Source organism: Nyctereutes procyonoides, unplaced genomic scaffold (assembly GCF_905146905.1).
Source record: "Nyctereutes procyonoides isolate TBG_1078 unplaced genomic scaffold, NYPRO_anot_genome, whole genome shotgun sequence".
NCBI lineage: Eukaryota > Metazoa > Chordata > Mammalia > Carnivora > Canidae > Nyctereutes > Nyctereutes procyonoides.
This window is the reverse complement of record NW_026575046.1, coordinates 58,207,349-58,279,437: the sequence shown is the minus strand read 5'-3', so window position 1 is coordinate 58,279,437 and position 72,089 is coordinate 58,207,349. Positions and strand designations below refer to the sequence as shown.

The following is a 72,089-nucleotide window of genomic DNA, read 5'->3' as shown; positions in this document are numbered from 1 at the left end:
ATTTTTTAAAAGATTTTATTTATTTATTCATGAGAGACAGAGAGAGAGAGAGAGAGAGAGGCAGAGACACAGGCAGAGAGAGGCAGGCTCCATGCAGGGAGCCCGACGTGGGACTCAATCCCGGGTCTCCAGGATCTCGCTCTGGGTTGAAGGCAGCGCTAAACCGCTGAGCCACCCGGGCTGTCCTTGACAAAACATTATTGAAAAAATGTATATAGAGTTTTTTCCAATGAATAAAAGACTAAAACCCAATGGAGAATCAGAGATAGTTGCATTGAGGGAATTAAACAAAATACGAGACACAAATACTCAGTTTGTGAAATCTTGTTCACTTTCACTGAAATTTAAACAAAATTCTCTTCATTTCATGATTTCTCGATGCCAATATGCCCAACAGGCAGCTTCTTTAGTCCAGTGTTATCACTCTGTGCTGCAGGGTGTGAACTTTCCTGCACAGCATCATGGCAATATGTTAACAATTGTCAAAACATGCTTATAACATTTTCACCAATAATTCCACTGCTACACATTTTATCTAAGGAAATTATTTGAAATGTTGAAATGCTTGAAATATGAAAGCATATTTTCACATTTCTACTCCAATACAGCATTTAAAAACAACCCCAAACTGGGAATACCCAAATTATCAAATAAAGATTGATGAAATAAACAACTATATCCATATGAGGAAATACCATGTAGTCATTAAAAATGCTGTGGAAATGTCAACATGCTAACAGTACATTGCTTAGGTGATGAAAATAGGTTATAAAAAAGATACCATATTATTGAAATATAAGGAAGGAGTGTGTGCGTGTGTGCGCAGTTATGTATCTCTTATATGATGAAATAACATCCTATTAACTCCCCTCCTGACTTGTGTTGGGAGACTGGCTACTGTGAGTACCTAAAGGTCACATATGAGCAGGGCCACATCAGTCTTTTTTATTTGGTTTCATTGGCACTTCCCCTGTACCACAGTCCTAGCCACTCCAGTGGTCCCAGCTCGCAGCTCCACCAATTAGGAGGAGCGTATGTGAAGTAGGGACCAGGGCTTTGCTGGGGTCCCCCCACACCTGCAGGAAGGAGGCGAAGGTTGCACCCACCTTGATAAGCTCCAGTGCACTGCTGCCCTCCGTCTATTTACTTATGCATTCAGAGCTGGATCGTCCTCAGTCACGACAGATAGAGAAGAGAAAAGCTGCTCTACTGGGGAACCAAATGGTTCAGAGGCAGGTGATTATGTTGTTCTTTCATCCTCAGCAAAGATAAGGGCCAGGAAGTATTTCCTTGAAGCTGAGTGGTCTCTATGCCCAAGCATCATTAAATGAATGGTCTTTAAAACTATGGTGGATTTGAGGGTCTTTAGTGAGAAATAAAAGACAGTATCTTGACCACGGTATTTCTTTATTTAAAACAAAATAAATTTAAAAACATACAGCTATGGCATTAAAATACCAATAAAGAAGTTATTCTGCACTTACTATTAGAAAAGTACTTGAAAATTTTCACTTATGTTGGTGTCATCATCTCTTGTCGCCACTACTTTACTGATATCATGGTATGGAAGTGTGTGCAAATCCTGAAAGGCACAAGATCCTTAATAGGTGTTTTTTTTTTTTTTCATTTTGTTTGTCCACCTTCTATCTGGCTTTATTTTATTTTTTTAAAAAAGGTTTTATTTATTTATTTGAGACAGAGAGATCACAGAGGGAGAGGGAGAAGCAGACTCCCCCGCTGAGCAGGGAGCCTGACGTGGGACTCGATCCCATGATCCTGAGATCATAGCCTGAGGTGAAGGGAGATGCTTAACCAACAGAGCCACACAGGAGGCCCTGTGCGATTGGTTTTAAACCACAAATTAGTGTGTAATTTTAAGACTGACTATAGAATAGAAAAGTTGAATCAGGAGAGCACTAGTTATCTCTTAATTGGTGACTCTTGACCATTCAGCTTTTCAGCTGTAAGGGACATTTCAGATTAAGAACATATTTGTTGCCAGTACATACCTGTGTAATTATGTAAGTTGTGAAATAAATGTGTGAGTTCATATTCTGGTGATCAAAGTTCTCCAGTACACAAGGTCGTATGATGGGCCAGTTTGTACTGATGCTTCTATTCCCTTTCTGTCGATGGCACCCAGAGGCAGAATAATGAAGCCTTACTTCTTCAGAAAAAATAAAAAAATAAATAAATAAATAAATATCAGGTCATGAATTTGAATCTATATTGCAGAACTTCATAATTTTGGACAAATCAGTAAGACCTCAATTTCTTCTATATTTCCTTATTTACTAAGTCACGGGCTGAAAGAAGAATTAATGAGAACTTTTATCTGAAGTGTCCCATAATGTCTGGGTTATGTTAGATGCCACTTAAATTTGGAATATGTTTTCCAGTTATTGTTTTTATTATTACTGTTATTGACCATGAAAATGATTAAACATAGCATCCTTGAATTTTAGTTATGAATAGCTCAGTTCAGCTTTTTTTTTTAGGATTTTATTTATTTATTCTTGAGAGATACACAGAGAGAGGCAGAGACACAGGCAGAGAGAGAAGCAGGCTCCCTGCGGGGAGCCCAATGCAGGACTCAATCCCAGGACCTGAGGATCATGACCTGAGCCAAAGGCAGATGCTCAACCACTGAGCCACCTTGGTGCCTTCAGTTCAGTTTTTTAATAAAAAATGCCTGACCATGTGCTAGGCATACAGCACTCTTTATATACACTTAGCTAGAGCATGCTATATGTAGTGATGAGTTAGGCATGGTTTCTGTTCTAGAGATACTTATGATCTAGGGGACAGGTTTTAGAGATTTTCTATTCCATGGTATAGATGAGGAAATAACTTGATTCCCTCGGTGAAATATACCTGACATATACATGAGCGTGTGCCTATGAGAGTAGGGGTGTTCGGGAATGGTCGACAGTGACCACGTCATCAGTCTGGCCACAGAATAAGTGACCCATTCAGGATTAGAAGACATCTCAATGGCCATTTATTTTTATCCAACATTCCAACACAACTTCTGGTGAGGAGAGACAATGTAGTAAAGTGAGATAGATGGAGGACCTAGCTTCAAATATTTGTTCTGTGCTGTATAAGCACTTTATATTTGGGGGCAAATGACTCATGTCTTTGAACCTCAATTTTCTTATTTGTAAAAAGAGCATGATGCAAAAGTGCATTGAATGAAATAAGAAACAAGAGCAATGTCTCAGTTCCTGACTTTCGTAGGTGTTCAAGGATAGTAGCTTTAATTTAATTTGGTGAGAGCTGGGAAAGGCCTGATGTCTGGGTAAGGGGATGTGAAGAGAGCCATGTTCCCAAGTGAAAAAACCCAAAAGGTCCTTGAATTATCTGGATGTAAGATCATGAAGTTAAAGACTGTAGATCACAGATGAGAACCTCAAAAATGGCCTGGATTTCCAGAACCTTTGTCATTTCCCTACATTGGTTTTTGTCACTTCCTCTTCACGTTCTTCTCTACCTCTTTCCTCAGAGAAAATAGAAATGGACGTGCCTACTGATTTAATTCTGGGCATTTATATTTCAGAACAAGAAAGGAGGGTAGGTTGGTGGAGAGGGAAGACTAAAGATGGGGATAGTTTAAGACTTAGAATAATGGTAAAGGGAGAGAGAGAGGGAGAAAGAGAGAAGAATGTGGCCTGAAGACATAGAAGCACAGAGAAGAAACTGAGTTGAGTGACAACAAGATGTGACTCTAGCGGCTCAGGTCAGGGAGCCCCTTGTTTTCCAGCACTGGCCTGCTTTGTGCGGGGAGGGGCATGGAGATGGCAGGATTAGAGGTAAAATCTGGAATCTTCTCTTAAAGGTGCGATTCCACTAGAGGCCTCCCGATTCCTGCAGTCCTGAGGAGCCTAAATGGAATTTGGTTCCTTTCCAGAAGTAGAATCTAACAATCATGGAAAACCACACATAGCAGCCAGAGGAGAAGAAGGTGTAGAAGTGAAAGAAGCCACTCAGCTTGAGGCTGCCCAAAGGGCTGTAGTGCCAGCCTAAAGGCTTAAAAGTTTTCATCCCAATGAGTGGAATTCTGCTATGCATTGGTATAAGAACACTGCTAAGTTGAATAAACTGCTTTATTTTCATCTTTTGCATAATGTGCATAAAATATTTATAATTTCTACTACTTGCCTTAGTGTGCAGAAGTGGATGCATGTCTCCAACAGAAGAACCTCTGAGTACACCAAATGGATTGTGACGATCGCCTTATTTGGATTAGTAATTGATTCAGATGAAAGGGAGTAGCAGATCAGATTAAAAATTATTAATTCATCCATTAGTGACTCAGGAGAGGGGAAAAAACCCTTTACACTTTAAGCTATTGCCTCTTTGGGGTGCCTGGGTGGCTCAGTGGATTAAGCATCTGACTTTGGCTCAGGTCATGATCTCAGGGTCCTGGGATGGGGCTGTCCTCAGGGAGGGGTCTGTTTCTCTGCCTCTGCCTCTTCTTCTCCCACTGCCCCTCCTCCTCCCCCGCTAGTGCATACAATCTCCCTCTTTCTCAAATCGATCAATCAATCAATCAATCAATCAATCTTTAAACTGTTGTCTCTGACTATAGGAGAAAATTTAACTTCTCTAAAATGGAAAAAAATACCATTCAAAGTAGTCTACTTCAAGCAGAAAAATTAAGAACAGTGTCTCAGGCTCCTTTTTTTTTTTTTTTTTTTTAGAGGTAGATATCTTTTTTGTCTCAAGTTTCTAGTCAGATCAGATACAGATGTACTGATTGTTATATTGATTCATGTATCCCTCCAGCCTTGTATCCAGGATGTTACTCTCTCTGTCCTTTTGATGTCCCTCACTTGACCAGAAGAAACAAACTTGTCACACCTCAGTGAAAGGAAGGGAAGGAATATCCTGCAGTGGTTAAGGTTCTGGTTCTGGAGATTCAAAGACCGAAATGCAATTCTGGACCTCTTGCTTACTTTCTACATGATCTTCCTCTTTTCCTTTCTTTCTCAATTTAGATTTTATATATTTGAGAGAGTAAGAAAACATGAACAGGGAGAGGGGCAGAGGCAGAGGAAGAGGGATAAGCAGACTCATTGCTAAGCATGGAGTACAATACGGGGCTCAATCCCAGGACCCCGAGTTCATGACCCTCACTGAAGTCAGACACCGAACCAACTGAGCCACCCAGGTGCCCTTACTTTCTATGTGATTTTATGTAAATCTTTGAATTTCTCTAAGCCATTTGTTCCTGGATACAATTAGATAAAATAAGAGTATTGTTAGGATTATATGATATATATATATTATTATATATTATATATATAGTGTTTGTAAGATACTTTACGCGTTATCTGGTACTTGGTAAGGGCTCAAAAATGTTTCATCTCATTATTAGTAATTTTGATGATGATCATTATAACAATAGTAAAAGGTTATCAGGAAAATCCAACAACAAGAAATCAAGCAACCGGATTAAAAAGTGGGCAAAAGACCGGAAAAGATACTTCATCAAAGAAAGTATAAACATGCTTATTTGTATACATAAGCAAAGAAGGTATATTTATACTTAATCAAATAAGCATATGAAAGGATGCTCGATGCCATAGGTCATCAGAAAAATGCAAATTAAGATAACAATGAGATACCACCATATACCTCAGAATGGCAAAAATCTGGAAGACTGACAGCACCAAATGCTGGTGAGGATGTGGAACAACAGGAAGTCTCATTCATCACTTCTAGGAATGCAAAATGGCACAGCCACTTTGGAAGACAGTTTGGCAGTTTCTTATAAAGTTGAACATACTCTTTTTTTTAAATATTTTTTTAAATTTTTTTAAATTTATTTATGATAGGCACACAGTGAGAGAGAGAGAGAGGCAGAGACACAGGCAGAGGGAGAAGCAGGCTCCATGCACGGGAGCCCGACGTGGGATTCGATCCCAGGTCTCCAGGATCGCGCCCTGGGCCAAAGGCAGGTGCCAAACCACTGCGCCACCCAGGGATCCCAAGTTGAACATACTCTTACCAAGTGATCCAGCAATCATGTTCCTTTGTATTTACCCAAAGTAGTAGAAAACTTATGTCCACACAGAAACCTGCCGACGGATGTTTATAGCAGCTTCATTCAGCTTAAAAGCAACCAAAAGGTCTCCCATAGGTGAATGGAAAACCAACTGTGATACTTACACAAAATGGAATCTTGGTGGTAAAAAGAAATGAATTATCAATCCACGAGAAAACATGGTGGAAACTTAGATGCATATCACTAGGTGAAAGAAGGCAATGTGAAGACTATGTGCTGCATGATTCCAGGTATATGGCATTCCGGAAAGGGCTAAACTGTGAGGGCAATAAGAAGGTCAGGATACCAGGGGGCTTGTGGGGAGAGAGAGAAGGATGAATCAGTGGAGCACAGATGATTTTTAGGGCAGTGAAACAGTATGATACTGTAGTGGTGGGTAAATGTCACTATACATTTGTGAAAATCCACAGAATGTACAACACAAAAAGTGAATTCCAGTGTCAACTGCGGGTTTTAGTAAATTATAATAATAAAATAAAGAAAAAATAATAAAGATATCTGTCTCATCAGTTCTAATGAATGCACATCACTAATGCAAGATATTAACATCAAGAGAGGCCATGGGGGAAGGAGTGTGTAAGAATTCTCTACCTTGCACTCAACTGAATTTTCCTGTAAACCTAGAAATTCTTAAATATAAAGTTTTTAATTAAAAAAAAACGAGGGATGGAAAAAGAACTTTAAAAGATTTTCTAATACTCTGATATCCAAAGTATCAAGAAGCAGACTAGCATCAGACTTCTCAAAAACAATGGCGTAATGCTTTCAAAATTGACCAAATATGAAATGTATATCTGACCACACCGTCATCTAACTGTGGGTAGACTAAAATAATTTTTAAACATGAGAAAAAGATTATTTGTGCTATGACCAGTCTGTAAAGTATATGGGAAGGAGAATACATTGCTCCTTTGGAAGAGATTTAGGAAATGCTTGACAGAAGAGCCCTTAGATCTTAGAAATGAGTAGGCAACTGACAAATGCATAAGTATGGGAAATATGTACTGGGAAGAAGTGGAAAGAATAATGGCATCAAGTATAAAGCATCCTGGCACATTCTGGAAGCTACCAGTAGTTTCATACGGCTGTGACTGAGATTTCATAAAGGGGGATACGGGATAAACCTAAGATGTAGAGTCGTCCTCTCATGAAAGGCTTGTATGTCACATCAAGCTTCTGAACTTTGCCTTGTAGACTAAAGGTTGGCATGCTTTCTCTGTAATGACCAGAAAGTAAATATTTTTGCCTTTGTGAACCATATGGTCTTATGTGTAACTACTCAACTGAGCTATTGGAGCAGGAAAGTGGCCATTGACAGTAAATGTAAATGGTTGCAAGTGGCTTTGCTCTTATAAAATCGTATTTATAGAACCAGACAGGGGGATGGGTTTAACCTACAGGTCCTAGTTTGCCAACTGCTGGCCATGGAGAGTTAAACAATGAGTTTTAATCAAGCAAATGAACATTATCATATTTGAGTTTCAGAAAAATAACCTTGATGGTAGTGCAAAGGATGCACCAGGCCATGATAGGATTAGAGAGAGGAAGAATAGTTAGGAGACTCTGATGATAATCTAGGCAAGATACACAGAACTCATAATCTGAGGCATTGGTGATGGAAACTGTGTGATGAAGAGACGAAGTGAAAGATACAGAGAGTACCGTTAATAAAATGTTCATGGGTTAGAGCACAGGACAGACAGGTGGGTTGTGTTAATTTTAATGACAATATTCCTTTCACTGAGATAGAATAGGGGAAAAAACACATTTAGTGGAAAGATATTGGGTTTAGTTTTGGGATTCCTGGAGTTCATCCAGAATTTGAGTTACTGTTATATCCATGAGCCAACGATGGTCTCTGTATAGTGGCCCCAAGGTTGTTTATTTCTTCACAGCAGGCTGAGACCCATTAGCACCAAAGCCTGCCAATGCCAAGCTCAAAGTTTTACACATCCAATTGTTTTAAATATAAACCAAACAAGCAGATTTCTAGTGATTTACAGCCTGCCTGCTTTGCATACCTTACAAAAATGCACCCAACATCTGCTAGCTATAGATAGATAAAACCCCTGGTGCTATTAAAACCCCAAGCTGTTGCTGCTCTTTGGAATCCTCTGGCCCAGATATTCCCTTCTGTGCTGCTAAGAGAAATCATCTAGACAGATAAGCCCTCTCTCTGATCCTTCTTTTCCTCAGAGTTCCCTTGCCCTCCTCCCCAGTGGTCTCACACTCTGAGAGACATCCCCCTACATGCAAACCTATCAAAATACTACCAAAATAAAGTTTGTGGGTGCTACTCCTACCTTCTGGCCTCATCTTTTTCCTTGATCAGCTCTGAAATCCCCTCACACTCCTATAGAGATAGTGATAGATGCAAGCTTTATTGGCAGATGTGGAATGTTTGATGTGAAAGGACTGGGTCATTTTTCCCAGGGAGATCACATGGAATAAGAAGACGAGGCTAAGCAGATTTCAGGTTGTACTACAAAGCTGTGGTCATCAAGACAGTGTGGTACTGGCACAAAAACAGACACATAGATCAATGGAACAGAATAGAGAACCCAGAAGTGGACCCTCCACTTTATGGTCAACTAATATTCGATAAAGGAGGAAAGACTATCCACTGGAAGAAAGACAGTCTCTTCAATAAATGGTGCTGGGAAAATTGGACATCCACATGCAGAAGAACGGAAACTAGACCACTCTCTTTCACCATACACAAAGATAAACTCAAAATGGATGAAAGATCTAAATGTGAGACAAGATTCCATCAAAATCCTAGAGGAGAACACAGGCAACACCCTTTTTGAACTTGGCCACAGTAACTTCTTGCAAGATACATCCACGAAAGCAAAAGAAACAAAAGCAAAAATGAACTATTGGGACTTCATCAAGATAAGAAGCTTTTGCACAGCAAAGGATACAGTCAACAAAACTAAAAGACAACCTACAGAATGGGAGAAGATATTTGCAAATGACATATCAGATAAAGGGCTAGTTTCCAAAATCCATAAAGACCTTATTAAACTCAACAGCAAAGAAACAAACAATCCAATCATGAAATGGGCAAAAGACATGAAGAGAAATCTCACAGAGGAAGACATAGACATGGCCAACATGCACATGAGAAAATGCTCCGCATCACTTGCCATCAGGGAAATACAAATCAAAACCACAATGAGATACCACCTCACACCAGTGAGAATGGGGAAAATTAACAAGGCAGGAAACCACAAATGTTGGAGAGGATGCGGAGAAAAGGGAACCCTCTTACACTGTTGGTGGGAATGTGAACTGGTGCAGCCACTCTGGAAAACTGTGTGGAGGTTCCTCAAAGAGTTACAAATAGACCTGCCCTACGACCCAGAAATTGCACTGCTGGGGATTTACCCCAAAGATTCAGATGCAATGAAATGCCGGGACACCTGCACCCCGATGTTTCTAGCAGCCATGTCCACAATAGCCAAACTGTGGAAGGAGCCTCGGTGCCCATCGAAAGATGAATGGATAAAGAAGATGTGGTTTATGTATACAATGGGATATTCCTCAGCCATTAGAAACGACAAATACCCACCATTTGCTTCAACGTGGATGGAACTGGAGGGTATTTTTTTTTAATTTTTTTTTAATTTTTATTTATTTATGATAGTCACAGAGAGAGAGAGAGAGAGGCAGAGACACAGGCAGAGGGAGAAGCAGGCTCCATGCACCGGGAGCCTGACATGGGATTCGATCCCAGGTCTCCAGGATCATGCCCTGGGCCAAAGGCGGGCGCCAAACCGCTGCGCCACCCAGGGATCCCCTGGAGGGTATTATGTTGAGTGAAGTAAGTCAATCGGAGAAGGACAAACAGTGTATGTTCTCATTCATTTGGGGAATATGAATAATAGTGAAAGGGAATATAAGGGAAGGGAGAAGAAATGTGTGGGAAATATCAGAAAGGGAGACAGAACATAAAGACTTCTAACTCTGGGAAACGAACTAGGGGTGGTGGAGGGGGAGGAGGGCGGGGGATGGGGGTGAATGGGTGACGGGCACTGAGGGGGACACTTGACGGGATGAGCACTGGGTGTTATTCTGTATGTTGGTAAGTTGAACACCAATAAAAATTAATTTATTAAAAAAAAAGACGAGGCTAAGGACAAAAACCTTAGAGATTTCTCAGGAAACATCATTATACTCTGGGGAGGAAGAAGATAAAAAACTTGAAAAAAATTACATAGACATAAATAAGATAATCAGTTGAGAATTACACAGAGGAAAGAGGCAATTTCAAGAAAGGAATGTTCTAGTATCATATTCCACAGAGAGGTCAAATAGGCCAGAACTGAACATGATTCACTGGACTTGGGTATTTAGGGGCTCATTGTAGGAGTACCTTTAGTGGTACCATCGAGATGGAAGCCTACTGATTGTAAGACGAAGAATGACTAGGAAGTGAGGTAAGTTTTGAAGCGTCAGGCATTAGAGTGAGTAAAGCATGAGCACTGAAATGGATTGTAGAGTGATGCAGAGGTTCTTGACGAGGGCAGGGAGTAAACTACAATCCACACAGTGTGTGGCCTTCTTTACTCCTCTGTAGATACCCAGAAAGATAACCAGAGAAGGACAGATTGTGTTGATCTTAGAGAAAGATTTTAAGGGCAGAAATCGTAGAAAAATGAAAGGATAGAACCACTGTAGATGTTGGTGAGGATATGGCTGGTGTGTTGAATCCTAATGTTTACACCAGACAAAGAAAAGCATGAATCCTCCATTAGATCATGACCCCCAATAGAGATAACTTTATTTATTTATTTTTTAATTTTTATTTACTTATGATAGTCACAGGGAGAGAGAGAGAGAGAGGCAGAGACACAGGCAGCGGGAGAAGCAGGCTCCATGCACCGGGAGCCCGATGTGGGACTCGATCCGGGGTCTCCAGAATCACGCCCTGGACCAAAGGCAGGCGCCAAACCGCTGCGCCACCCAGGGATCCCAGAGATAACTTAAAAAACATGGGTTTCCAAAGAATATCAATAGCAGGAGTGTTGGGAATGAGTAATCAGAAAACTGGATGGGAAAGACATTATAAAAGCTTGTATCCTGTGCTATCGAAAGAGAACTGGGTCTAAAATCAAAGTAAGATTTGACTTGTGATTCTCTTACCTCCTTGCTGACTGATCTTTGGTCACTCTGCATTCAGTGAATGCCTCTGCATTCAGTTGAATGGTAAAATGGAAAAAATGTCCTTATGTATACAACATTCATTTGGTATCATATTCAAGTAAAATAACAGATGTGGTGATGTTTATGATATTAAGAGTCATGTGCTATAAGGCTTAATTCTCTTTCCATTAGAAGACAGGAACATTCAAATCAATGGTTCTCAACCCTGACTGCCTACCATAGTTTTCTACGGAGTTTAAAAAATATATACATATGCTTGGGTCGCTGGGTGGCTCAGTTGGTTAAGCACCTGCCTTTGATTCAGGTCATGACCTTGGGCTCTCTGCTCAGTGAGGAGTCTGCTTCTCCCCCTGCCTCTGTCTCCTCGTTCCCCACTTGTGATTTATCTCTCTCTCAAATAAATAAAAGCTTTAAATGTATGTAGGTGTGTGTGCACTTGGCTTTTGGTTCTCATTCCAGATTCAGAAGGGGATTTGTATTTTTTGAAAAAGGATAAAACCCTCTACAGATCACTATCATGTAGGATTCTAACAGTAAGAACCTTCAAATATTTTTTTTCTAATTTTATTGAAATTCAAGTTAGTTAACATATAGTGTAGTATTGGTTTCAGGAGTACAATTTAGTGATTCATCACTTACATATAACACCCAGTGCTCATCCCAACAAGTGCCCTCTTTAATATCCATCATCCATTTAGCTCATCCCTCCACTCACCTCCCTTCCAGCAACCCTCAGTGTATTCTCTTAACTGTAGAGTCTCATGGTTTGCCTCCCTCTCTGTTTTTATCTTATTTTTCCTTTCCTTCCCCTGTGTTCATCTATTTTGTTTCTTAAATTCCACATATGAGTGAAATTATATGGTACTTCTCTTTCTCTGACTTATTTCACTTAGCATAACTCCCTGTAGTTCAATCAGCGTCATTGCAAATGGAAAGATTTTTTTCTTTTTGACGGCTGGGTATTATTCCAGTGTGTGTGTGTGTGTGTGTGTGTGTGTGTGTGTGTGTGTGTAACACATCTTAATTATCCATTCATCTGTAGATGGACATCTGGGATCTTTGTATATTTGGGCTATTGTGGACATTGCTGCTATAAACATTGGGGTGCATGTGCCCCTTCAAATTACTACGTTTGTATCCTTTGGATAAATCCTTAGTAGTACAATTGCTGGGTCATAGTATAGTTCTGTTTTTAACTTTTTATTTTTATTTTTATTTTTAACTTTTTGAGGAACCTCTGTACTGTTTTCCAGGGTGGCTATACCAGTTTGCATTCCCATCAACAGTGCAAAAGGAAGAACCCTCAACTCTTGACACTGAACCTGAGGAAAGCAAATTCCTGACTACCTGAATGATGGTTTTTTTGAAATAGAAAAAAACTTTACCTAGATTGTCTCTGAATGGAATAAATATTGTGAGAAACACTAGATATATTTTTCCCTCAAGTGATATTGACATGGATTTTCTTGTTCTATTTCACAATTTTATGAGATGACTTGCCTTATCTTCCTCATATATACATTCCTATTTAAAATATTAGTTATGGTAAATAGATGGTAAGAGTATAATAGTCTTTGGGAAGATTGATAGAAGAGTCATTGAATGAAGATCAAATACTCAGGAAGACTTTGTATGAAATTGAATGGCAGAAGGAATGGGAGGTAAAAATACAGCTTTTTGAAAGTTTCCATTTTAATATAATTGGTATTTGTATTATGTTATATTTTGAAAGACATTTTCAAATACACATACATTATTTCATTTTGTTTTTTGTTTTTAATTTTATTTATTTATTCATGAGAGACACAGAAAGACAGAGGTAGAGACACAGGCAGAGGGAGAAGCTCCCTGCAGGGAGCCTGATGTGGGACTCGATCCCAGGACCCCGGGATCACACCCTGAGCCAAAGGCAGACGCTCAACCGCTGAGCCACCCAGGCGTCCCTACATTATTTCATTTTGTACACGATGCTCCTCTAAAGGTGAAGATGGTCATTATTGTTGTCATTCCTAATTTACAATACTGAAACCAAGATTCATGGGCTGACTTACTCAAGTTTGCACACCTTGTAAGTATTTAAGCTGAAATTCAAAACTAGATGATCTTATTTAAAAGGTCATACTGCTGAAAAATCTTCTAGACTGGGAGACAGAGGCAAACAATGAACCAGGTGGGAATGATGCAAAAAAATTCCATTGAGTGGGTGGCTTTTAACTGTTGTGAAGGCTGAGAAGTCCAAGACCAAAGCACCAGCAGAGGTGATGTCTGCTGAGCCTGCTTTCTGGTTCTTACAATGGAAGGGACAAGAGAGCTTTCTGGTCTCTTTCACAAGGTCACTAATCCGATTCACGAAGGTTCCACTCTCATGACCTGATCACCTTCGAAAGACTTTACTATCACACTGAGGATTAGGCTTCAACATACAGATTTTAGAGATGAGGGACACAAAAATTCAGTCCATAGCAATTATAAAGCCAAATAGGATGAAAGATTCAGAAGACTAAAGTATAAATCTGTAACACATCCTGTCCCACTCGAAGAAAAATGTTCTAAGTGTGAGGTTCAAATGAATTCTCTTTTTATTGAAATACATAGATTTCTTGTCATGTAAGAATCACACTGCATTTTGGTTTCCCTCATTATTTGTGCGATGACTTTATTGCACAGTTTCTGTTTTTCCCTGGAGTTTCTATTTGCCTTTGTTGTTGTTATTGTGAACAAAAAGAACAAAACAGTTTGCCACATCCCTGAATTTAATAAACTTCTTAAACAGATGATGTTTCAGAGACTCCACTTTCTTGAACAGATGCTTCTGGTAGTCACCTGAGTCCCCTTACAGCCTGTGCTACTTATTCTCTAGGTCCAAGGCAGAGCCATCCTTCTAAGTCTTCCATTTGTTTCCTTCTGAATTTTGTAATGGAAACATTTTTTTTCAACTTCCATTTCAGCTTAATTTTCTTCAGCACCTCCTCAAATAATTCCATGAATGTATGCATGCAGGGTAAATTTTTTGGTCTTTTGAGGTTAAAAATGTCTCCTTTTTATCATCGTATTTTGATACTTTGTTTGGCTGTGGAATTCTAGGTTCAATACCTTTTTAACTTAGGACCTTGCAGGGAATTTTGCACTGCCATCTTGCATCTCCCTTTGTATCACCTACGACAGACTCCTGGGCACTTGGTGGCCTATATAGTGATGTCTCTATGCTTTTTGTTAACTTTCCTCCCTTTCCTTCTGAATGTTCATGTATTTTTGTAGCTTTAAGAAATTTTCTGATTATCCCCTTAGTAATTTCCCCTTCTCTCCATATTATCTCTCCCCTCATTTTCTAGAATTCTAGTTAATCAGCTTATGATCATATTCTGGATTTAGCCTTTATTTCAACTCACCTTTACCTCACACTTTCTCTTCCTGCCTTTTGTTCCATGCTATTGAATATTTCCACAACTTTGTCTTCAACACTTCTATTGATTTTTAAAAGTCAGACTTCAGAAGCATTAATTTCCCCAAACTCTAGTTTTTCAATTTCTCCTTTATTTATAGTATTTATTCTTATTTTAATGATACTATATCTTCTTGGAGTGTCTGGAGATGCTAAAAAGTAAGCCCTTGTCTTTTGGTTTTAGGTTCATTATTTTTCCTCTGAAGATTGATTTTTTTCCCCCTGGATTAGTTTTTTTTTCCCTCTCTCTTTTTCTTTATTCGTTTTCTCTGATGCAGTTTTCCTCATTTATTTGATGATCATTGGTTAGGTTTTACTTTAGTGGGAGTCAGCCAGATGCTGGAGGTCTCCACGAATACCAGAAGAAGGGGGCTTATTTTCACAAACAGCCAGCTTAGTTCTCTGTAAACATTTTAATTTCTTTTTTTTAAAGATTTTATTTATTTATTCATGAGAGACACACAGAGAGAGAGAGGCAGAAACCCAGGCAGAGGGAGAAGCAGGCTCCATGCAGGGAGCACGATGTGGGACTCGATCCTGGGACTCCAGGATCATACCCTGGGCCGAAGGCAAGCACTAAACTGCTGAGCCACCCTGGGATCCCAACATTTTAATTTCTTAAGGAAGGGGCCTGCTTTTTCTTTTAAAAAATTTCATTTATTTTGTTTGAGATATATGTACTATATTGCTTATCATTCTGTCTGTTTGTGGTGGCCATAGTTTGAGGCCTGGCAAGAGAGTATCAAATGCAGACCTCTTATTGTCACCTCTATTCTCTATTTGTATATCTGAATTATGACTTCCTCTTTTTGTTTTCAAATATAAATATATTTTCATCCTTTTTTTGTCTTCTGAAAATATATCTTAACTTCTATGTACTGATGATGCTGTCCACTGCTCTTTCCCTTTATGGATTAATTCCATTATGAATTATTTTACCATTATGTTGTTAGGGTCTCATAATAGGCATGACATGGGTTATGACTAGGGTATCTTTATTGTAGACAGACTTTCAATGTGTTTTACTTCTATCTTTGAGATTCTGAAGTTGGACCTCCTCCGAAGTTCTGAATAGATGAAGGGGAAGGTGACTTGAATGTCCTAAATCATGTATGTTATAATGGTAAGTCAATATATTTTAAATAGAGCATATAAGTCAAGAAATAGATGTGCCAACATATTATTCAGTATAACAGAAATATTGTTGAAAGAACAAGTTAGAAGTGTTTGCCTCTGGGTCTTAGGATTGTGTGTATATTGTGGTGAGCTGAGAATATATTGTTATTGGTTATAAGCTCTTATATGCTTCTTCAATATTCATGTGCCTATTGAAATGTTCTATTTTTGCTTGTTCTGTTGGTCATATCCTTAAGTCCAAAATTATGCTTATAGTTCTATTTTACTTTGTCTCAGAATTTTATATTGTCCACTAACTCCTTAGTAAGAAATGAAGAGTTGCCTTACCCTGATCCTTTTTCCAGATAATAAGGTGCATGTCCATTCATTTAGTTGTTATGTTGCATTTCTTCCTCATCTTTCTCTTTTTCCACTTCTTCTTCTTCCTCTTCATTTCCACTCATATTCTGTTCTTCTTTCCCTCTTCCTCCTTTTTCTTGTTCTTCTCTTTCATCTCTTTCTCCTCCTCCTTCTTCTTCACTAATACTGTTAACAAGAAAGCCATGGTATAAATAGGAGGCAAATAGTGTGGAATGACCCAATGCAACATGGTAGATGCTGGGGTTTGCTGCCCAGATACCCCCTTCAAGAGAGAAGCTCCCCCTCCCTCAATCCTGGGAGTGTTGATGGCAGATGGATTGCAACTCCTCTCCCCTCTGGTCATTGTCTTGATCTGGGAACTGTCTGCCCCAGTTCTACCCTCTTTCTGGCACAGCCCAAATCTAATGACTATTCAGTGAGAACATAAAAGGGCAAGCCTTCCTTGTCTTGATTCAAGACAACTCTGAAGGACCCAGATCCAGAAACTTCCTGTGGGATTAGCTAAGGACTGGTACAGCTGAATCACATTTTAACTTTCCATCCTGCTCAGTCCTGCTTCCTTCAATGCTTTACAAAGGTTGATTCTAGTGAATTTCCTGCATGCACATCTCCATCTTACAGTCTCTTTCTTGGGGAACTGAACATATGATATTTGGACTTGTAAAAGGAAGCATTAATAGAATGAAGCAAAGAAATAACAAAAGTAATTCCTCTTAAATCAGGGTTAAGGAAGGTTTGGAATGATTTACATTACAAGCCCTTTTATCATATTTACTTTTTACCATGCAACACAGCAAATACAATTTAGGGCTGTTGAAGTTTAAGAAGAGCAAAATAACTGAAGAGAAGACTTACAGTTAAATATCACAATTTCAGAACTATATTCATCATCCAGGTCATATCAATTCTCATTGAAATTATACAAAATGCCAGCATTGGAAAGCACACTAAGATTTTTACAGGATTTCTTTCCAGCAGATATACCAGAAAAACATATTGGAAAAAAACCCCACCAGTAATGGACTAAGATTAATTTTATGTGCAGAAAAAAACACTTGAGAAATATGTTTTCATTTACCAAATATTTATTGAGCACTACCTATGTATCAAAAAAATTCTAAGGGATCCCTGGGTGGCGCAGCGGTTTGGCGCCTGCCTTTGGCCCAGGGCGCAATCCTGGAGACCCGGGATCGAATCCCACGTCGGGTTCCCGGTGCATGGAGCCTGCTTCTCCCTCTGCCTATGTCTCTGCCTCTGTCTCTCATTCTGTGTGACTATCATAAATAAATAAAAATTTAAAAAAAATTCTAAGATGTCTATGTGAGTGGCCCTGTAAATATATAATGTGTCAGATGGTGATGGGTGCTCAAGAGAAAGATAAAGTTTAGTCAGTGACAGAGGTAGCCTCAGAGAGGAAGGTGGGCCATGAGACAGATTTTTGGAAGAAATAATTCTAATGCTTTTGGCAAGAGCTGAGGACTGCCATGCTATGTATGAGGGGGAACCCCACAACTGCCTCCTAGCCCAAAGGCTGCCAGTTAGAGGAAAGGAACACCGCTCCAACTAACTTCATGCTTTCCTAGTAAGCTGAGAAAAAAAATGCTTTGGCAAACTATTGAAATATCTGTTTCTTCCCCATTCCACACAGTGACTTAGAACTCCCATAAGGAACAGTAAAAATCTAAAGTGATTTGTCATTCTTTCTTTTTTAAAATTTGTTTTGATTTGTCATTCTTTCATAAAGTTTGAAAGTTACGGAAAGGCTCAGTCTTGGAAAGAAATGATTTCTGAATCTCTGAAAGAGCAATCATCTTATTGATCATCTCAGACAGTCACTGGGGAAGACACCTCTGTAAAGATGGGCAAACAGAGGAGGAAAAAATTGCCAGAGAGGGAAAACATTTCACTGTTTGAAAAACCTGGCTGAATTTGAGGAAACAAGGGCACTGACACATTTGAAGTGGAGATTACAAGTCAGAGAAGAAAATGTGAGAAAGCCTGATTCGAATGGGTTAAAGAGTGAAAGAAAAGATTGCAGCAAATGAAAAGCGAAATCATATGACAGCCGGCAAGTTTGCCTTAAAAATGAGAGACATGGTTTCTAAAAATTTAAAGTTAGTGAAAGGGGACAGAGAAAAGCAGATTAGCTCCTGTAGAAAAGCAAATCATAAAATGCAATGGCAAAGTAAGAAATTCTCTTGGGGGGGGGGTTCAGAGGAAAAGAAGAGGTAAATAAATGGGAGAAAAGATTGTAAATAACATGGAGGACATGGATGGCTTTTGTCATTTATTTGCCACTGGAATCACAGAATAAGAGAGAAAGGAAATTAAGGGGAATAAAACAGGCATTTATTGAGAGTTTCCCACATGCTGGACCCTGTTCTTTGTTCTCAACATGTATTTACTTGCTTAATTCTGAAAACCATCTTACAGGGTAAATGCTATTGTCATCTCCATGTGACAGTTGAAGAAAGGGACAAAGTGCCAGCTTGGGCAAATTATGAAATATGCCCAATGACACATAGCTCAGAAGAATGGTTGTGGTGGTCTAAATCCAAGATTATAACCACAGTGCTGTGCTTTCCTTGAAAATTAAATAAAATATTTAAAAAAATCACATAGTTTTATCTTCACCACCAGACTGAAAGAGATTTCTAAGTAGCTTTGTTTCCTTTCACTTGGTCTGAAAGGATGGCGGTACCATGAAATTAATTTAAACATCATGTTTGCGTTCCTCCAGTACCTTACGGTCTTATGTTTGATCGTATTTTTTTTTTCGATTTATCTAGACTAAATGTTAGTGCATGTCGTGAGGTGATGATGGAATATAAATATTCCCAAATAATTACATTATTATCCTAGCCATTTATTGAATTTCATAATTTTGCCAATGATTTGACAGGCCATCTATATGCACTAAACTTGATAAATACACATTTCTGCTTAATCCTGAGCATAATGTAGAATTTAAAATTTTCTGTATAATGATCTCCTTAACTGAGAATTTAAAGTTCATTAACATAGGGATGTATACTGAGTTCTTTTTTTTTTATAAATTTATTTTTTATTGGTGTTCAATTTGTCAACATATAGAATAACACCCAGTACTGAGTTATTTTTAAGACATAAGTATTTCCTTAGCATACATGGTTAGATACGCTTCCCCTCTGCCCCCAAGCTTGTATTGTTTCTTTAGGACTAACTTAAAAGATTTTAGCAGAAGGATCCTGAAGGATTTTTACCTACAGCATTGCAGTTAAAATAAATTGGGCACTGGAAGGAATCTCCCCAAATTTCACACTCTGTTAGTGTGAAAAAGATCCTGAATCATTCCCTGTGCCAGGCTGCTCCCCCTGTTGTTCTCCACACATGTGCCTGGGCCCGAATGACAGAATGTTCACGCCCAAAGCTGCGGTGTGAGTGGGCCCATTGGGTCATGGTGCTTTGGGTTAGCATGCCCTGCCTTTCTCTAATGTAAGTGTTGTCACTATGGCATCCCAACCAAGCTCCAACTTAATTGTGGATGGTCAGACACAAGAGATGGCTGAAATAGATGTTTCTGGATTTATGCCACAGGCAAGAAAGGCAGCAGTTATAATCAGGGTGTGCTCTCCCGGGAGAGCTGGAGTTCGTAAGACATCAGTGGGGTAGAGTCATGGGGCTGGACAGCACAGTGTCTTGCTGTGTCTAAAGCCCCACACAGCTCTGACAGCCTCCTGGTTATTTGAAGGCCATGAATGGTCCCCATGAGCTGAATGCTTGTGCATACCTAGGGTGTACTGTGCTTCCAGCAGTTAGGATCGGCAGCTGTTCCTCCACAAAGTTCCTGGGCAAAACCCTGCCACAAGGGTGTTCATGGCAGGAAATCAGCAAAACAAATCATTGTAGATACATCATATATAATAAGGAGCATTTTGGTCTTCACAGTCTCTGCCCCCTTCGTGGTACTCCAGTGGTTATTATGCTACGTGACAAAAAGGCTTTGCCAAGGTCATAAAGGTTGCTAACCAGTTTATCTTAAGATAGGGGTGATGATCTTAGGTATTTGGTGTGCATGGTATCATCACATGAGCCCCTGGAAGCATACTTATTTTTCTCAGCTTTGTTGGGCCTGGCGCCCAACAATGTTGGACAATCTGGCTGATTGTCCCTCCCTCTCCCTTACACCCCCAACCTTGTCCCTTCATGGCAGAATGAGACTCTTCGAGGTCTGGCCATATTTCTGCTTTAGTTCAGAGAAACTGCTTTGTGGTCACTGCTGGAGAACCCCCTTGCTCCCTTTCTGGCACACCCCTTAATAGGCTCCATAGCAGGATTTGCAATGTTTTGGGATCAAGTCTATATCATATAGAAACTAAGGATATCCGGCCCAGGAAAAGCCAGATCTATCTGGTGTCCGGCCATGACCATGCCTGAGATCAAACCGGCACCTGTATCTGCTTGTTTCAATCCCCTCTTTTGTCTTGTTTTCTCCTTTCCCATCATCCCTTATGTCATATCCTCCTATCATTAAGAAGAAAGCATTTTGAATTTATTGTTATATATAGAAGGCACATCTCTGCCAAACTCTGGGAGGGCTCTATAAATGTGCATCCTTCAAGCATGGTTTTTATAATTTTAAATGGGGAAGATAAAGGAAGTTGGAAAATCCTATCTCAACAGTGCTTGCCTCTCTAGCTAATTTTCTTGTGGCAAAATCCTAGTTTCCTTATCAGAAGCTGATTATTGCTTTGTTCTTTCCCTTTTCATTTCTTCTGAAACATATGTTCAGCTCCCTGCAGGAAGATGGATAAGGTAAGAAAGAAAGTATATTAATAATGTTTAAAGTATCAACACATTAAAATTACTTACTTACTTATGCTCATAGTAAAATGATCATATCTGAAACGAAAAGAATAAAGTTACAAAACGCTAAGTATATTATTGTGGTATAAAAAAATTGGAAACCTGAAGCTGAAAAGTTCACTTCAATTGCAAAGTAGTAAGCTTGTGGAAATTTCAAATTTGTTCTTTGTGTCTTTTCCATTTTTTTTCTGTGTTTAGAAATTGCTTTTATAATCGATAAAGCAATGACATATTAAATTTAAGCATAGGCAACTTAGCATATATACTCCTTGCTTTTTCCCTCTTGTACTCTAAATTATTCCTGTAGTAATTTCCATCATTTCAGGTTCTGAAATGGTCTGTTGTTCAACATTGGTTCAACTCAGGGGTGTCATGGAAATTTGGAGTTACAATTCAATGTAAGTTCAGAAATGTTTAACATTAACTCCATGGCCATCATGTGTTGTTAATATTTTCAACTTCTCACATCTCTTGAAATGCATCATTATTCTATAAGTTTATTTGGCTTTATATTATTTTGATATTTGAATATCTAAAATCTTATAGTTTAGATATATTTTTCTTAAATAGGAACCTAATTCAATGAGAATCAAAACCACAATGAGATATCACCTCATATCTGTTAGAATGGCTATTATCAAAAAAGGCGATTAATAACAAGTGTTAGTGAGGATGTAGAAAAAAAGGAACCCTTGTGCACAGTTTTTTAGAGTATAAACTGGTGTACTCACAATGGAAAATGGAATGGAAGTTCCTCAAAAAATGAAAAATAGATCTACCACATGGAACTTCCACTTCTGGGTATTTATCCAAAGGAAATGAAATCACTAACCTGAATATATATCTGCACCCAATGCTCTTGTAGCATTATTTATAATAGCCAAAACATGGGAGTAACTGAGTGTCCTTTGATGAAAATGTGGTTTATGTACAGACACACACACACACACACACAATGGAGGATTATTCAGGCTAAAAAAAAAAAGAGGAATTGCTCTTGTTTGTGAGATGGACCCTGAGGGCATTATACTAAGTGAAATAAGTCAGAAAGTGAAAGAAAAATAACATATGATCTCATTTACATATAAAATCCAAAACAAAACAAAACAAAACAAACACCCCCTGAGCTCATAGTTACAGAGAATAGTGGTTTTCTGTATGGTGGTTAAGAGAGGTTGGAAGAATGGTTGAAAGGGGTCAGAAAGTACAAATTTCCATTTACAAAAAGAGTAAGTCCTGAGGATGTAATGTACAACCTGGTGACTGTAGTTAATAATTCTCTATTGCATATTTGAAAATTGCCCAGAGAGTAGATCTTACAAGTTCTCAGGGCAAGACAAAACATTTGTAACTATGTGTGGTGATGGATGTTACACAGACTTAATGTGTTGATCATTTTGCAATATGCACAAAGATCAAGTCATTATCTTGAGTATCTGAAATATAATAGTATATGTCACTTATACCTGAAAAGGAAGAAAGAAGAATCGAACTCATTGTTTTAAATATCTAATATCTAATATTCTGGGTACAATCAGGATACAGACCATACTCGTTGTTTGAATAGAAATAATATAAAGAATAGTTAACTAAATACAGTGGTATTTACTAGGAAACTGAAAGGGTAAAAACTCAACTGTAAAGTATCACTTGTAGTATCACTTTGTAATAGCAGTTGTAGAGAACAATGCTCACTCTTAGGGTTGGGGGAGCAAAGGAGAGAAATCTTGAGTAATGAAAATTTAGAACTCAGCCAACAAGCCCAGGAGCTGAAACTCACTCCTCTGAGGAGGGAGTGTTGGCTGGGGTGCTGGTGGCTCTAAGGGTGGAGGACCAATGAGGCTGATGTTGTAGGTGATGAAAAAATTACAAACCGATTTGACGGCTGCTACTGCTGCTACCAGGGTAAAGAAACAAGGCTGGGTGTCCTTTGTTGTGACAACAGGCAGTGGGGCAGCAAAGCTCCTTCCCATCCTCCAGCTCAGCCATCTCTCTCTACCGTCCTCTATTGGCAAAGCCTAACAGGGCCATCTGGCAAAGCAAGGATGTGGTTTGTAGGTTCAGGCCCAGCTTTATTGGGCAAAGATGGTGGAGCAGGTGTGGAGTTGAAGGAGTTACCTAATAACTGGCACAGATATAAAATAATATTTATGTTTATGTAATATACAGGTGAATGAATGAAGGGATGAACAAACAAATGAGTAGATGAAAGGAGGGGTGGATGCATTACATTAAAGCCTCCTTCTAGAGGTTTCCCTCCAGTCTATCCCAGGAGCAGCTTGTCATGGCGTTTGTGGGGAGTTTGTCTTGATAGCATCAATGTTGGTTTGGATTCTCAGATGCTTTAATCACCATAAGTCATTTCTACAAACAGTCTTTCATTCTAGGTTGCCATCATGGAAAAGAGGGGGTATTTCATGAAAAGTGTTCAGATACATCAGTTTTTTTTTTCCCCCTCATGGAATGACAGGTAGATACTTTGGACCTTATTCTAAACCACAGAAGAGAGATTTTGTTCCTAAATGGGAACAGAATGAATGAGTGAGAAAAAGTATGAATAATGCCTATTTTCAAATAAACAAAGATTTGTTACCGACTCGCTTGGCTTATTTTGCAGTAAGACCTCAGGTTACGTGCTATGGTAAAAAAGGAATTCTCTGGCAGTGGAGAAAGCACAAAATAATGGGCTCATTGGAAACTGAAATCCAAATTTCCTTCATGAGCTCTAGCTAAATTGGCTTTCTACCGATTTCCAGAAAATATATCCAAAGCCTTAGGACAAACTGATAAAAGACTTCCTTTGACATTTACCCATTAAAAGATAAGGTTTGATTTTCCTCATGATTTTTGAGCTGATAAAATCAAGTAAGAAGACAAAACACATTAAATATTGCATAGAGGTTTTTGACACAATGAAAAATCCTTGCCTGAATTTGGTGTTCTTTCTTTCTTTTGTCTTTGCAACTCAAGTTGTCTAAGAATTCTTTACTTTGTAAGAAGAAATATGTGTGTATTCTGGAATTAATGCTAGACTTAAAGAGCTTAACTCACAAATGGAAAACAAAAAGCAAACCTAAAACACTCCTACCCCACACCGAATCAGACAACTCTCAGGATTTAACAAAAACAGGTAAGAGGGAATACAGTTAAACTTTACTCCTAAATCACTGGTAATGAAATCTTTTCTCATGAAAGCACAAAAGACAAAGTGTAAGAAATTGTCAGTGAAATAATTCCTTTCTCACATTGAACAAAGAAATAAATAACAATAAAAACATAGACTATTCCTTAGTAAGCATATTTGCACACGGTAGATTGGGTGTATGTCTTAAACACGGGGATGAGGCTCAGATTTTGTTATATTAGTACTGATAAGTCATGCAAATCATCTTTCAAAGAAGGAAATGCTGCTATCTTTTTAAACATACTACCAGCCCCCAAATAATTGCATTAATATGATTTCAAATCTTGATTCACGAAGTTTCCCATCCTTTAATGCTGATTTCTATCCTCCAGTAAAAATAATGATAAGTAACATCCACTGATGGTCTTGGTGAGAACTAGACCCTCTTCTAAAGTGTCTTGTATCTACAGTCTCGTTTAATTTTCAAACCAATCCTCATTTATATATTTTTAAAAAGTTTATTAAAAAAATAAAAAATAAAAAGTTTATAAAATGTCTACAGTATGGCTTATATTTTGATAGTGGTTCTGGTGAAGCACTTTTGAGGAAAGAAAGAAAAAGGAAAAAGAAAGAAAAGAAAAATAGAGAACAAAAAGAAATAAAAACCTAAATCCATGTTTAACCTTTATAGAGCTTACGACCTGGTACCTGCCTTATGAGGCAGGATGAGATCATTGAATATATATATCTGCAATATCCCCATAAGCTCCCTCTGAGCAAACCTGCCCACCGCAGCACCTGTTCCTGGCACAGAGCTCCTGAATCTCTTGTAAATTCCTAAGTGATGAAAGTGGGAGTGAGTTCTAGTATTTGTTTTTTTGACACCAGCTCCAGACACAGGGCTCCAAATCCTTCAGAATTTCTGGGGTCATAGAGTGTCTTTTATTCTAATGAGGCAACTCAGAGTGGCCTCCTGGATGGCTTCTGGATGGAGGCTGGTCACCAGAAAGATCAAGCCATGGCTAAAGGTTTGGAATTTTGAGCACCTCTCCCCCATTCTCTAGATGCAGGAGAAGGCCTAGAAAGGGAGTTGGTAATGGATCATGTCTACCTGAGGAAGGCTTCACAAAAATTTCAAAAGTATGGGGTTCGGGGGGGCTTCCAGGTTGGTGAGCACACACACATACTGGCAGGGTGACACACTCCACCTCCATGGGGTCAGAAGCTGGGGGGGACCCTTCCAGAGTTCACTTTGTCTATGCACATCTGACTGCCCATTTGTACCCTTAATCATATCTTTTAATAGACTGGTAAACATATTTACACGTTTCTTTGAATTTTGTGAGCTATTCTAGCAGAGTCAAGAGGAGAGGAGGTGATGAGAACTCAGAAGTTGCAGCTAACCAGGGGACCACTACTTGTGATTGACATCTGAAGTGGGGTTAGCCTTGGGGGACTGAGCCCTTAACCTGTGGAATCGATGCTATCTCCAGGTAGACAGTGTTAGAATTGAGTTCAATTGTAAGATAAAGGCTGCTGTCGGGAGGGTTGAGGGTGAGAATACAGAAGACACATGAGACGGAGACCAAATTTTTCCTTTACAGGCAGGTACCATTATATCTCACATTGACAGAAGAGAAAACAAACTTCCAGAAAGACACTGCGCCTTCCTTGTCCAGGGTAACCCCATGGGAGGTGTCGGAGCCACGGCTTATGTCAGGCCTTTCTTTGAGGTCACTGTGACTTCCTCAAACTGCCTTTCCCCTCCAGCTCCACCCAAGCTCCACCTCCTTTTTGTCTCTTCCCCTGCACTCGTGGAACACTTCTTGCGATGCATATGCCTTGAGCTGACACTGCCATGACTTATACTGAGTGCACACCTGGCTCCCTGTTGGATTCTCAGCCTCCCAAGGGCACATGTCATTTTAATATGCCATCTTTCCCTCTCACCCCACTACTAATATGATGCTTATTAACACTGTCCAATGAGTAAAGGATTATTAATTAATTAATTATTTAATTATTACAGAGATCTATTCTCAGAATTCTGGAGGTTAGAAGTCCGAAATCAGTATCGCTGAGCTGAAATCAAGGTGTTAGCAGGGCCAGTAAATTCTGTGGAATCTGTAAGGGAGAATCTGATCCTCATCTCTTCCAGCTTCTGCAGTCTGCTGCATTCCGTGGCTTGTGGCTACATCACTCCAATGCAGGTTCGTTTTTTTTTTTCTTTCCTTTTTAAAAAAATCAACTTAAAAGACTTTACTATTTTTTTTAGAGCAATTTTAGGTTCACAGCAAAATTAAGGTGAAGACTTAAAAATTTTGCATATACCTCCTGCCTCCACACAAGCGTAGCCTCCCGAATTATCACCATCTCCCATTAGACTGGTACATTTGTACAATGAACTGAAATTGGCACCTCAGAATCACCTAAAGTCCATAGTTTATACTAGGGTTGACTTCAGTGTAGTATATTTGATGAGTTTGGACAAATGTGTACTGAATTACATAGGTCCATCATTATAATTAATACAGAATGTTTTCACTGCTCTAAAAATCATCTGCCCTGCCTGGTCATCTCTCCCTGCCCCCTAACCCCTGGCAACCATTGATCTTTTACTTCTCCATAGTTTTGTCTTTTCCAGAAAGTCAGATGGTTAGAATCATACAGTATGTAACCTTTCAGATTGGCTTCTTTCACTTAGTGATATGCATTTAAGTTTCCTCCATGTCTTCTCATGGCTTGATAGCTCCTTTCCTTTTAGCACTGACTAATATTCCATCGTCTGGATGTACTACAGTTTATTTGTCCATTCACCTGCTGCAGGACATCTTGGTTGCTTCCAAGCTTTGACAATTATGAATAAAGCTGCTATAAACATCTTCATGCAATTTGTGTGTGTGTGTGTGTGTGTGTGTGTATGTACATAAATGTTCAATTCCTTTGGGCTAATACCAAAGAGCACAATTGCTGGATCATTTGGTAAGAGTATGTTCGACTTTGTAAGAAACCACTAAATTGTCTTAGAAAGTGGCTGTACCATTTTGCCTTCCCAGCTGCTTCACAACCTTGCTAACATTTGTAGGCCTATTTGTCATCTGTATTGCTTTTTGGTGAGGTATCTATTAAGGTTTTTGGCATTTATTTTAATCTGATTGTCTGTTTTTCTTATTGTTGGGGTTTAATAGTACTTCGTGTATTTTGAGTAACAGTTCTTTATCAGATTTGTGTTTTGCAAGTATTTTCTGCTATTCTTGTGGCTTGTGTTCTCATTCTCTTGACATTGTCTTTCACAAAGCAAAAGTTTTTAATTTTTATGAAGTCCAATTTATCAATGATTTCTTTCATACATTGTGCCTTTAGTGCTGCACTACAGTCATTGTCATGCCCCAGGTCATCTAGATTCTCTCCCATGTGATCTTCTAGAAGTTCTATAGTTTTACATTTTACATTTTGGTCTATGGTCCATTTTGAATTAAATTTTTTGAAGGGTGTAAGGTCTGTTTCCAGATTCATTTTTTTCCAGCACCATTTACTGAAAAGATTACCTTTACTAATCTCATTCCTTTGTAGAAATAGGATGTTTTTCATTATGGAATATTGGAAAGATTGCCAGATGTGAATCAGGTGTAAGAGCATGGGCGTTGGTGTTAGATGGGCTGGTCTTGAAGTCACACTTTGGCCCTTTCTACCTGTCAGACCTTAGGGAAGCCAGGTAGACTTAATTATTAATATCTAAGTTGAAATGGATGGATGAAATAGAACTAGCTTATGTAGTAAATGTGCTTTTCCAACTATTGTTCATGAAACATATACTTAGAGTGACAGATTGGCAGACACCAATCTGCTCTGAATGCCAACAGGGATACGGAGTAGTATGTATAGTACAGTATAGTGCAAAGATCACTCGACTGCAGGGGTTCTGAGTGTAATACATAAATTGGCAGCACTAACATCATCTGGGAACTTGGGAGAGATGTAAAAATTCCTGGATCTGAGTTAGTTCTACAGAAACGGTGATAATGAGGCCCAGCAATCACTGGTTATATCAGTTCTCCTGGTTATTCAGAGGCACTCCAAAGTTTGAGACCTACTGCTGTATAGGAAATCTATCTTTTGACCTCAGGCAAAATACTTCCATCCTCTGGTAATAAGTTTCCTCACCTATAAAGTGCAGCAGCAGATCATGTGGTTGTGAAGGGCTTTTCTACTTTGGTGGTCAATAATTCTGTTCTTAAGAACTACTAATAAGTTTATTACTAACTCTTATTATGTGCCAGGTGCTTTGTCAGCTGCATGACATGTAGTACTTCAAATAATCTTAGAAAATCTGTAAAATATAAAGCTGAGGTTTTGTTCACTGATTTAACTTGAACTTTAATTCAATAATACTAAAATAGTTCATTATAAAGTTAGGACACCAAGGATGCCAGTCTCTAGAGCTATGGGCTTAGTTTCTTTGCTACAATGACCCATGGGAATGGGTGTCAGCATTATTGATCTATTTATTATTCAAAGCTCACAATCAGGAACAAGGTGTTCTGGGTTTTGCTCTGTAGCTTGCTTTCTTTCTTTCTTTCTTTCTTTCTTTCTTTCTTTCTTCTTTTCTTCTTTCACCAGATTTCCAGTAGATTTAATGAAGAATGCTAGTAGAAGTTTTCAGTGGAGAATGGATGTGAACCCAGTTATCCCTGTGTTATGGTGATAAAACTCTTCATTTTGTATAGTATTCCCGCCCAAATTAATACCCCTTCATCTGATTTTATGCAAGGTGGAATAATAAAGTTAAAATATGGGCATTTGAATTGCTGTTTTAACTTGTTATCACCTCCCAAAACTAAGAAGTTAATTCTAATCACAATTTTTAATACAATAAGTCAAATTCAATGGATATATTATATCAAAAGTCTTCCAGGAAAGCTTCTAGAGGTGTTGTTTGCTTGGCAAATTTATTTACGGTTAAGACTCAGATTTTTCTTTAAAATGAAAATATACTTTCCATCATTTTCTAGATAGGTTTGGTTAGAGTTAGCTAGCCCTTTGACAATCTTTTTTATATATTTCACCATACATTATAGATGACTTTGAATAAAAATTAGGAAAGCCTGGATTTGATTTTAATCTCCTCTAAATCTTCATTCCTTATCTGAAAAAATGATATTTTAAAAATCCCTCTTCATTTCCTAAGAGTTTAGTGAAAAACAAGTATGATAATATTGGACATATTATTATTTATAAGATATGTAATCTTTGTCAATTTTTAGTACTTTATATATAAAGAACCTACAAGATTGTTATAATGAGTCAAATAATTGTACAGGTAAACACAGCACAATCTTTAGCGCAAAGAAAGAGCTAATCACATATTTCATTGAAATGTTAAGATGGACTAAATGTTTATGTTCATTTCTATTTCTAGTCTTTGAAATCAATTTACCTCTTTTTCTGCTTAAATTTTCTCATTTACAAGTTTCAGTAATTTAATAATGTTTATGTAATGTTTAATGTACTCTAGACTTAGGGCTAGATGCTGGAAAATGAAGAGCTTATCATTAACAGTTGCAATTAGACTCATATACAAAAATTCAATTGTAACAAAGTATGGCAAGTCACATGATAAGGGGAGGTGAGAAATGGATGGATTTAATTGATACATAAGTTACATAATCAATAGAATTTGGTGAGTGTTTGACTAGGAAATGAGTGAGGAGAAACCAAGGATGACCTTGGCTTGGGAAGTTGGATAAATAGTGGTCTCAGTTAGTGGGAAAGAGATTCTGAAGAATAGTAGGTTTGCATGGGAAGGTTATGTGTTCACTATAGAATGCAATTAATTTGAGGTGTCTTTAGGACACCCAGATAGAAGTGCCAATTGTTAAATTGATTTATATGAGTTCAGCTCCAGAGGTAGAGGTGTTAGCCTGGGGATTGGAATTTAGTAGTCATCAGCATATAGATAATAACTTTTTCATCTTCATAGTATGACAGTTATATTATTCTCTTCAAGGAGAAAATATGCTTGAAGTATATGAACCCATGAACATTTTTAGTCAACATTCAGGGATTCCTTTTTAAATGGACTAGGTAAGCACACCTTTCCAATAACGGAGTCTAAATAGGGCTGATCCATCACCTTCCATCATTCAGGCATGGTTTTATATAAGGCTAGAGATATATTCTCACACAATGGAAAATTCATTCAAAAGAGATGAATTGGAGTCACATGTACCAAAAGCAAATCTTCATCTCCTCCACCAAAAAGCTTCCCCTTTATCACAATTCAGCAAACTGAGAAAAAAATAAAGCTTAACAAGCAAGATGCTGAGGGAGTAAAGTTGGGTCAATATTTTAATTTGAGCCCTACAATTATGGATGCAGATAGCAATTTTTGACACTGTGCTGATTCTTAATAGCCAGTGCCTAGCACACATTTCATTTTAGATCAGTTGCTGTTGAAGACCCATTTAATATATAAACTCAAAATTACTGTTCCAAAAATCTGAATTTGCAGATCTTGCTAGATGCCCTCATCTCTACTGATCTCCCTCATGCTTTGCCTCCATCCTGCTCACTCCATCTATTTATTCCTTAAAACTTGTCTAATTGTATTAAAACATTCTAACTTTATTAGATCTTCAGAAGTATATATGCCTTTTTGTTGATTGAATTTTTGAGACACTCTATTTACCACAAAATAACAAGTATAGTAAAAGGAATTAAAAATGAAAATAAAATTAATACCTCTATATTTAGGCTTTATCTAGATGCCTGTGGTTTTAAGTATTATCAAATTAACTTCCCTTATTAAATGCAACCCCCCTTCTCCTTCCCCCTTAGACAAAATCGAAGTGAATATCTTCAGGTAAGGCACAATATTCTTTTGAATTGTTTTGTGTAACAAATTAGGAATGTAATTGCTGGATCAAAGAAACTTCACTTGAATTTTCATACTGCTTTCCAAATGTTGGAACCATTTTTGCCTCTTATTGATTTTAGGAGTAATTATTTTTGCAGCTTTCAAATCCATATCCTCACAAAACCCATTTCTCTGTCTTGCTGAACACCAAGTTTCTAGGTAAAGATGCAAAACGTTCATTTTAGGTAATTTTACTATATTAATTTTACTATAATAGTCTTAAAGTGTTCTTAGGGGGAGATGGAAAGAAGGAATTAGAAGTTTTTTGCTTAACCTTAGGTACTATGAGCAAGGATAATATTAAAAATAATTAATCATTTGTTTGGCATAGGTATTGTCCAATCAGAAGTAGTGTCTGAGCAATTAGAGCAAGGCAGTGTGAACAACCCATGCAACTGGACTAGCGCATCTGCTGAATGTCAGCCCTCACTAGGAGGTCATTGCTAGCTTGCAAGACAAATAGTGAGTTGATAGTACAGTGGAGAAACTGTAACTTGAATTCAGTAGCTTATTCTGAGACAGGGTTTTAGAAATTGTTCAATGTAAGTCACTTGTCTTTTCACTGTGAACTGCCAACTAATATAAGTACTAGACATAAGAAACAGGAGAGTTGGGACAGATCACAAAAATTGAGGAGATGCCCAAATTTTCCTTATAATTAGAGAAATGCACTTGAAAAGTAAATCTCATTTTTTACCCAAGATTGGCAAAGATCATAAGGTTGGATAATTCCTGGCATCAGGCAAGATATAGACAAAAGAAAATGTTACAGTACTTGAAAGAGTAAAATGCCTTATTTTTGAGGGGCAATCTGGCAACATGTAGAGAAATTAAGTACATGTATTTCAAATGAGCCAGGATCCCGTTCTGGGATTATTTCCAGTGGGTAGGCAGATAAGTGTTGATCATGATGTAGTTTGAGATGGGCACCAGAGGTGCCCACATCCATGGCAATAGATAATTAAATGGGAATGCATGGGCAGAAAGTCTTATGGACAGATTTTAATACAAAATATTGTATGAAATAATAAACAGAAAAAGATCTATAGCACAATGTTATCTATACAAATTAAAATGTTTAAAATAACAAAAGCATGATATAAGTGTATATATATTTAAAAAGAAATTACAATTAGATGAATACATAAATGTAAATGGTCAAATTTCCCTCCAAATGAGGACCAAAGACATGCATGAAGCATCTTTGGGCAACATTCAACAGGTGAAGGAAGAGTAGAGGAGACAGAAATGAGGAAGCATATAATAAAATTCAACCATAAGGTCTAATATGGAAGCCTGATAAAAGTGTGTCTTAATCTAAGGAGTGTGATTAACTCAACTATTTGCATCAGAGATCAAAATAGAACAACAATAAGGAAAGAAAAGAAGTAAGAGAAGGAGAGAGGGAGGAGGAAAGGAGGAAAGAAGGAAGGAATGAAAAAGCAGAGAGAGAAAGAGTCAAGGGGCAAGGACAGAGAAAGAGACACAGAGATAGTTATGAAGACAGACCTAAAGAAAGGAAGCAAAAAAACAGAATGGCATGTTTTTCTCAGTCTGTGAAGTCTCCATAAAAATTAAATTTAGTGTCTCAAAAATACAGCTACAAAAACTTTGTAAACAAAATTAAAAAGCAAAGCTGGGAAAGATATTTGCAAAATACATGACAAAGGATTATTTCTTTGGCATATTAAGAAAGCTTATGAATTGATAATCCAATAGCAAAGAACATTTATAGTATAGACAGCTCACAGGAAAAGGATCTACAAATAATTCGAAAGGTTACCTAAATTTATTTATTCACAGCAGTTAATATCTATTAAATTGGCACAGATAAACAAAAATGTACAATTCTGTGAAATTCTGGAAATTTCATATACTTTTGAAGGAAATATATAATTGAGATAGCCTCATTTAAAGGGTAGTTTACCAAAAAAAAAAAAAAGGTAGTTTGGCCATTTCAGTCAAAACTTCAGATGCATAATTTCTTTGACTCAGACATCTTGGAAATTATCCTGTATATTTATTAACACATATGTGGAAATATATACATATTTACCATTTATATTACTTGAGAAATTCATTTATCTTCTGTGTGCCAAATTTTTCTCATTTGTAAAAGGTTATAATAAGAGTAGCTACCTCATAAGCGAGTTATTATACGTAAATTACTTAGAACAGCACCTGGTACAGAGTAATAATAATAATAGTAATAGCAACATTAACAATACTACTACAGTTGCTCCTAGTTGTATTTATGGCAACATTACTTGTAATATTGAAAACAACCACTGAAACATTAATTTTTATCAGTAGAACACCAGTTAAATGAATTGTGATCTATCCATCCAATGTCATGTTCTATGTGCATAATGAGATGAGAGGTTTCAATAATACAATATTAAGTGGGTGAAGGAAAATACAGAACAGTATATGTCCTAAGTTTGCATTTACCTGAGAAAGAAAGGAAATATGTTATATATGAGAATATATAATTGTTGATGGAAGTTATTGATGGAGATGGGAGGCAAAAAATTCTTTAAACTGCTTGAATTTCAAGTCCTTTGTTATTTTTATAATGATAAAAGCACTGTCATAATAAATATGAACAGGAAATATTTATTGATATGGAAAACCACTTTCAGTATATTCCTAAGTGCAAAAGCAGACTACAACAGTAAATACTTATTTTCCTTGCTATTCATGTACACAATACACAAACAGTTCTGGAAAGCAATATGCCAACATGTAAACACTGATTATTTCTGGGTGGCATTCTTGGAAGTTTTATTTCTCTGCTCTTCTTTCTACAATTTTTTAAAAAATAAAATAAATATTGTTTTGATGAAAGGCAAACAATTATATATCTGTATAAATATATGGAAAAATATTAATACACACCATTTCTTAAATTAAAAAAATTAACTATTTAAGTCTTTATGATTTTCTGTATCTTCTTTAAAGTTTCATTAATATTTAAATTTAAAAGTGACATATTCTGGGTAAATTTCAGCTTTGAAAACTCCTACCCATGTGAAATTAGTCTATTTAAATATATTTTTCCAAGGCTTTGTTTACTTATCTGAAAAACCTAAAGATCAAATTAAAAAGAAATATCCAAACCTTTGGCACTTCTGTCAACTTTTTACAAATGTTCAGTGCTGATGTTATTATAAACTTGTATGTGAGCATCATGTTCATTGATGGTTGAAAATATTTCATAAATTAGCAGATAAAACAAAGATCCTACTGCAATTAATTATTCATTGCACAGCTAGTCATATTTGGAAGGCATGCCTACTCTACCAATTCCCTGACATCCTTCGAAAAACTTAGATGACTTTAACTGTCTCATCAAACGGTTATGTTTCACTTCTGTTTCTATGCTCAGCAGTGTCTATAAGGATTTGTTTAACCTAAGAGAAGATCAATTAATTTTATCTGGATTAAGTGGAATAAACTTTACTAATCATTACTTTTATCTAAAATAAATATTTTTATGGTTATCGTATTTTTTCTTTTTAATTTGGTTCTTTATGATAAGGAGAACAAAAAGAGGATTTGAAAATGCCCTGAAATGAGCTCCTTAAGAAACTCACCCAACTTTGGCTCCTCTTTCCTTTTGTTTTCCTTTTGATGGTGCTTCTGTGAAACTGAATTTCCTTTTATCTAGGAAAATTTACTAGATCCTTTTATGGGTTAGGAATAGTTAGTTAATCAGAATTGAAATTTTAGAATTTACGTCTTCTTGGCAGTTGCCTTCTTTTAGAGGATACTTAAGGTTTTGAAAAGCATCCCTGGGTTTAAGAACCCCTGAGTGCCTTCATACAGATGGTGACTTTCAAGTGCTAATTGACACACTCTGTATATCACAGGATGCCAAGATCACCAGATGAGACACCCAAAGAGAAACATCAAAAGCTCTCTCCTTCAAAGGATCTCCCATACACTGTTTGTTGGGAGTGCAAATTGGTACAACTTTACTGGAGAACAATCTGCCAGTTGTTATCAAAATTTTAAATGCATCTACACTTTGAATCAGTGGCCCAATTGCTTAGAATATATCATGTGGATATATAGGCATAGGTTAGCCAAAATATACATGGATATTCTTTAAAACATTATTTGTGTTAGGAAATTAATATATACAACATTCTGTCCAGCATATTGGGTAATGAAGGAAAGATATCAATCTTAAGAGGTACATGCTGAAAAGCTTAGGAAGAACAGAAATGTGAGGAAATGTTAATATTCTTAAATCTAGGTGATGAATATATAGGTGCTATTAAGAAAAATATCTAATAGTACTGTTAGAGATGGTAAGGTGGACTTTATTCAGGACTGTCACCATAGACTTAGGGACAACTACAGTGAGATTTTACAGTGATGAGGGAGAGAGACTGGACTCAGTACCAACACTGCATACAGCATGGACAAGTGAGAACTTATAGCCATGAAATAGGGTGGGAGTCTGTGGGTGAAAAGTTACTAATAGGAAATATCAAGGGTAAGGGGTGTTCTTGCTCAACCAAATTAGTAGGATTCTTGCTGAAGACAGGCTAGCATGATCAAATATCACCTGGGGGATGGTGCAGGATAAGGAAGCTAATCAGATGTCAAGGATGATCAGATGTAGAATATATTAAGATTGGGGGGTTCTCACCAAAACTAGACTTTACTAGTTTAGGAGTCTGAATAACGTTGGGTCAAGCACACAATCTTTGTCAGTACTGTTTCTATCATACTATTTCCATTTTTCTCCATGTTGAAAATTTTAATAGCAAAATATTTTTTTTAAAAATACTTTGAGGGGCACCTGGGTGGCTCAATAGTTGAGTGTCTGCCTTTGGCTCAGGTCGTGATCCCAGGGTCCTGGGATCGAGTCAAGCATAAGGCTCTCCACAGGGAGCCTGCTTCTCCCTCTGCCTATATCTCTGCCCCTCTCTCTGTGTCTCATAAATACATACATACATACATACATACATTTAAAAAAAGTACATTGATAAAATATTGAGTAAACAAATTAGGCTCTATCTATAAAATGTTATCTTATGCGGTTTTCAAACAAAAAAGGGAGATCCATTTGAGCTGGTATGAAAGTAAATATTAGACATATTTTCAATGAAAATGGTAGTTAGCAGACAGGTATTGTTATGATGATCCATGTAGAGGATTTGAGAAGTTACTTTAACATGAGACTCTGGAGCTATGATGGAATAGCTTACGGAAGGCAACACTCCTACTGAGCACAATTAGAAATCTGGGTAAAATAGAAACAGCACATACTTGAAGGCATTAGAGAGCCACCAAAGCACCCAGGATTTAGGGGACAAGATTTCAGAGAGGAGAAAATTTTGGAGGAGGAAGAGGACACTTGTAGTTGCTTTTTTCCTCAGAACATTTGCTTATTCTTGGTACTGAGCAAGTGGTGGAGAAGAATTCAGGTCCAGAGCAGCAAGAAGTTCGCAGCTAGGAGGGAGAGAAGTCAGCAGAAACTGGCAATCTCACAAGGGGAAAGTGACAAAAATGGAAGGTCAATGATACCAAGACAGCCAGGTCATGGGTGAGGGTTTGGGGGATAATATCCTGGTGAAAAGGGACGTGTAGAAAAGTGAGACCAACATGTGATCAGCTCTGTCCTTGAGGCATTTGCCAAATTCTTAAGGTACGCAGGGCAGGAATGTAAAGGAGTAAGCAGAAAGTTCATGAAAATCATAGTGGAGTGTCTTACCGTTTCTAGGTGGCAAGAAAGCAAAAATTAGACTCCAGAGTCCACTGAAAGGAGGGGCTGTTTAAAACCTCTCAGAGAGGTACAGCATAGAGGTAGAGGTGAAATAGACAAATACAACTTTATAAAATGTGTAACTCACATGAAGTCAACTCAGTCCCTGATTGGATGAAGGTGACCTGCCCACACTCTGTCTATCAGAGGTGGAGTGAAGCTAGGGGAAGATAACACCTTCTGGAGCCTCTATAGTCTATCATATAAAATATCCAATAATCAATAAAAAGTTATCAGGCATTCCAATAATTAGGACCAAGAGGGGAAAAAAGACCATAGAAAGAACCACAGATGGTCTAGATAGTAGAATGATCACAAATGGACTTTAAAATAGCTATGACCAATAGTTTCAAGAAAATAGATAATAAAGTGGATAATGTCATTAAAGAAGTAAAAATTTAATTATCAAAAAATGAAATAACATTCACAATTCAATAGCTAAGTACAGTAATAGATTGTACATGGCAGAAAAGAGAATCAGGAAACTGGTCAGTGGATGTTACCCTGGTTGAAGCAGAGAGAGCAAAAAAAGGATAGAAAGTTAGGGTGTAAGATACATAGGAATGTGGTGAGAAAACCTAATATATGTGTAATGAGAGTCCCAGGGGTGAAGGAATGAAAGAATAGGATGGAAGGACTAATTGAAGAATAATTACGGCATTTTCTAAAAATGTAAAAGAAAATCTTGCTACAGATTCAAGAATATCTTGAAATCAAAGCAAGAATACCAAGGAAAGGATATATGAGTGTATTTGAAATAATAAACGTATGTAGAAAAAGTTGTACCCACCAATGAGATAACGCATGTTGTTCTCAAGTACACATGGAACATTTACCAAAATTGACTCTATGTTGAGCTACATAGTAAGACTACGCACTAGGGCTGATAGTGAGTGGTAGCATTGCCATTTCTACCCCTTGATTCTTGGATCCGTGAATCTTGGTTATGGGAGAAATGCATCATATACCTGATGTCGATTTAGAACATGTATAGCCTCCTCGAGGGCATTACTCCAACCTGCAAGGTATTGACACATAGCTGGTGCTATAATTGAATCTTCAAAAGGCCATTTAATCTTTCTATCAAGTTGGCTGTTTTGGAATGGTGAGGGAACATTGTAAGACCAGAAAATCCCATGATCATAGGCCTACTTCTCTGTATCTTTTGCTGTGAAGTGAGTTCTTTGGTCAGAACCAATACTGTCACAGTAGACAAAGCATTCTGTAAGTCTGTGGAAGGTAGTTTGGGCAGAAGCATGGCATCAGGGAAGACAAATCCATATCTAGAGTAAGTGTCTTTCCCAGTAATGGCAAAGTGTTGCCCTTTCCATGATAGAAGCCGTCCAATATAATCATCACCCCACCAGGTAGTTGGCATATCACACTGGGGAGTGATACCATATCTTGTACTCAGTGTTGATCTTTGTTGTTGGTAGACTGCACACTTAGCAGTGATTATAATCAGGTTGGTTTTCATCAGTGGAGCTCAGCCATGTTGTTGAGCCATGCATAACTGATATTCTTGCCATCATGGTAATTTTGTTTTCAAGTCCACTGGACAATGATGGGAATAGTCATGGAAAGATACCAACTAGTGTCCCTAAAAGGGGTCACCCTACACACTTGATTATTAAAATCCTCCTATGCTGGGCCACTTTTTTGTAAGCATTCACATGAGGCACCATTATCTTTACATTATTTCCCCATTCAGAGATGTCTATGCATGTTCCTCTTCCACAGACCTCTACATCACCTGATTTCCAACCATGTTCCTTCTAAGTGCCTCTTCATCCAAGCAACCATTGGCCACAACTCACAAGTTGGTATAGACTCACGTTTCTGGTGATATATCCTTTCAAGAAAAAAGAACAATCAGCTGATATGCTCAAATTTCTCCCACTGCTAGGATTTCATTTCACCACTGCCTTCTTCAGGGATGTCTCACAAAGGGACTGTAGAACTCCAATTGTCCACTTTTGGGTGTCCCTGCATATCATGAAGAACTATCTGTAAATCAGGCCTGAGTTTCTCTTCCTCCATTAGTTGAACTCCATATGATGGCCATAGCTGGGAGAACTAAGGTCATGTAGTAGAAGCAGTGTCCATTAGCATTTGGGCTACTTCCTTGGAACTTACTTGTGCTTGTGGGGCTTGCCAAAACCCAATCTCATGTATATCCTTTCCATTTGATGGTAGAGTGCTACTGTGCATGTCCAACTTTATGGATTGGTAGATCAGTAGACACCCTGTCCATGATGGGCAGCGCAGGTTGTGTGGTAACTTGGTACCTTATGGTTAAGTATTCAGTCTCTACTGAAGTGCAGTAGCAAGCCAAAGCTGTTTCTCCAAGGGAAAGTATATCCACAGAGGATGGCAGGACGGGGCTGTGTTCCTTCTAGAGGGAGACAATCTATTTTTTTTTTTTGCCTTTTCTAAACATCTAAATGCCACCCACATTTCTTAACTATAGATCTTTTCCCAGCAACATCATCAAAGCTCTGTCACTGAGCATAACCAGGAAAGCTTCTCTGTTTCAAGGAGACATATGATTAGATTATAACCACCTAGGTATGATAAGATCATCTCCACATGTCAAGGTTTGCATCCTTAATCATATCTGCAAAGTTTCTTTTGCTATGAAAGAGACATATTAGCATGTTCTGAGGATGAAGGGCATGGACATCACTGGGCCATTATTCTACCACAGATGCCTGCTATCACTGTGGTTGTCCCATTCAGTTCAATAAGGCAAGAAACAGAACAGAAATGAAAGCCTAGTAACCAAAAAGGAAAAAAAAATCAGTGCACATGTTATGATTGTGCACCTAAAATAAATACAGAAAATAAGCTATTAGAAAAAACATGAAATATTAAAAATAATCCATGAATTTAGTGACTTGATTCAAATAGGTATTAGAAGTCAGTTGTATAATTATATAATAGTAAAAGACAAAGATGAGTTGAATTAATAAATTTCATTCACAATAGTATCAAAAACATAAAAAACATCTAGAATTGAACCTAATAAGATATATAAAATTCTCTTCCAGTAGAACCTCTATCTTATTGAGGGATATCAAAGATCTAAATAGATGGAAGAGCATATTTAATGGATCAGTAGACACAATATTATAGACATCAGTTTCCCTCAAATTAATCTGAAAATTAAATGCTATTTAATTAAAAATATCACTAGTTTTCCCCCAAAAAATTGACAGATGATTTTAAAATTCATGTAGTACTGTATGGGGCAAATAACAAAAATAGTCTCAAAGAACAAGGAAGCTGGAGGTCTTAAACTTGTGTGTAGGTATCTACACGTATTACAAAGCTATAGAAATTATGGAAGTGTAGTATTGGCACACTGACCATGAAATAGAATGAAGAATACAAATACAGACCTACCCTATAATGGAATGGAGGAAATCATGATCTTCTCAATAAATATCACTGAGTCAGTTGGCTATCCATACTGGAACAAGTGTATTTTAATCCCTACTTCACATATACACAGATCCATTCCATATTATTTGCACAACAAAATGTAGGAAGTAAAATAATAAAGATCTTAGAAATAAATGCAAGAGAACTTTGTATCATAATCATAAAATTGTCAGGGTTCTTAAATACGACACAAAAAAAGCACTACTCATAAAAATAAATAAATTGGGCTATACTTCAAATAAAAGAGCTCTGTTCATCAGAACACATCAATAAGTGAATGAAAAGGCATCCAACAGAATGAGAGAAGATATTCATGCCTATATAATGAACTTCTGTCACTAGTAAGAAACGAGAAGATAGCTTAATAGAAAAATGAGTGAAAGATTTGAGCAGACACTTCACTGAAGAAAAGATCTTTCAAATGACTCAAAACCAAATGAAAAAAAATTTCAAATTCATTAGTCATCAAGGAAATATAAGTTAAAACCATGATATCAGCCAGGCTACATATTCATCTTAATTGCTAAATTGGAAATCATCCAACATGCTGAGTGTCGGCCATCATGTGGAAAAACTAGAACTTTGTTCACTACTAATGAGAGGATATTTATTTTATTTATTTTGGAAAATTAGCATTATCGACCATAGCCAAAGATAGGGCCTGAACATTCTACTCATAGGTGTATAGCCAGCAGGAATGTGTACATATATTTTTCTAAAATATGTACAGTCAGTTCTACTATAATGTCCCCGTGACTTGTAAAAAGTCACCATGCTATGTAAAATCTCACATTAAAGACCATGGGGATTATGGAAAAAATGGAATTTGGGGTAAAACACTCATGAACTTCATCAGTGACACTGAAAAAAGAAAAAAAGAACCTGATGAAAATGGCAGTGCGATTTTATATATGGTAAATGGTTAGGAAATACTGTAACAAATATGGCATTTTACCTTGAAAAAGACCTGAAGTTTTCTTTTGGAAGTGGACAGCAAGGAGTGTGGCTTGGGAATGATTGTGAAATGGGGGAAGGGAGTGTATGGGTTTCTTGGACTGTCACAAGAATTACCACACCTTTGGTGACTTAAAAATACCAGAAATTTATTCTCTCCCAGTGGTGGGGGTAAGAAGTCCAAAACTAATGTGTCTGTAGGGCCGTGCCCCCTCCAGAAACCATAAACTATAGTGGGGAGTCCTCCCAGGCCTCTTCCAGCTTTGGGTATGTCCTGGATATTTCCTGTTGGGGTCACTTTACCCTAGTCTCTGCCTTTATGTTCACATGGCCTTCTCTTCTTCCTGTGTCTTCTCTGCTGTCTCTTCTAAAGACACTGGTCATTGGATTTAGGGTCCATGCACATGATTCAGACTGCTCTCATCTAGATCCTTAATTTCATTCCATCTGCAAAGATTCTTTTCCAAATAAGGTCACATTTATAGGATTTTAGGCTTCAGGGTACAGACATGTCTGTTTGGGGGCCGTCATTCAATCCACACTATAAGCAAGTCACAAACGTTTGTTCTAACAAAGTCGTAAAATTCTTTCACAACTCTCAACCCGAGTCACTTTTTCCTGCCTTTGCAGAGTAGGTCCCTTGAAGTATGTGTTCGTAATAGCATATTACAAACATATTTACACATTTAAAAAAAAGTTCCACAGATAGCCCTCTTCGTCAATTACTTGAACTTCTGTATCACTGCCGGAAATACTGGTGGTTTTCTCATTTGCACTCTTGGCTTTGCCTGAAAATTGAAGGCTTTGGAATTTGCAGCATGTTTGAAATGACCAAAGCAGGCGCTACCATCCCTAAAAGGAGCCACATCAGCAGGATTTGGCAGTTTCTATTCGAGGTCTTTATGGTTCTTCCCTTTGAATGTGAGAAAGGTTTTTTCTGATTTTTCACTGTTTGATTTTCAATCCACATGCCCAACAATATTCCACTTCTTTTATTTCTTTAGGCCTTGTTCATATTGACTTCACAGTACTTGAAGTTGTTTTAGTCTGTCTGAACCATAAAAGACTCTATATTTTCACGATGTTGGCTCTGATGGTCCAAGTATGGGTTCCTTTATGACTGTTGCTCATGATGCCTTATTATTTCAAGCTTCTCCTCAATGTTAAATCTTTCCACTTGGCACTTTTGAGCCAGGATGCTTAGACATTTTTGAGATGTTCACTGTGTGTGTGTGCATGTTTAATATAGAAAGTTCACAAATGAAGAGTAGCAGTAAAATGCAACCTTGTGGAATAATACACGTGGTGACCCGAGAAAACTGAAAGAAGTTTGAGTGTGTACAGGTGTGTGTTTTATGTATAAATACATGTAGATCTCAGTTTAGCTGGGTGCAACTGTGCAATTTTCTCATGGACAAAACTGCAACGTAAGCAAACATAAAATCTACATTATGCATTATAACCAAAACTTACTTAAATTGTTCTGTGATGTATCAGTCATGTTAGAACAAATTTTTGTTTTCAAAACAAGCATTCTACAAGTACTATCTGTAGAATGTTCCCAGCAACGCTATTTGTAAGAGCCCTGTGCTGAAAGCCAGCCAAATATTCTCCAATAGTAGAGTAGATGCCTAGAGTTTGCTAGGCACACAATGGAATGCTCTACAACAATGCAACTGAGGGATCCCCACCATCCACAAAACCGTGGATACACCTCACAAAGATAAAATGGAGAAGATAGCATACGTAAAAATGTATGGATTGAATGATTCCATTTTTAGAACACACTAAAAGAGGCAAAAGTAATTTATGATGTTAGGAGTCGGGCTAGTGGTGAGCTACCCTTAGGTGTGAAGGGGTTTGCAGGGTGCTGGTTAGACAGGTGAGTTCACAGTGAACATTCACTGAGCTGCACACTTACATTCTGTGCACCTTCTCTATGTATATTATAATACAATAAAAATATTTTTAAAGCCTACTGTGAAAACAAGAAACATGTTTCCCTGTTTCCTGTGTACCAGCTAGCTCTGGAATCAAACTATTAGAGTTTTTTTTTTTCATCCTTTCATCATTTGTATCTTTATTTTTTTATTTATTTACTTATTTTTATTTATTTTTTTTTATTATTATTTTTTTATTTATTTACGATAGTCATACAGAGAGAGAGAGAGGCAGAGACACAGGCAGAGGGAGAAGCAGGCTCCATGCACCGGGAGCCTGATGTGGGATTCGATCCCGAGTCTCCAGGATCGCGCCCTGGGCCAAAGGCAGGCGCCAAACCGCTGCGCCACCCAGGGATCCCTACTTATTTTTATTTAAATCCAATTTGCCAGCATATAGCATAACACCCAGTGCCCATCTTGTCATGTGCCCTCCTTAATGCCTGTCACCCGGTTACCCCATCCTCCCACCCACCCCCGCTTCTGCAACCCCTTTGTTTCCCAGGGTTAGGAGTCTCTCATGGTTTGTCTTCTTCTCTGATTTCTCCCCACTCAGTCCCCCCCCTTTCTCTTATGGTCCTTTCGCTTTTTCATAGGAGTAAAATCAGAAAAGATGAATACCTACCATTTACATTGATGTGGATAGAACTGGGGGGTATCATGCTGAATGAAATAGGTCAAAGCATTGGAGTGTAAATGCTAGTCCTAGCATTTACTAATTGTATGCCTTTACTTATTTCATGGGGTTGCTGTGAAGATTCAACGAGTGAAAAGTGTGAAGGACGCAGTGCACCTGGCACATCCTACGTGCTAGTGGAATATTTGTCATTATTTGCCTTGTTTGCTAACCTATATTTTTATTTATTTATTTTTAAAGATTTTTTTTTTAATTTGAGAGAGAGAAAGAGAGAGCAGGAGGGAAGAATCTGAGCCCCTACAACGGGGCTCAATCTCACCACTATGACATCATGACCTGAACTGAAACGAAGAGTTGGACAGTCCACTGACTGAGCCACGCAGGTGCCCCTAACCTATATTTTTATTTAAATTGTACATCGGGAGTATCTCTTCATGTACACTTACTTTTTGAGGTTTTCGGGATTTAAGAGGGCCCTCTGGTTTCCCCAAATTTCTTATTGTTGGAGCATTTAAATTTGGCTGATGAAGGAGAATAAATGCAGGGCTTTCAACCCTGTTTTGATTCTAGACTTTCTTTACTTTGTTTTTTAAGGCACTACATATTTTCTTTGGTCTCCCTTTGTATTTTGGCCCATTTCCTGTTTTTCATTCTTTCTTCAAACTCATCTTAACTCCCACCCGGTAACTAGGTGACTTCAGACCCGGTTTATTATTGTTAAATTTATATGCTATTTGTATAGCTCCACGTTGGTTCCTTCTACTCACAAATGATTTTGGCAAAGACATTCTTTTTTTTACCCCTCGTAATAGCTATTTTTACCCTTATATTTATGTTTCCCTGTTTCCTGTGTACATTCTAGTTTTTTTACGCCAAGAACTCTCACCTACTTGTACTTTTATTTTGATTTATCTCTGGGTTACTATAACTTTTTGAAGGCAGAAATACTGGTAGAATATTTATGTCCCCCTCTTTTTTTGTCCCCTTTTATACATAAAAATATATTCTCGTTGTCTGAAAGGCAACCAAAGTGGAGCAACATAATATAGGTGGCTATTGAATTCTTGGATCAAGGCTTTTTCTTCCAACTTCTATGGTTGCTTTTGTTCCATTTTTTCTTCTGGCATCAAATTTTTCTTCATCTTCCTCAATGATCTAGGAAACCCCTATGGAATTTATGCTAAATGCCCAGGAGGTGTATCTTGGAGCTACGTGTTGCAGCCACTCAGAAACATCATTCCCAGGACTCAGCCTGCACAATCCCGTAGAATATGCAGTGACGTATGCATTTCCTCCTCCATCGGCCCGTCATCTTTTGCCTTCTTGCACTAGTTCCTGCTTCCGACGTCCCTCACAGCTGAATCTGATCCTTAGCCTTTCCCTTCCCTCCTCATTAGGTCCTCTGGAGCCATGGAACAGAAATTCTTATTTCTTCTCACAAACTCTCCTAAGAGAATGAGCAGCTCAATTTTGGATAATAGAGGAAATTGCACAGCAAGTCTTGCAATCACCCCATTTGTCCTGTGGAAAAGTGGGGTTCTGGCCCCAGGACGAGGCATGGTGGAAAGGGCACCTGGATGTGAGAGAGGAACAGAGAGCTTTTCAGGGAAGGGAGAGCAGGAGCCCAGGCAGGAGCCAGGGGAGGACTTGATATTTTCAGAGGCCAGAGATGAGGCAGTTTGATCCAACCATTGAGGCTCGGTGTTGGGGAGGCTCAGTCCTTGACTGGACACACAGGCCAGTGAGGATCAGAGCAAAGAGTGGGGCATTGTGTCTGGGGGGGGGGGGCGGGCTGTGAGGACTGAGGCCCCAGGGAGAGTGTGCTATGCAGCCAGAGCCTGCACCCGCTGGGCCTGCTTTCCACCTTGACCATGGCCACACTCAGAAATGTCTCTGCAGGCCTGAAGCTCATCTGGACTTGGAACTGGAGGTCTCCCTGGAACATCTCAGGCCATGCATTGGACTTTTAAAGAGGTATGAGGAAAAAAGGCCTTCCGCGCCCCCGGCCGCCCGTTTTGGTTTTTCACAGAGCCGGTGGCTTGGCCCCCCCTCTCCTTTCCGGCCCCCCCCTGGAGTCCAATTAACAGCAGTAGTCAGTGTAGTGAATGCAGGGTGCAGTACACCAAGGCAAGAAGAGAAAAAAAAAAACTGAGACGAGGGGCCGTTTCAAAGGACCTAGGCCGGGAAAAGGGGTTTTATTGTTAAGGGCATATCTATGAGGAAGAGAGAGCATGAACCATTGAAGGTATAGCCATTACCAGAGGAGATTATTGGCCAATGAGTTAAAATGTGAGAAGTTGGTGCCCCCAGAGGAAGCCCCCGAACGGGCCCCCTCCACTATCCATCCGCCTATGGCCCCTGTGAATAAGGGAGGGACAAGTGAAACACAGGAAATAAAGTAAGAGGCCACATGGAGTGGTGTGTCCCCACAAGTTCATGTCTACTGGATAGAGTGGAGGTGGGCTCCATGCATTGGAGTGGGTCCCTAGACGAGAAGGCACTCAGTGGTGAAGATTTGGTCCCCGATTGTGAGTCCCCCTGGAGGGGGGATAAGGAGTAACCTCTTGGGCCTGCCCCCAGAGTCACCAGGCAAGCCCTGCCCCCATGTGACCCCTACGGCCCCAAGGTTGGACCCTGAAACCCAGATATCTCGAGGTTGGTGGTTTGGGATTATTCAGACCTTTATGGTACCTACGTGCAGCCAGGATTCTTATAACTCCCACCAGAGCAGCTTCCAGAGACACACTGGAGTCGTGGATGATGACAATAGAAGAGCACCTGAAATGAGACAAGCAATAACCCTCCGTCCCCTCACAGTTCTACCCTCACACAGATGCACAAAATCAGGTTTGTACCCTAGATACATATTCTTACACCCAAAGCCATCAATTTAATGTCTCTGCTCTCTAGCAGGGATTCAAAGACAGTGAAGGAAGTAAGATGTTGACAGTGATGGGCACTTTGCAGGCCCTTTGTGGAGCACTGTGGTTTGATGCAGTGCCACTGTCGTCACCCTACGAACCACACGAGAACATAGTGGTCTGGAGCTTCAGGAAAGAACAGAACACGCATTCCTGACCCAGGATTCAGGCTCTGGGCTCTGTCCCCAGGAGGGTCTTCAGGCTCAAGGTTAGGACTCTAAAAAGGCCATGGGCTGTATGTGAGACTTCAGGCCTCTAGGTTGAGACTTGGCTCGATTTCCTGAACTCTCGCTTCCAAGGTCTGAGCTAATTTTGAGCTTTTTCCTGGGGTTGTTCTGTGCTACAGTGCTTAGACTTTAGCTGGTCTTCTCTCATTCTTGTCTCCTTTTCCCAAGATCTCCTCCTGGGTTAAGACCTCAGACTTCACACCAGGGCTTGGGTCTTTGAGTTCTGGGCTGTTCCCTCTCCTACAAACTGAGCTCTGTTTCTTTGTCTTAGGCTCCTGGGCTCAGAGCTCATGCTTTACGGTTTCTGGGATTTGGTTCTGGAGTCAAGGCTTGGTTCAGCTTAGGGATTTGTCTCATCCTTAGGGGACCCAGTGAGCTGAGTTTGGGAAGAAGGTGATGATCCGGGCCCCAAACCAAAGAGTATGGGAACAGCTGGTTAAGCATTTTTTTAACTGACAAGGATGCCATTCATCTCTTTGGTCCTGATTATTAGGTTGGGGCTTCTCCTTGGGGCAGCCAGGTTACCCTGAGGTCAATCCTCCATTAATTCTCAAGCTTCATTCTGCAAATCCTGCAGATTGAAGGTTCAGGAACTCATACCAGGAGCAGAGGTTCTCCATAAGTATTATCTATCCTCAGAGCTTTCCCAGACTCACAGGCCTGGCTGGAGAGCAGGATTGGGATAGGGGACAGGGAGGAGTTTGGGGAGAGTTGTGGCTCACAGGGACTTCCCGCATTTTGCATATACTTTTGTACCTAGTAGGTCATAATCAACATTATTGAATAAATCTATACATGAACAAGCAAAGAAATACCTAGAAAGGCTCAGAAAGAAAAAAAAAGAATGCAGAAGCAAAGATGCTGTGAGAGACAATGAACCAGGAGAAGAGAGTTACCCCTTGGTGGACAGCCAGCTTGTGGGGGGTTCACTGAAGCATTCTGGAGGAAGGAGGAGAAGTGGGCATCATGCTATGAACTCCCCATTTGGGTTCACTGGCAATCCTGGGTTTGAGAATAGGGGGAAGGACGGGGGTCAGAGGAGGAGGGAGTGAGGCCCTCCTGACTCAGAGGAGGCCACATTCATGTTCAGGGGTTGAGGAACAAACCCTCCCAGACAGATGTGTGGTCTGGATCATCAGATGCATGAGATGCAGTTCCAGAAGCGTTGGTGTAAAGGCTGTGTCTGCAGGCTCTGTGGCAGGTCTGCTCCTTCTGTCCGGAGATGACAAAGTTTCATTCTGCCTCTTGCCTCTCAACCAGTGGTCAGGAGGTACAGTCAAGGAAGGTAATCTGGCTCCCAGTGAATGAAAAGCTTCTTCCCAGCTTTCCTTCCAGGTCTTCAACTGCCTTTTCTGCAGATTTCCAGGTCTTCATCTTCATGGTTCAATTTGTCATTTGCTTCCTTCTGTTTCAGGTCAATCTACCTTGACAGATAACATCCGGAGAAGATCCGTGTCTTTTTCTGACAGTCTTTTCTCATTTCCCTGATGGTTGTCTGTGGCCTGTACTTTCGGTTGAGGATGGCTTAGTCAGAACACCTGTAAGACGACTTGTCAAGTAGTTGTTGAAAGAAAAAATTAAAAGTCTTACTTTTTTTTTTTTTTGGTACGGTTTTAGATTTTTGGGATAATCGAGCACATAGAACATAGAGTTCCGTATACCCACAGCACCCTCTGCACCTTATTACCAGCTGTAGTCCATGGTCTACATTGAGGTTCACTCTGTGTTATGCCGTTCTGTGGATTTTGACAAATGCGATCACCAATCGATACAATCATCTCCTATCCTGAGGAGGAAGGTGGGTATCATGGTCATAGTCAGGAGGCCTGGGGAATAGAGCAGGGCCAAACCCTGAAGGTGAGAGGTGGGACCCCTACTCTTTCCATTATATTTATGAACATTTGTATATAAGTTTTGTGTGGACACACATTTTCATTTTTTCTTGGATATATACCTAGGGAGTGGAAGTGCTGGACCATGTAGGAACGTTGTTTGACTTTTGATGAACAACAAGACTGTTTTACATTTTCAACAACAAAGTATGATGGTTCCCAGCCTTCTAGCTCCTCACTAATACCTGGTATATCTAACATTTTGATTCTAGTCATCTTAGTGGTTGTGAATTGATGTCCCATTGTGATTTTGATTGGCATATCCCTGATGACTAATGGTGTTGAGTATCTTTTAATGTGTTTCTTGACCATTTGTATTTCTTGTTGGAGGAATGTCTATTCAGATCATTTTAATTGAGTTGTCTTTTAATTACGAAGTTGTAAGCATTCTCTATATGTTCTAGATCCAAGTCCCTTAAATGTTTTGTGCAAATATTTTCTCTCAATTTTGCATGTCACTTCTCTGTTTGTTTTGCTTTCTTGATGGTGCCCTTTGAAGCAAAAGTTTTTAATTTTGATGAAGTCCCACTTATCTATTTTTTTTTTTGCTTGTTTCTGCTTTTTTGGTGTCATATCTAAGAAATCATTGAGAGATTGTAGTTCGTGAAGATTTACACCCATTTCTTCTAAGAGTTTTATAGTTTAACTCATATTTAGTATTGAGTTCATTTTTAAATATGGTGTGGAGTAGAAGTCAGATTTCATTTTTTGCATGTAGATATCAAGTAGTCCCATTCATTACCTTTTATTATAAAGATCATTGTTTCCCCATTTCATTGTTTGGACACACTCATTGAAAATCAATTTACTGCAAATGTGGTTTTTCCCTCTAGATTTTCAATTTTATTCTACTGATCTATATGTCTATCCTTATGTCTTGATCACTGTAGCTTTGTTGCAAGTTTAGATATCAGGAAGTATGTGTATTCCAACTTTGTTCTTTTTAAAGATTGTTGTGGCTATTCTAGGTCCCTTGTATTTCCATATGAATTTTAGGATCAGCTTGTCAATTTATCAAAGAAACTAGCTGAGATTTTGATAGTGTTTGCATTGAATCTGTAGATTAATTTAAGGACTATCACCATGTTAACAATATTGTTTTCTAATCTTAAAATTGAGATGCTTTCCATTTAGATCTTTTAAAATTTCTTTCAACAATATTTTGTAATTTACAGAGTGTAAGTTTTTCACCTTTTGGTGATATCAAAGTAACTTTTTATTTTCCTTATGGATTCTTTGTTAACCAATCAGTTGTTTGGGAGAATGTTTTTATATTAATCTATGTGATAGCATATATATATATTTAATATATAAAACACATATTTTCCAATTGCATTCCAGTTTTGTAAAACACATTCTTTGTGTGTTTTTGATCCTCTCAAATTGATTAATGTTTGATTTATGGCCTGTCATATGTGTTCTCCTGTAGAACATTCCATGTATACTTGAGAAGAATGTATACCTGTCATTATTGGGTGGAGTATTCTGTATATATCTATTAGATCTAGTTGACATACAGTTACATACAGTTGTTGTCCCCCGCCCCCCAGGTCCTATTTCCTTGTTGATCTTCTCTCTACTCATTCTACCCATTAATGAATTTGGAATATTGAAGTCTCCAACTATTTTTTTAATTAATTAATTTATTTGATGTGGGGGAAGGGAAGATGGAATCTCAAGAAGACTCCATGCTGAGTGTGGAGCCTGATGAAGGGCTTGATCTTATGACCCTGAGATCATGACCTGAGCTGAAATCATGAGCTGGATGCTCAAATGACTGAGCCATTCAGGCGCCCCTGAAATCTCCAACTATTATTATTAAGTTGTCTATTTCTCCTTTTAGTTCCATCAGTTTTGCTTCACGTATTTCGGTGCTCTGTTATTAGGTGCTATGCATTTCCTATTCCACTACAGCACATGTTCTACTTTTTACTGAGAACTTACCTTACTTGCCTATACCTCAGTTTCCCCAGCTGTTACAAAGGAATCTTAATGGAAATTCCCAAGGGAGGAGAATTTCTGTTCTCTTAGACTGTCCTGGCTGGACCAATAGTTGGAGCATTGTCGTTTGTTGGAGAGTGCTCTTCCCAGCCTCCTGTGCCCCACAGTCAATCTGCATATATTCCTGAAAACATCAGAGAGGCAACTCCCTTAATCCTGAGCAAATGAGGCAAGCACTTGTCTTTGATTAAGGTTACCAAATTTAGCAATAAAATATAGGATGCCTATGTTTGCTCAATTTAAATCATTGCTATGGCGTATGCATATGCACAATGAGGTAAAAATATTACATGGGCATTTTTAAATTAAAAGCTATTCATTATTCATCTCAAATAATTTATAAAATATCTAAATTACATAACACTTCTTTTAATTATATTTTCTTGATACTCTGACCTTCTTTAACCATTCTTTTGTGTAATTTGCTTATAAGCTAGCTTCCTTGCAGTTCTAGTCCATATTCCATTTACATTGTAACATAGTTTCTGTTACATATGATGTAGCCACATATAATTTATTTCACATGCAATCCATTTCATTTTTTCACCCATACAACATTAATTAATGAGAAAATACACTCAACATTAGACTATGAGTCAGCCACTGAACATTTATAGTTGTGAAGTTTACCACTGTGAAAGTTCTCCAATTTAGATGTGTTGAAGTATTAATGTCATCTCTCATGGCATAGCTTGCTTTTCCATTTTTTAGGATTATGTTGTATCTCTTGGTCAGTGGCTTTTAAAAATGTTTTTCACAACCAAAAGAGCATTATTGTCAATCTTTATTTCTTTTTTCTTTAATACTATATATCATGAATCCACTTGTTCCCATGCTGGAAGAGCATTTAGTAATATCCACGTAAAAAAAAAGTGGAATTTTTCAAGAGATAGAATCCATTTGAAAAAATAGTCATGGCAAATGCTGTAATAATCATCCTCTTCAAATCAGAATTTCTTTTCCTGTTCATAAGTAATGTCATGCCTAGTAAAAGCAACCTTGACACGGGATAAATTTTTCATCAGTTCTTTCTTCAACCCATTCAGCGTGTTCCTTTAAGCAACAGAGTACTTCAGTAACACTATTTACTGTTTTTTAAACATTTGCATAAACTTTTTGCTAAAGAGATATTGAAAATTATGAACAAGAAATAAGAAGGCTTCATTCAATGAGCTATTTAAAAAATCAACAAGAACTTTGGGGCCACCAGAATTCAAGTATGATTACAGTGCTTCAAAATAAACTGAAGTTTCTCTCAACTTCACCTGTTAATGAGAGCCAACAGTGGGGAGCTTGGATGGCTCAGCTGGTTAAGAGTCTGCATTAGGCTCCGGTCATGATCCCAGGGGCCTGGGCTGCCTGTTCAGGGGGGAGTTGCTTCTCCCTCTGCCCCTTCCTCCTGCTTGTACTGCCTCTCCCTATCTCTCAAGTAAATAAATAAAATCTTTTTTTTAAAAAGAGAGCCAACAGGTTTTTGAATTTGACAGAAATGAACAATACCAAATGCAAACAAAACCACAGAATCTTTTCATTGTTCAGTTTGAACAGTGCTGAATTGGAGAACAATTTCATGACTAAGACTTTAGTGTCAACAGAAAGGATATAGATGTGGTCCGAGTCATATTTTGCAGAGTATGGACAGGGCAACCAACATCTTCCACAGACTCATTCATGCCCAGCTTCAACTGCAAATGAAATTGTTTGCATCTCTATACCCACATGTGTATTTGTATTGTTTCTATCAAAAGCAGTGCAATTAAAAAATTAACTCCTAATTAAATATGAGAGTTCTCTACAAACATCTGCTTTTGTTTTTGAAGTCTCATCTGGAAGGGATTTTACCTGTAGTACCCTTATAAGGCAACTCTTTACATGAAAAATATTGCACAAGCAACGGAACATTTTTTTCCCCTCCATTGTGATTACTTGCAATCACGGCTATGTTGTAAAAAAAAAAGGTGAGGCATTTAGATCTCTGATAATCTCTGTAACAGTAAATGGAGCTATTACATTTTTTATTATTGCTATAGATTTCATCCTGGCACTTGAGAATTTACTTGCAATTTTGGAATTCAAAAATACTTTTGTTAGCAATATGTTCAAACAGTCATTTGAGCTAAAAGACTGATAATGATATACAGGATGGGAAGCCATTACAATTTCTGCCATGATTATTTTATCTTCTTCATATGAATTTCTCTTAATCAAAAAATTCATTATTTTATCACTTCCTTTGGAAGTAGTTGAGGAAATTATACATTCTTATGGTTAACTATCAGGATATGCTGGTTTATATCTAGCTTTAAATTTTCCATACTGAGTGACAATTGCATACTGTTCAAAGAGCTATAAAAGGACATTTTCTTCATTTAATAAATGTCCATTGTTCAGAAAATTCATCCCCCCAAAAAAGAAAATTCATTGCAAAATTTACACTGGTGTCTTGGCATTTGGGGGTGCAAATATACACAGAAAAAGAAGAGGTCATAGCAACCACCTGGGAATTGAAAAGATCTCTAATCTCATTTTTTCCTCAGGATATCTGTCGCTCATAAATACAAGTTTATATTTAACAGTAAACAGGAGTTGATGTTGAAAGGATTGAGGGTTTGTGAACAAATATCTGATGCAAAATGAGGTGAGTTTCCTGATCCTCTGCAAGCGAGAGCTGTACTTATGAGGCATAATTGTTCCAAACAAAGCCAAAGCTGATCTTCCACAAAATTTTGGGAAGCCTGGTATTCAGGAATTGGTGGGCTTTCAGAAGCAGGGTGTTTAGAGACGGATGGACTTCCACTTGTGTCACAGTGGTCCCTAGGCTGAAACGGTTGTTGGCCAGCTGGTCTACCAGAATGCAGTGGTGATTGAATGACTGGCTAATGTCCACAAAGTAGAAGGCGAGAGCCTGTGGCTGATCGGTAACTAACCTCTCAGAAGTTACCTCTAACGGTAGTTACTTGTCTATGATTTGGGACTTCGGCCATTGAGCAGTCTTGTCTTTTCTTGAATATGAAAAATAAGTAGTTTTAAATCTCAGGTTCTCTCTTCTCCAAGCCCCCACCCACCTTTTCTTGGTCATCCCTTAACCAAACTCAGGAAAGACCTTAGGGGATGGTTCAGATCTTTATTTGTGGAGGTATGGTTTTTAGCTAGTGTTGCTGTTTATTTGATTTAAGGTCCAAAATCTGTGACCGAAAACTGTCTTGCACTGCTGAATTCTTGTAACTTATTGAAAAAAATCTCGTTATAGGATACTTGGGGAATCTTGACAAAGTCAATATGGGCCACAGGACAAACTCATATACATCGTATGTGCGGAATGTACAAAATTCTTGTGCATGTTATATCTCTGGTGCCTGAGAGCAGAAATGTGCTTTCCCGAGAACACACTCCACCTCACCTTGATCTCCACGGTCAGCACACCCTGGGCTTGCCCTCCGGCTTTGCTCCAGCCAGAGAGGCTGACCTGACCCACAGACATGCTGGCAAAGTCCCCTCTATCTTGAAGACATCTGTGACCAGGCAAGCGTGGCATTTACATTCTAATCCTAATCGTGGCAGACTTTCTCAAGTGTGTGTTCTAGCTCTGTGAACTGAGGTATTTTGCTGTACTGATTATACTCTTCTCTTTTCGTTGTTATTTCATTTAAGAATTTTCACCTTCCTCCTCCTTCCCTTTTTCTTCTCCTCCTCCTCCTCTTGCCCCCCCATCTCTGTCTTCTTCCATTTAGTTTCCTTCCTTCTGATTGCCTCTCAGTTCTCTTTTCCTGAATCTACTGATTTATAAGCTCATCTTTCATTCATCTTTGTTGAGTCCATTTTTTGCTTTTTTTCCCCCTGTGAACCCAAAATATACATGAACTAAAACATGTTTCTAGTTAAATCTCTTTAGAAATCTCTTCTTCTTTTTTTTCTTTTGTGTTATATTTTCTTCCTTTGGTGATTATTCTTATGTTGAATACTCTTTTCATAAACTCTTGCTGGCATTTTTCTTTTTCTTTAAACAAGGTGAGGTATATTCTGTTTTTTTTTTTTAAATTCTGCTTTCTTTCCTCGGTCATCAACCAGGTGTATTCTAATCCCTCTTTGTGGTTCTGACTGAGCATTGTCTGTGGAGTGAGAATTGAGTTGGGGTGCCAGATGTGAGCCCTGCAGGGAACCTTGGTACAGTGTATTCTCTATGTTTATTGAAGTTGCTGTGATGGGTCCAATATTCTATTTCCAGATTTTATTTTGTCCTGTCCCCATTCCAGCTATGTTGTATGTCCCTGGCATTAGTTTCCATTTTTATCAGTTAGAATCACTTTCCTACTGTCTTCTTCATTTCAAAGAACCAGTTTAACTACACCCTGGCATCTTTAGTACAGGTACTAGACTCTTCTGTAGGTTGCTCACAGCTGTCATCTCTACTTTCCAGTGTTCTTGATTTTCACTAATCTAAGGCGCTGCCAGAGAAGGGAACCCAGGTTTTTTGTGGTCTCCTACACCACAAAATATAATCCTTTTAAGTTGGACAGTATCGCCTTATTCTCTGTGACATAAATTCACATTTTTTCCCTAAAAGGGAGTTGTTTCTTTAATCTTTTGCTGTAGTTATGATTCCACTTATCTTTTATCTAGAAAAACTATCTCATGACATTTCTCAGATCTGAGTGGGACCTTTCCCTCAGTTTGGGGCTGTTGACCATTGCTTTCATATCTTTTTCTATTCATCTGAATATTTTAGTAGATATCAAAGGGAGTTCACATTGTGTGTTTTCAGAGCTATCAAATTCAGAAGGCTTTCCTGGCATTTAATATATTACCTAAATATATGTTTCTGAACGAAAATATAGGTTGTCTTAAACTTTGTAACTTTCCTTTATGTTATGTGTGCTATTTCCTGTGTATTTTCTCTCAGCATTGACCTTAAAAGTCTTTTAAAAGAAAATGTCTTGTTTTCCAGAAGCGGGTGTAATTGTGTCCCACTCCATAGTCAGGTTTAGAGAAATATCATGCTCCCACCAAGCTGGAACTTGGGCAGGCCATGAAGGAAAGGGGCTGGCTGAGTCCAAAATGCGCCATCAGGATTAATTATAGACTATACCTGTGATAGTGATTTTGACATGGGATAAGCAAACTTTTTCTATAAGTGGTCACATAATTTGTTAGATTTTGCAAGCCATATGGTGTCTGTCACAGCTGTTTAACTCTGCCATTGTTTCATGAAAGCAGCAGAGACAGTATGAAAGCAGTTAGATGTGGCTCAGAGTTTGATTACAAATAGAGGCGGTGAAGCGGATTTGGCTTATGGACAATAGATTGCTGACTCCTAATTTAGGTAGTAAATTTTGAATTATGACTAGTAATTACTAAAAAACTTAAATAGTGTTTGAATACTAACAATACATATATATATTCTTTTCTTTATATACGCAGCTCCAAGCTCTGTGCCTGGCATATTACTAGGAACTCAGTAGGCATTGGTTTCACAAATGAGTAAATAAATGACATTGCCGATCTCTTCTGTTGCTCACATTACTCAGAATTATTATTGACATGTCTTTCATGCTTTTCCCTTACCCACATTTCATTTGTGGGTCCTTTGACACATAAAACTACTGCCATACAGATGGAGAATAAACTTTCTTTAAATGTTCAAAATGTTGAGCTTTTTAAATGTTGTCTCCACTTTCTAACCAAACAGTTGGGGGGCATTTTCTCCAGTGCATGGGATGCCATTCATTCTACTCCCATGTGTGAAATGCCAATATTGTGTTTTTGAGGCCCAGAAAATGCCTTCTAGAGCTAGAACATGGTATTTCCCACTTTTATTGTCTATCTGTCTCATAGTTTACGACATTGGATCTCTCTCTGTGGGCCACTTTCATCCAGAGAGATTATTTAGTCACATAGGCTTCTTTTCTGTCCACTTTGACAGTGAAATAAGCTCTCTATGGCTCCTTCTTGACTTGCCTAGCCCACTGGGGAGGAGTATTTACTGCCTCTAATATCTTATTCCCTTAGTGACACAACCATTTGTGCAGTCTGGCTCCTCTCACCAGGAGGGAAAACTCCTCAGCTTCAGGCTTAGGAGTGACACCCTGGGAACAAGCTCTTGGTCAATTAGTCCACATAGCAAATGTTCTTCTCTCCCAGAGTTACCTGAAATCCCATGAAAGCTGCTTTCTCCAGAATAGACCCCAATATCTCCAGCTAGATCTGGGGCCTCTTAGATGCTCTCACAAGAGACATCACTGTCAGCATCTGCTCAGGGTGTGCACAGATGAAGTCGTTGCTTCAGAAGAGTAAAATCAATATAGGATACTTTCTCCAGCAAATCTGAGACGTCTCTGGTTCCCCAAAGCTGTCACAAAGAACCTCAGTCTGAGTATACTTGAAGACTTTTATAGTTTCTAAATCAAAGCATGAATCGAGCCTTAGGGAAGCCACTTTGCACCCAGCCCAGTTTATTTGACTCGTTGGGTGTGTCAGCTGGTTAACATTTGGGAATCAAGACTGGTTCTTAAAGGTATGTACATGCTCCTCCAGATGGCACAGGGTGACTCCAGAGAGACAGCATCCTGTTCATCTGGAGAGCATTCCAGCTGTACGGAACTTCCTGCTCAGCCTCTGCAGCCCTCTTTCCTCACTACACAGACATCTGTGCTGATGTCTGGATCTACCTGGCTGCTCTCAGCACATGTCTCCATTTTCAGTCCAAGCAGGATCCCAGTAATAATAGTATAGCTAGCATATTTCTGAAGTTTCTTTTGAAGACATACTGTTTTCTGCTGGGCTCCTGTGGCTCTTTCTGCTGGGCTCCTGTGGCTCCAAAACATGCATAATCGTACCCTAGGCTTCTGAACTGAAGTTATCACTTGGTGATACCCCTCTGCTTCAGGGTACTCTGCTGTGGGTCAAGAGTATGGGAAGTAGTCCCAAATTACAGTTAGCATGCATCAGAATCCCCTGGAGATCTTGTTAACAATGCAGATGTGTGTAGTCCAGCTCCAGAGTGTCTGAATCGGTCTCTGTGGGCTAGGATATGGGAATCTGCATTCTAACAATCCCTTGGCTGATTTTGATGGAGGTGATCAGAGATCATGTACTGAAAAATGCCAGTCTGTAGAACAGACTCATCTAGGGGCCCCACATAGTGAGAGATAGTGTGTCTGGTGATAATGCAGAAGCTGGTACAGGTTGAGATGCCTCTGGATCTATACTGTCTGGGTAAATCCCATCTATCATCCTCTTAGCGTCTTTAGAAGCAGGCAACATTGGGAAAAGAACTGAACAGTTTTTTCTCTCTCCATTCCAAGCCTGGAGGAGTAGCTGCACTCAGCCCTGGTGGGTCAGGATGATGGGTTTTGGGTGCAGTGACTGTGTAAGGAGGGGATTTAGGGACATATGGATGAGTTGAATTTATTCCTGTGCCAGGCTGTGGTTCTTGGAGGTAGTTGGAACTTCAGAGGGTAGAAGTGGGACACTTTAGAACTCAGAGGAGGAGTGCAGGGCTATTCAGAGCTCCGTGGGAGCATAGACAAGCTTGTCTTAGAATACTGCTTTTGGTTTGGAAGAGCAGAATATTTTTCCTCACTACCAATAACCCAGCTTGTTTGGTCTGATTGTTCTGTTGATTGGCTCATCTTTCTGTGTGTGGGTTGTAGATTTAGGGTAATTAACAAAATATAGGAAGTTGTGGTCTGATATGGAGTATATATAATGCTAAAATGCTTGCAATAATAGGAAAACAGGCAAGTTGATCCGGGTGTAGGCCAGGATCTGCATGCCCCGCTCTATCCAGATTGCTGGATAAACTGCAGTGCGGTGGAGGAGAGGGAGAGGAGCTAAAACATGAAACCAGAACCCTTTCACGGGAGTCAGATGAGCAAAAGGGGAACAGAACCAGGGAAAGTGCTTGGAAGAAGTCTTGTCATCAGGTAAAGCCTACCATCTGAGAGCAGCTCAAGTTAAGTATTAGGAAATCTTATCTCAGGAGAATGGTCCTGGAGAAACAAACCAACTGCAGTGATATGGTTTGAATGGCATCCAGGGAGTCAGCATCTAGAAAGCTGCCAGGACAAGCTGCTGGGGTTTGGTGGAGCGCTGATGTGCTTCAGGTGTGTGAGGCAGGGCATGAGGCAGGTGCAGTTGGCCAGGCGAGGCCAGGAGGAATCACGCAGAGGGGCAGCACGCAGAGTCCTGAACGTGGGATAGGTTTGATTCCACAGATGGGGCAGGAGGACTGGAAGGAGTGAGTGCGAACCTGGGAATGAGACAACGCACTCACTCAAGTCATACGTTGGTTTTGTAATTGAATCTATTTTTCCAGTGCACGTTGATACTGAACTTGCTCCCCATGCCCATCCAGTTTGGAATGTCCCATCTTCTGCTTGTTCACAACGCTGCCTGCCCTAGAGTATTCCGAAGAGCCCCTGGAATCTGCACTTCTCGTCTTGTTAATCATCTTAAAGTTCACAGCTGCTGAGAACAAAATCTTCATTGATGTACAGTCTCATTTACTTCCGCTGTCTGCCTCTGTCATGCTGTAGTTCACTAGCTTACTGTAAATCTCATGAAAATTGCTTGTAATCTTTTACCAGCTGCTGCTCTCCATTCATTCAATACTGACTTGTGGGACTTCACTTTTTCACTCAGTTTTTAGGTGGCAGCCCATTAAATAGAGTCAATTTAGAGTTCCCCTTTTCCCTTCTTGGCTTCCTTAATGAATAGAAAAGTCATATTTATATGTCGAAGGGGATACCTGGGATTTGAAATTCTGATCTCCTAAGCTGGGAGCTAAAGCATTAAACCCATGTGTAAATTTTTCCATCATGTTGCCGATTTTTTTCGGACAGTTTCTTTCCTGAGAGGCTTGAAGGGTATCTTTTGAGGAGCTGACTGAAGGAAATCATGTTTGGATGATGCTAAACCTTTTTATTTCTCCCATTGGAGCTCAGCAGCTCATAATCGCAATCTTTCATTGGGCAGTCAAATTTGTAGTTTAGACATGGGCTGGTTCTTAATCTGTGTAGGTTGGAAGAGAAGTAGGGTCAATAATTAAACGCCTGTAGGTAGGTGGTATATTATTTTATACCATTTAGTAGTTTCACTGAATATCTGCTCTGTGGCAGGATCTAGTTAGGCATAAGAAATTCACATGTTAACAAGAGGAAATGCATCTGGGTGTGGAATATTATTAATTGTAGGCCTCCAAATGCCAGCTACTCTGCTGCTTCCTGCATGTTATTCATTTCCTATGACAAACTCGTGAGGTGCTGCTTTTTTACAAGAAAAGTCTTCATGACAGTTAAAAAGTATATGTAAGTCAACATGTAATTTTTGTGGCAGATAACCAGAATTTTCATAATACAGAAAATTATTGTACATTTGCTTCAGAGTATGTATATATATTTATTTCCACCTCTGTCTCTTTATCTATACATATATCTATGTCAGTATTCTTTTTGTGATAATACAAACATTATACAAGTATGTTCATCAACAGTAAAAAAATATGTGTATATATGCAAATTGAATAAATTTCCATTTTTGCAACAGTGGAAGTGAATGAACCAAAGCAAATATGTGCCAATATGGATGGATCTCAAATGTCACATTGAGTGGAAAAAAAAGACCTTTTATTAGATGAGGTACACAGAATGGTTTTATATATATGTATATAAAGATTTTAAATAAAGAGCATATTATTTAGGGACACTTCCTACTTACTGTGTGTTTAACTATGTAAATATAGAATAGGTTAATTGTAAGAAGTTCAAGCAGGGCAAGGTATGGCATGCAAGTGGGAAGGAAAAACAGTGCGTTTCAAAGGGACTGATGTGTTTTATTCCTTAGGTTTAGTGAAAGGTGAATGTGATATTATTTTATTATTAAAATTTAAGCATAAGCCCTTTATAAGAATGATATTCTCATAACAAACAAAAGGTAGGCAGAACTGAGAGTTTTGTTCCTGTTTATATGATTCAGAGCTGGTGGGATAGGATGTGCTCATAGTTGTGGACGGGAGGAAGGCAGCAGAGGTGTCAGGGAAACAGCATCAGGAGCTGATGGAGCTATCTCTGTGACCTTTTCCAGATCTCTTCATCTTTGAGTTTCAGTCCCTTTACTATAAATTGATTCTACTGTTCTCTTCACCAAGAAAGTGAACTCTGGCAGTGACGGTTGACACCGCTGCAATGTGATGGTAATCCATACTCCATACCCTCACCTTCATCAGAATTTCTCACTGCATTTCAGCCACTCTTTTCAATTGTGTCTTCCTGGTGATTGTATTCCTTTCCTTCCATTTCATTTGCTCAAATATCTTCTACGTAATCCTCATAAAGACCACCAATCAATGACGTCACTACTTACAATCTGCTTAAGTCTTCTGGCTCTCTTTTGTGGCTATTCTTCTGGTTCATTATGCAAATACCTTCCACCTATTGTGTCTCTCCACCATTTCGGATGTCTGGCAAAACCTACCATATGCATTCTCAAATGTTGGCGTGTACTACACAGAGAGAGCATATGCAATGTCTCTGATTAAGAGATTTAAATTACACGAGCCGCTGACTACACATGTGAATCTCCAGGCCAGTCCTAAATATCAACCACTATAAAACCCCACTAGTTTCCTTTCTTTCTCAAGACATTTTTGGAAAAGATGTAGAGCTCTGCTCTTCTCTCCTCAGAAGGCTTCTTTATATAGGGAATGAATCTTTTCATACCCTCTTGGTGTACATGTGTGGTGCCCTTAATCTCGGTGTCTGAACCAAATTTTAGTTGAAGGTCCATTCGTGTCAGTAAAGTGGACACAAAAACTTTATCCAACTAATAGGCTCAAATAGTCATGGTTGAGAGTGTTGGATGTGTTTTCTGACTATGTCATAGTTTCAAATGTTTACTTTGATTTCATTAAGGAAAGTTGACTATAGGGACATAAGAGTAAAAACAGCAAGAACAATTACAAGTCATCTCTGGTTCAGCTAAGAGATGACAGTGGTGTGGCTTAAAATGGCAAAAGTATAGAGCGGGGTGTATTTCTAAAGCTAGAGCCAAGAGAATTAGCTGAATATTAAAATAGTGGAAGATACAGGGTAGGGAGTAGTTTTAAGGTTAAAGTGAAGGTACTCAAGAGCTTTATTTTTTGGCAAGTTGAATTTGAAATGCCTGCTACACATTCACACAGAGATGCAGAATATTCACGTAGATACACAAGTCTAGAGCTCAGTCAGGGGTAAAATTCTGGGCATGGACTAAAACTGGGTTGAAAATTACAAATAAAGGCAGTGACCTCTATTAAAAGGCAATTTACATATGAAATTGCATCCTAGCATATGTTAATAACATAAATTGAATTCTTTTGTGACTAAATTCTTGTGGAATCCCAATAGTATTGTAAACATACATACAGAAGTTTGAGGTCAACAGACAACATGAAAAAATCATTCAGCATCAGGGAAATACAAATCAAAACCACGATGAGATACTACCTCACACCAGTAAAATTAACAACACAAGAAACAACAGATATTGAGGAGGATGCAGAGAAAGGGAAACCCTTTTACACTGTTGGTGGGAATGCAGGCTGCTGCAGCCACTCTGGAAAACCATAGAGCTACCCTACGACCTAGCAATTGCACTACTAGGTATTTGTAATGACTGGCTAGAACTAGAGGGTAGTATGCTAAGTGAAATGTCAGTCAGAGAAAGACGAATATCATGATTTCACTTTTATGTGGAATTTAAGAAACAAAACAGATGACCATCGGGGAAGGGAAGGAAAAGCAAAATAAGTTGAATATTGAGAGGGAGGCAAACCATGAGAGATGCTGAACCCTGGGAAACAAACCGAAGCTGCTGGGGGGAGGTTGGGCTGGGGGATGGGATAACTGGGTGGAGGGTGATAAGGAGAGCAGAGAATGTAATGATACCAGATGTTATGTACAACTGATGAATCACTAAATTCTACCCCTGAAACTGATAAAAAAAAAATTGAGGTCAAGTTTCAAAGTCTCTGACTTTTCTTGGTACTAATCTGGCCATATTTCTTGGCTTTCCCAGTTATCTTTTGTAAGTTAGGCTTTTATAAATATCTATACTTAAAGACCTTAAACATTAGCTCGATTCTAAATCTACCTGTATTAAAAGATAAATAGTATCTCTAGGGACTGTGAAAATGAAGCATTGTGTAAGAATTTTGGAAAAGAATTTTGGAAAAGAAAAACTAAAAGACTTCTGTTTGGCAGTGTGTTGCCTTCCATTGCTATTGTCGATTGGTCATTTAGAGTTCTGTCTAAATTATTAGGTGTTCTGTGTTTATGGTCTCCAATATGTCTCCCCTGGGGGAGATTAAAACGTTTTCTTCTTTTTTAGGATTGGTAGTACTGTATTCTTGCATTTATGGGAAGTATCATTTGTTCTTACATAATAACAACTTAATTAAATGAAATTTGTACTGAATGTAAAGAAAAATTAATGACAACTTCTCAGAAGAAAGTACATTGGCTGATTCTGCACCTTAGATGGTAGTTCTTTACTTTTTATTTTTTCCTGTGTTGCTCAGTTTATTTTTAAAATTAGTAAAAGGAGGAGCCTCATTTATGCTACACCTTCCTGACCTAGCAAGTGTACAAAATCAATATTCAAAATGAGAACAAAAGTTGTTGGAATTTTTTATGTCCAGGCAACTCTTGACGAGGACCAGTTGGTAGAATGGTAGGCCTTCATCCTGTTCTTATTCACATGTTCTCCCAGATGAATGAAGGAAAAATGATCATGTGGAATGGGATATATTGATTTGCTTCAAATTTTATGCAAATTTATCAGGACTATCCACTAATAGGCTTTGTGCATTATTTGTGAAACTCATAATGTAGAGAAACCTACAGGGCAGCTGTTACAACGTGACCAGTTTCTGTACTTCTACATGTACCAAAGAGTTTGACTCAATATCACAAGGTATGTGGAAATGAATATAGTATAGTGATCATATGCTTATTTTCTGGATTTCTGGAAGTGTTGGTTAAATTATATTGACAAAGAAAATGTTAAGTGATTTAGTTTCTCATTGGAAATTGTGTACATTATAAGAGAAAAACTATCTCTTGGGTCAGGTAATAAAATAAAGCTGTAAATTTTAATGTGAGTTAGTGATAGTATTATTCCTATTACCCTTAAAAGTGCAAGCAGTTGAGAAAAGAAATAGATCTTTAAGAAATAGAAAGGCTAATATGTGTGACCAAACAGATTTAAATTGCCCTAATGGCTTATTTTTCGTTATAAAAGAAAACCTCCATTCTAACTAATTGGATTTAGCTCAGGTTTATAATTATGTTTGATCAAAGCTCTGAGCATAAAACTGTTAAACAAATAAATGAAACTAAATCACAAACTACGTGAAATCATAACCTTGCATAGTTCTGGGGACTCAAGTGTTTCATTAGAGATAGAAAAACCATAGATTTTTTTTCTTGGCCATCTTCATAAGTCTGACATGATAATCTCTCAAAATTTAGCCCAATTGTGGTCTCTTTGCTTTTAGTCAGTTCTGCATGTAAATAATTAAAGCTGGAGATCTAATTTAGACATGATTCTTAAGCCTAAAGATTCATAAAAAATATTGTCCTCTGTGGATTTCCTGTTCCTCTTTTCTCAATTTTGTGAAGAAGCTGTATGAAATAGGTCAGGTCAGGGGGCCATCCTTTTAATCTTATCCTTATTACTGATCTGCCTCCCATTTCTGACAGAAGGATATCAATGAGAAATGTTAGAAAAGGGATTGATGCTGAGATTTTATCTACTTCTAAGATTGTCTCTTCAGAGCTAGTGACCAGTGTGTACTAGATATTGCCTGTGTATGCCCAATGTCCCAGGTAATTATTAATAGTGTTCCTTTCATTCACAAATATAACCTGATTTGGAATATAAATTATACAGTCACCCTATTCCTAAGTGGTTTCTTACAGCTGATTCAGTTTGAGACATATTTCATCTGAGTTTATCATTTTCTTATAAGTTTTCCTATGGTGGTTAGGAACCTCATTATTCACTGCATTCTCACTTTAAGCAGCCACTCTCTCTTGAGTTGAGATCAACAGGCTGGGCATGCTTGTGCTGTGTGTCTGCCTATTTATGCAACAGCATACCAAGAGTTGTCAGTAGCAGTAGTCTTTCTGTATGATAGGAATTCGACATAGAAGCTAGAAAGTGAGGAGGGAGAAAAGGAAATGTGTAGAGAGAGAGGGGGGCCAAACTCTCCAGCTGACTCATGACTTTGGTTGCTGGGGCAGATTGCAAACAGCCCAATCAAGGAGAAAGAACTGAAATGGAAGTTGAGCTGCTGCTGAAGAAATGTTTGCAGTTTAAGTCCATGCAAATTGATTTGTCTGCTAAAATGAACAAATAAACAAAAACACATTTTTTTGAGGAATTCTCCAGAATCCAGTTTCCACACGTAACATTTCCAGTGTCCAGGATATGATCTATAATTCCAAAGAGACAAAATGTAAACCAGTCTCAAGAGAGACAGAAAAACATTCAACAGAATCCAACTGTGAGATGACCCAGATGGAATCCATGGAAAAAGATTTTAAAATAGCTGTTAAGCTATGCTCGGTGATGTAAAGGAAAACATATTCACATTGAATCAAAGAAATATAAACTATATAAAAGGAACCAAATGTAATTTCTGGAGCTGAAAAATGCCATATCTGAATTAGGATTTCACTAGATTTCTTCACAGCAGAATAGGGGTGACCAAAGAATAACCCCAAGAATATCAAGATAGATCATTAAAAATTATTCATTCTGAGGAACAGAGAACCAAAATGATTGAATAAAAATAGCAAAGAGATACTTTTGGGCCAATATCAGATATCCTAACATATGTGTAAGTTTGGTTTGGGAAGGAGAGATGAAGGATAGAACAGGGCAGAAAATGATATTTGAAGAAATAATGATGAACTAAATGTAGAAGGTAATTCTCCTCAGTGATGGGCATTTTTAATGTCCAGAACAGGACAGTGGAAGAGTCAGTGCTCACACTACAGACAGGATGGGTACAGAATATGTGCCTACAGCTGCATTATCTCACAGAACTTTTTGCTTAGCAGGCTATCTGGTACAAAACATACCACAAGGAAACAAAGTTTTCAGTGAAAATCAATTCATTATGCCCTGGTACTCAAAGACTAGACTTTGAGTCATGAAAGTGCATAAACAAAGTCTTAGCAAGTCTTAATTAACGTGACCCAGAGTGATTTGATACAATTAACAAAGAGGTGCAAAGGGGCCTTCAAAAAAAGGGACTTTGCCTTCCACTCAGAGGGATGAGGAAGGGTTGGGGTTCCAAAGAGCCTGTAGGTCCATGAATTAAGGAAGAAAGAGAGTTTTCAGAAGCTTTTTTCCCTAAAAGTTCCTCTCCCTGTCTTCCTTTTTTAGTAACACTATGCCACCAATTTTTAAACATTATCAACATCACATGAAGTCATCTTGAGATAAAGATAAGTGGGACTTATTTTATAGAGGTCATCATTACAAATTAAGATATGTGGATGCAATTTATTTTCTTTCTATTTCTTTCTATTTTCTATTCTAGTTCTTTTCCTTTTCTAATGAATGTAATAAAAATTATAAGGGTAAATATTTTCCTGTGGTGAATTTCCATTTTTCTTTTTGCACCCCACCTTAATTTAAGTTCTTAAGCTCCTCTATCATTTATGGAAACTTGAAATTTTAGGAATCTCACCTTAAGAGTTAGGAAGTGATTATGATATTCTTGTACTTCATTTGGAAGTATAATGTGTCTTTACAATAAAACCATGGGGAATAGAGGAGAAGAAATTGACCTTGCTATGTTGATTTGTTTGACCAAGTCACCAAACCTTCTAGCTTCTTGCTGCTCAAGTTATGGTTTGCAGATTAGCAGCAGCAGCATCACCTAGGGCTTTGCTAAGAGTGTGAAACCCCTGACCTCACTCCAGACCTGTTGAATCAGAATATGCATTTTAACAAGTTCCTGAGGTGGTTCTTCTGGAAATTAAATTTTTGGAAGCCCTGCCCTAAAACAGCTTTACCTGTCTCCTCCTTAAATGAAAAGTATAATCTTTAAACTAAATTAATTTTCACATCCTCATCTTTCAAGTGGCAATTGATCATCTCTTTTGTATAAGTCATTTCCTTATGTGGCCCCTAGCATGCTGATGGGCAACAGGATGGACGAAGTCAGCACACTGGGTGCATGCAATACACGAAATGTGGGGTGATGTACTCTAATCTCTTGAGTGAGTTGACGTCTAAAAAGGTGGAGCTTTCCTCAATGTCTGATAGATGCCACAGGCATTAACTGGTCAGTTTCTATGAACTGATGCAAAAGATAAATTCCAGGTAGAGAAAAAGTAAGTGGTGATTACGTTGGGAAGTTGGCAGAAAGGACCTTTGTCAAACATTTCTATTCCTAGAAAGACTTGTAAATTAAGGAGTCTTTAGTGTTTTAAAAAAATTTGATGAATGGACTCAAAATAAGGAGTAACCAATCTGATAATAAGCAAAGTGATATCCCCTTGATCTTAGTTATTGTTAGTGCTTTCCACTAATGAAGTCTTGTCATGTTCACTCACACAAAATTCTTTTCAAAGGAGAAATCAAACAAACTCCAACATATACATGCATGCATGTGTGTGGGTGTGCACCACCCCCTTCCCCAGCCCTGATTAAAATGGATCTAGCAACTGACTATGGATACAAAAGTACTACTAATGCATAACTAGGTCAATAAGCATAACCTAGACTTCCAAACTGTGAGGCTGAACTCGTATTTGAGAGCTTCAGACAATCAATGCCCTGCTTTGATTCTTGCACTCCCTTTCATTAATTCTGGGCCAACACATGGCCCACACTAATTAGTCCGTCTTTAATGGAGGCAGTTACTGAATGTCAACACCGGGGTAGGTCACTAAATGCCACTTCTGCTGTTAAAACCAAGGAAACAGGGGAGAGAGAGCACCAAAGGCAACAAGAAACATGGAACAGTAAGAACATAGGGGAGGAAGAGGTGCTGCTAATGAATGATAATGAAATGAAAGAGGCCAAAGTCTATTACAAGCTCTGAAGTTAATAATAATCTTATTTCCCATTTAATATGAGGGTAGGGAGAGTCTTCAGAGGAAAGGTAAGGCTGTGAAGTTAGAAGAAAAATGATATAAGCCAGAGAGAGACTAAGCAAGGGCTTCCTTGTAATAGTGTAAATTAAGAGTGAATATAATACAAGGCAAAAATTATGCTCAAGATTTTTTTAGCCCAGTATTTTAGGCTTTTTAGACCATAGAATAGTTGGAAAATTGCTTCAGTTGTGATTGAAAGAATGTGTGCCGCATGCTCTTTGAGTACTTTGAGTGGTATTTTGGGGGTATAATTTGTTTTCATGAATTTGATTAATTTGTTGTTTACATATTCTGGTCCATGCCTGTTGCAATATTTATATTTATAAGCAAAGAAGCTGAGGTACAAATATTATAGAGGAAATGTTTGTAAAGTAAATTATTCCTTATAGAAAATATCCTGCACATATGTGGTGGCTCCTGATTATTTACTGAAGTTTTATGGTTATATGCATTCTATTACTCTCCACAGAATACAGAATCTCTCAGGTGGGAAAAATGCTCAGCAATGCCTACGACTTCCATCCAACAGTGCTCTGTACACAGTATTCTCTCACAAAATGTGTTTATTTCTATACTTTTCAATGTTCGTTTTAATTATGAAAATATTATTTTGGTATTTGTCACAATAAGAATTCTCTTACTGAGCACCAAATCTATGAGCTCCAAAATTAGCTCTGGAGCTAAAGGATTGCTTATAAACTATACTTATAGACTGATGTTTGACCATGTTAATTTAGAGTTTTTCTAAATAGATTACTTGATTTGAAGTAGGAGAAGGCAAACAAAGTCTCATAAAAAGGAAATCTTTTCACTAATATTTTCCCATAGATTTTCATGACTCATGCCTGATGCAGTGAGACAAAGCTTCTATGAATGTCTTAGAATTTAAATGGCTGTACTGTGAGGATTTTAACAATATCCAAGACTCTTTTTTTCTTGCCTTTAACAGGTATACAAGCAGTAAGCTTAGAAATGTGTTTTTGAGCCTTTTAATAGATACCCTGATAATTCTGCATATATTTAGAAGAGTCATTGTTAAGGAGAGTTACCTAGAACATGGCAGTAGCTCAGTAAAAGTTAGTCAAATGAACAGATCTATAAATATTTCCTCCAATTAGCCTTGTTAGTTGCATCAAATGTTGTAGTCTCCCCTCTGTAAACAAAAAGTTAAAATGTTACATAAATAGCCAGGCAAGGCTTTACGTGCCAGGATCCTCTAAGTTGACCCTTGCTTCTGAAATGGTCTCACACTAATATGCAAATAAGATGTGAAAATCAAGAACTAGTGAAGTAGCATTATGTAGACTGTGGTAGATTAATTGCATTGTATGGTCCTAATTAATGTTACTATTATCTATTATTTTTGTTTTAATAACTTCTAATTCTTTTTTTTTTTAATAACTTCTGATTCTTCCCATTCTGACTCTGGGATGGCCTAATGAGTTTCTTCAGCTAATAGAATGTGATAGAAATGATGCAGTGCTAAGTCTATCTCTCAAGAATCTCACAACCTTTTGCTTGGATTCTTTTTTTTCTTGCTCACTCTAGTCCTTTGTCCACACCATGTGACTATGCCTGGACACCTGGAGGATGAGACACATGGAGAAAAGCCAAGTGGCGCAAAGATAGCCAACTTTTAGAAGCAGATGCAGTCCTGCCCAAGCAAGCTAAAGTTTACCACAGATGTATGAAACTACCTGAAACCAGAACCTCTCCATAATAGTCTAGTCACAATTTGCAAGCAACAATATTGTCAGCTAAAAGAATGGTCATTTAAACTTCTAAGTGTTGTGGTAGGTTGCTACATAGCAGTAGTAACTAACTAGTACATGAGATTCAGAGCTGTGGGCCCTGGATATGTTGGTTGATCTAAAAATTTATTTCCTCATATAGAAATACACTATCCTCATCAAGTTATTGTAAGACTTAAATATGTGCTTGGTGCATTGCCTTAGATACCCTTAATAAATAGCAATTGCTACCTCTACTGCTACTCCCACTACTACTATTGTTACTTTCATATTACTAATACTATTACTAATTCTACTACTGAACCAAGAGTGTATTTTAATATCCAGTGGAAACATGAGGAAGGTGGGAACTTAAATATACTTTTATATGTTGAGAAAGGCTAAACAGAGGTGGTTAGATATGAGCTGAGTTTTAAAAGTTCTTTAAGATGTGAAGAGGTGCTAAAAAAATGCTAGCTAAAGGATAGCCTACATCAATAAGAGTGACAGAAATACCTGACTTTATGTAATGTTTCTGCTGACTATGCATTTGGCGAAACAATAGTTTATTTTGTTTTCCTTTTACAGCAGAAAAATTTATCCTTACTGTATGATTTGGATATGAGGATTCAAACCTTACATGGGCTATTTAAGACCATGGAGCTAGACTCAAATCCAGGTCTTTTAACTCCAACAAAAGTTTATTTCCCATACATCAAAATGCTTATTCTTTTTTTTGTTATTTAAATTCAATTAGCCAACATATAGTACATCATTAGTTTCATATGTAGTGTTCAAAAATTTATCAGTTATGTATAACACTTGGTGCTTATCACATGATGTGTCCTCCTTAATACCCATCACCCAATTATTCCATCTCCCCATCCACCTGCCCTCCAGTAATCCCCAGTTTGTTTCCCAGAGTTGAGAATCTCTCATGGTTTGTCTCCCTCTGATTTCTTCCCAGTTTTCCCTCCCTTCCCCTATGATCCTCTGGCCTGTTTTTTTTTTTATTCCACATATGAGTGAAACCATATGAGGATTGTCTTTCCTGATTGACTTATTTCACTCAGCAGAGTACCTTCCAGTTCCATCCATGTTGATACAAATGATCAGTCTTCATCCTTTCTGATGGCTGAGTAATATTCCACACAATGCTTCTTCTTATACCATAGCATATTCCTAAATAAACTAGGGATATTGAAAGTTTATAAAGGAAGTATTTAAACAAGATTCTCAGCATGCTTATGAAAAAGGATCTTTTATTTTTTAAATTTTTTTGAAAGATTTTATTTGTTTATCCATGACACACACACACACACACACACACACACACACAGAGGCAGAGACATAAGCAGAGGGAGAAGCAGGCTCCATGCAGGAAGTCCAATGCGGGACTGGCTCCCAGGACCCCGGGATCATGCCCCGAGCCAAAGGCAGATGCTCAACCACTGAGCCACCCAGGCATCCCAAAAAAGGATCTTTTAATTCAGAATATACTTAATTCCTCTTCAGATTTTTCAGACTATTTGGTAGTTGAGCAGAGAAAAATGTCACTATAATTAGGTTAATGTTGAGAATTTATGCTTTCCACATTTATTTTGTGTAGAGTGTAATTGTGGGAGAGAAGGAGGGAGAGTGAGGGGGGGAGAGAGAAAGACAGGATACATCCCATAATAACAGTAGTCTTTTGTCATTTCAAATTCTAAGAACAAATTGCTTAAAGTAATGTGAGTTTAGTACAATTACATTGTCCTTATTTTCTTTAATTGGGAATATCGAAGTATTTGAAACACTTCGTTTGGATTGCTTTCTTAAGACCTAGGGAAAGACTTAATTCCATTTTTTGACATCTAGAAAGACCTTTCTGGTATGTAGTAAAAGCCTATCTCTTAATGGTTCAGGATGCATCTTGTGACTGAAAGCTAAATAAAAGGATATATTTGCAGCCCATTAACATCTTTCTTAAGGTTCAAGCCACGTGGGATCACATCACAAAGTCCAGTTTCTGATGTCAGCAATATCATTGTAAATCACATTTAATGTGGTTTTCTATTAAAAAAAATGCCATTTTACAAGTCATTACTTGATTGTCTGCCTTCAGGCCAAGGGGGCCCTGATGGAGTAATAAATTTTGATGGAACTTTGGCTTATTAACAGCCTTCAAATTATGTTGATAATTGTTCCAGGTTTATGGAGATTACTATGTCATTATGTTTAAATGAGTCTCCGGTATAACCCACTGAGATTGAGGCCAGGGAGCTGCCACATGATATGTAGCTGAATTGACAAAGCACCATGTTTTCTGTGGTTTGTAAAAAAACTACCAAATCTTGTAGAATGAATCCATA

At 38.3% G+C, this 72,089-nt stretch overlaps 1 long non-coding RNA gene across 1 annotated transcript; it reads left to right on the top strand.

The window, feature by feature from the left end:
* Positions 1-48,594: 48,594 nt before the first annotated feature.
* On the top strand, positions 48,595-54,167 carry LOC129509922 (uncharacterized). The gene is made up of 3 exons (XR_008664437.1): positions 48,595-48,763; positions 53,396-53,496; positions 54,109-54,167. It is a non-coding gene; the product is annotated as an uncharacterized LOC129509922 (long non-coding RNA).
* The last annotated feature ends 17,922 nt before the right edge of the window (positions 54,168-72,089 follow it).